Here is a 72089-nt window from a genome sequence, read left to right as displayed (position 1 = left end):
TTCCATACTCACTTCTTAATACTCTCACATTGATTTCACTCAAATGGCACGAGTGGTTTGTGAGAGCTGAACACCACAACATGCCCTATTTATAGGCATCCAAACCTCTTTCCAGTTTGACACCTCCAGTTTGTTCGCATGTTTAAGTGCTTTCTTCTCGTGCTGCCAATGTCAACCCTTGCCACATTAGCCCTAAAGTGGCTTCACCTCCTTTAGCCAACACATATACTTCAATTTGCATGTCTTCTCATGCATCCACCTCACATTGTTTGAAGCCCAAGACATTCCTTAGTTAGCCACATGTTCGAATGAGTTAGCAACTCAACCTTGCTCTCCAAGTTTCACCTTGTCATCGCATCCTTCCAATTACATGGCTGCATGCTTATTTGATCACATGGCTTGGCCATCACATCACCTTCCTTGCGGTAATCTAACCTCAATGCCATCGCAAGCCTTTACTTGACCGTACACCCTCCTCCTCGCATGGCTCTTCCTTTGGCGCATGCACTCATCTATACCAAGGCCATCGCATAATCATGCATTCAACTTCTCCACCTAGGCCGTCGCATACCACACATCTAATGGAAAACTTCACGTCTAGGCCACTCTTGCTATATGCACTCATGAGGTCTCTCCTAACCTCAAAATAACCTAGCCATCGCATAGGCCTTGCCTTGCCCTCCTAATGCGATTAACTAACCTCAAAACAACCTTGGCTCTTTGACAAGCTTTTCAATGCATAGTTTCCTTGAACGCCTAACCTTACTTGGCCTCACTTGGAATCATAGCCTTTGGCATGTCCTACCTTGCGTCCAACTAACCTCTTAAGACCAACGCATAGTCCAATGACCGCACACTTCTTCCAACACTTAGCCTCATGGCTGGCACATACTTCTTCAACCAACACATACCAATGGTCACCTTATGTATGGCAATGCTTGTACAAGCTCCTTGTCTAAGGCCTCTTGCTACACGCATCAACTTAGTCTCATCACACAACTTCCAACCTCATCACATAGCTTCCAGCCTCATCGCATAGTCCTTAGCATCACAAAAATCATCCATCGCATGCCTCAATGCACATCTAGTACCTTACGTGCAACCGAGCGCTTCCTCGCTGACACATGGCCTTTACTCGATGCACGATACCCTTTCTTCGATGCACGATCCTTTTCTCGATCACGCATAGTCTTTACTCGATGTATGATCCTTTCCTCGATCATGCATGGCCTTTACTCGATGCATAATTCTTTCCTCGATCATGCATGGCTCTTACTTGATGCTCACCTAGTGCTTACTCGATGCTTACCTAGTGTTTACTTGATGCTTGGCCACCCTTATCACGACTAAACTTAGCCATTAAATGGGCTTTATCTAACCTCTAAAGGCAAGACCAATGCCTATGGCTCCCATATCAACGTATAATTCTATACTTTTAGCCAAATTTTATGCTTCCCACACTTAGCCAAACTTTCTTCTTACTAGGCTAACTTATAAACACCCGAGAGCTAAGTCTTTAATACTTAAGCATATTCCTATTTTATTTCCTTATCCTTTACCCATTTCCCTACAATTCCATATTAACTCAAATATTAAACCCCTCATTTTACTAATCTCAACAATAAACATATTTAAGTAGGAAAAGTAATGTTCAGGTTTCACATAAATAGTGTCGTGCCTTGTGTCCAATTGCTCTAATAAAGCCCTAATTGCTTCGTTGTAGTCCATTTTGCACCTGAAACGTCTTGAAAGTCTCTTAAGCTTGAATCCTGCATATAAACATATTTAAATATTAAATTCCTAAGAACTAGCTCGATTTAGGCCAAGAAAAATAACCCTTTTAGGGTAAACTATCTCGAACATGGAAAGCTCTCTACTGATCCGCTGAGTAAAACTAAGAAGGAGAGCTACTCACTTCATTTACTACAAAGGGACATTTTCATGTGCATACCCATTGGTTGGAGAATGTCACCTTTCATGTAGTTGCAACTTTGGCTCAACTTAAACATGGTGAACCGAATTCAACACCTATTCAATCTTCTTTGAAGTATCTTTAAGAGTCTAAGCCATTGAACCTATATGTTTATGGTTAATGAGAACTTCAACAAATAACAAAAATAATCTAAGGTCCTAAAGGTTATGCTCTATGTCTAGGGTAAAAAACAAAGGCCTATGTTTAAGCTTTTTCTTATATTGATCTAATGAAGACCAAATTTTGCAATCATTTTAGTATTAAACTCAACTTTTGTATATTAACTTAGACGGCAAATCTACATTAATAATAGAAATAAACCCAATAAAAGCAAATCATGCTATGAGAGTGAACAAAGTTACGTTTTTGTTCATGAAAGGCATATCCTCCTCCCTTGAGGTATTTCCATAGAAATCATAAACCTATCTTAATTAATTTCTTAATTAGACTAATTACTTAGTTGTTTAGGATTGATAGTATCCATAACAAATAAACAATTGCATTAGGTTCGGTGGGTTCAACTAAGACGATTACTAACATGGATAGTGTAAGTTACTAATTGATTTCATTCTTGAATTACCCAATTATGCAATGATGTAAAAGAGTTATTCTAAACAACCTAAAATTCACAATAAGCACAATTTGGACTTTTTCCCTAATAAGATTCATACACGTAGATGTATTCATCCCTAGCATAGCAAAAAACACATGAAGATACAAACATACATTATAAGATAAAAGTTTAAATTCATCCAAGAATCATAAAAAAATCATAAGAAATATATATAAAATGCAAAAATCCTCACAATCAATCCATGGGTCTCACCTAGATCTAAGCTAGCAACTCACCTTACCCATAAAATCCGTCCAAGATGAGCTTTACAATCATCAAATGCACCCAAGAACTAAGAAAAACAGATGAAAGGAGAAGAGATGTGGGAGGCTGAAAGCTTCAGAGAGTTCGACCTAAAATTGAAAAAAGAAGATCTATAGATTGCAAATTGAAAAAAACTATATAGGTTCTTGCTCTCAAAACTAGAGAAATACTTACCTCAACATTTCACAAACATGATGTAGAGAGAGAGCACCCAATCTTCAATTACAACCCAAAAGAATATAAAATTCTAAGTTAAAAGTGCTAGAAATATGAAGAGAAAGGAGAATTTCGAGAGAACTCTTTGGCCTCCATGATTTCTACCATCATAAAACCCTAAAAAATGAAGAAATATGTATAAACATTGCTAGGCGCCAAGCGTCGAGCCCTAAATTGGCCTTGGTGCCCCACTTTGATGCAGCGCCTTTGTGTGTCGCATGTCTCCCTCGTGCATGCCTAATGCCCTGCTGCACGCGGCTTCCGCCTACTGCCCAAACTTGCAGCACTGCGGTGCCATAGGGGAGCGTTGCAGCATTGCACCAATTTGGTGCCTACTAGATGCCGCGTGCGGCACCGCTGCGCCAACCCCTAGGGGTATTTTTTTTCTTTTCACATTCTTTGAAGCTTTGGGTGCTCGATATCGCTCCTAATAGCTCTAGATTAACCCTGAATGACCTGCAAAGCTCCGAAATGCATGGTTTGTTTGAGAATTTACAAAAATAGACAATTAAGAACATTAAACATAACAAGCAAGTGAGATTAAAGGCATAAAATTAGCTCTTTCCGAGAGCTAACAGTTGTTAGAAGGACATTCTTACATCCTTGCAAGTATCAATTGCTTTTCAAGGTAGGTTGAGGTTGTCTCTCTAAAAGAGGCAAGGAAAGAAAATGTGGTGGACTTTATTCAAACTCATATTATCTACCATATGGTATTCTTTACCTAATTACGATAGATAATAGAAAATAACTTTCCAACAACTTAATGGAAAAACTATATGAATAGTTCAAGTTCAAGCAATACAAGTTGTCCATGTATAACGTAGCTGCAAATGGGTTGATAGAAGCATTTAACAAAACGTTGCGCAACTTATTAAAGAAAATTGTCTCCAAGTCAAAGATAGATTGACAGGAAAAGATTGATGAAGTACTATGGGCTTATTGAACTACTCATCACAGTCCTATAGGAGTTACACCATATTCTATTATTCATGGCGTGGAAGTTTCATTGGAGAGAGAAATTCCATCATTAAGGATGACAATTCAAGAGGAGTTGACTATATAAGACAATGTCAAATTATATTTTCAATAGAACCCATACACTTAGTTGGAGGTTGCATGGGTAAGGCTTGATCCCGAGGTTCCGCATTATCGAACAACAAGTGGGTCCTGTGTTCTTGATTTTATCCTTTGGGTTTCTTTTTTTTTTCCCTATTTTCTTCTTAAGTATCCTGAAAGAATAAGCAAAGGTATAGATATTTTTTCCTTGGTGTTGCTCTTAGTTCTTCAAACTCCTTTGTTATTTATTTATTTATATCTTTTTTCTTTTCTTATGATCTATCTTTGTCTGTCTTTATATGGATCTGTTGTAGATCTACTGCCATTATTATTTTTTCTTCGATTTGTTTTCCCATTATTTGTTCATCTCATTATTATTATGGTTTCTTTATTGACTTTCTTTGTTTACGAAAAAAGAAATAAAATATGTGTAAAAAAAGATGAGATTAAGAATAGATTAAGAAGAAAAATACATACCTCGATGGAGATTTTTTCTTTGTGCTCTTAGAAAATCAGTAACAGCAAGTAGAAGAAGTGTGCTAGAAAAAATGAGAAGTTATTTCAAATAGTAAAACTGTTGGAAAATTTTACAAGATATTGTAAAATTTTAAAACTGTCAATGATAGATACTGATAGACTCAATATCATTGATAGACACGGATAGAAGTCTATCAGTGTCTATGAGCATCTATCATGGATAGTTCTAAAATTTTGTTATAATCTATAAATATTTTAACTTATTCTTCTATATTTAAAAACAACCCTAAAAAAATTCCGAGTTCAAAAAGCAGATTGAGAGAGGTGAAGAGAAGTTGGGAAATTTTAGTAGTTTTAAAAGGCTAAAAATGTGTGTGTATATATATATTAGTTTTATTAAATTAGAAAAAAAAAAAAGAGAAAGAAAGTCCCATCCACTTCTTTTTTTTTTTTTTTTTTAATAAACTTTTAAAGATTTTTTTATGAGGTGTCAGTGGCAGTTTACTCCCATCATTTTTTTTAAGTTTTGATCTAGTTTTATTAGTTTTAAGTTAATTTAAACTTTAATTTGTTTTTCATTTAATATATTCAGATTTTTTTTTTCATTTCCATATTTTTAACCGTATATTTTATTTGTATTGATATTTATCCATTTTATTTTGAATGTCACATTTAATTATTTTATTTTTCAAGCATTTTATTGTCCTATTATTTCGATATGTTCATGATATGTTATAAATTTTACTATGCTAATATTATTTGTATTTTGTAATAAATTTTCTGACGATGAAATATTTCTAGGAGTTTGATGTTTTAGATTCTTAAGGCGAGGGGTCGATTCTTTGGGAGTCCGAGATCGATTTTCAATATCTTATATTATTTTTTTAATATACTTGTAAACATTATTGTTTATTCGTTTATTAATTTAAATGTATTATTAAATTGTACGTTTTGCCAATGCAAAATTTACATATTAAATTGATGTTACCTTTTTAAGTAATATTTCTATAATATTTTCAACACTTCGATGTTTATGTTTAAAGCTTAAGACTTTTGAGTTTTGTTAAATAAGTTTAATTTTTTTTCTTAAAAATTTGTTTTCAAGGACATTTTCATAACATTTTCTACGATGGAATCTAGTAATATTTGGTACTCTTTGAGAATCTGAATTTTAAACCAAAAATAAAATAAATTTAATATAAATATTTTTTCTTTAAAAAAAACTTGATTAAAGGCTATCCTATGACGGATTTGAAAAATTGAAATGTCTCACTTTCTTGAGGTGGAGATTTTTTTTTTAAAAAAAAATTCTAATATGACCTAATTGATAGAATTTTCTCAACTTATTTTATGGGATTACGACTCCAAATATTTGAAAAATGAGAGATAAAATAAGACATCGTTTTAAAACATTTTTCCAATGAATTCCTTTAAAAAAATTGGCCACTATTATTTAATAGGTGTTGTGGGGTGCTAACACCTTCCTCATACATAAACAACTCCCGAGCACAACTCTAATTTTCACAGGTCATTTTCATTATTTTCATTAAAATATCGTTTTACTTTATTTTGATGTCCAATCACACCGTAAAAAAGATTGGTGGCGATTCCTTTTCTTTTTAAAGTTTAATCATTTTCGAGGACATCGACTACTCTGCGTTGTCTCAAGCACGTGACAACAACATCTTTGAAGGAGTGCACGACACATTAACATCGATGTTACAACTACGATGGTTGGAGTTGATGTGCTGACTTCACAATAAAGGGAATACCAATAGATCGCATCCTAAGCTGATACATGTGCATCTATGAAGGAGCGAACCAACTGATAGTATGTAGAGACATGCAATGGAAGCAATAAGAATAAATAAGCACTCTAATTACATTTAATTTGAGTTCTAAAAGCATGTAAAATCAAATTTTCATAAGAGGGTTTCATGAAAAACATACCTTTGAAGAATTCCTCTAATTCAAGTCACTCTTCTATGAATTGTCAACTCCAAATCTACAGTAAACTACTAAGAAATCTTCTCTACTATTCTCAACCTTGAATTTGAGTGGTGGAACTCAAGATTGAGTTGAAATGCAAAGGGAAGATGTGAGGGTTTGAGAGAGGGAAAACTTCTGCAGCAAATTCTTAATTTTCAGCATCACCCCCTCTCAATTTGAAAAATCAAAGAGTTTTATTTCAATCCTTCATGCAAGCACCGAAGGATTCCGTTAATGCCATATCAAATTGAAGAATCAAGTGGGCTAGGTGTTTGTATTTGGTTAAACCACATCAAATTTTCCTAAATTGGAAAATTTCACTACCAAATCAATTTTTTCAATTTATTTATTGATTTAATTCAAAATTAAATTAATTTTGAAATTCAATTTTTAAAACTGAAATGAAAAATGAAAATTTAATTTGACTTAAATTAATTATACAAATTTAATTAATTAAATAATAATTTAATATCAAATATTAAATTAATCAAACACCTAATTCTAAACATGAATCCTATTCATGTAATTAATATTTAAATATAATAAACTCTCTAATTTCGTTTAATTTCGATAAATTAAACGTTTTAATTATATCTAATATAATTATACAAACCCTAGTTTGAAATTGAACATTTCAAATTCAAACCCAACAATTCAAATTAAAATTCAATTTGAACACTTCAAATTGAAATCATTTCAAATTCACTCAATTTACTAATTCAAGATGTTTATGTTTTACGAGCTAGTAGAGGGACTCTATGGACCTACAGATCATGAGCTCCAACAATTTAAGATTAATTGGCTAAAACTCTTTAGACCAAATTAATCAATATTCGTTAACTACCGAGTCACACCACTATAGCTCGATAGTTACACTCTCCTCACTGTAGATATATTTGTGTCCACTTGATTTAACCATGATTAGTAAGTCGACCCTTCATAGGTTGTTCGTAATAATGGCTGGGTCAATGTGCTATTTTACCCCCAAAATTACATCTTGCTCCTTAAGTTCTATTGATCCTCTAATGAATAATTGGTTTGTGATCCAATCACTAAGTCGGATCCCTCTCGAGCCAATGAGAGGGTGAGGCCCCTTGTTCAAGATCTGGATTCAACACTTAAGAGAATAACCTTCCTTCTATCCTTTAAATCGAGTAAGCATGAATTCCATCTTGCAGAACTATGTCTCCAGCTATCTATCCGGTCTTATCCCAAAATGGGAGGCTTATTGAACAGTGAAGTTGAACTACTCTCACCTATGCAAATCAAAGAATAATCCTGAATAAACAGGAATTCATACTTAGCTCAGGATTAAGATCGAGTTACCTAAGTCATCTAAGCGAAATAATTAGTCTTAAACAGTAAAAAAAGTTATAAAGTAAGAGTGACTTATTTCTTGGTCCGATCTTACGCAAACTCATTGCATAGGACACCCCCACTTCTCATGTCAGTACATGAACAATCAATATCACTTCATTTGTAGCAACTTATAATAAGTTGTAACAACTACAGAGTGGGCCACATCTAATAGTGTTATCAGAATAAGGCACCCAACCTTATTCATATACTATAGACCGTTTTACCTATTTACTCGAACTTGATCCATCTTTGTATCTCCACATAAAGTTCAAGTATTCATATAATAGCCATGAATCTTAGTTTATTGAATTTAGTCTTTACAAGTACAATTTACAAAATTTAATAACAACTTTATTGAAGAACATCTTTATTGATAATAGAAAATGTTTAAATTTACAAACTGCGAGTCTAGGACATACAATCCAATAAACTCTCACTTGGACTAAAACTCTAGTGGATAAATATATACAAATATATACAATGTTGAGTCTAGAGAGAAAAATAGAATAAATACAATAAACTAGGGCATCAGATACCTATTATTTCTCCCACTTGCCCTAGTTCTAAGTATCTCGTAGTCCTAGTCCCACTAGGTGACTCTCGAACACTTTAGCCGAGAGGGTCTTTGTAAAAGGATTAACCAAGTTGTCTTGTGAGGCTATCTGCATGACAATCACGTCTCCTCTGTATGCAATCTCCTTAATGAGATGGTACTTTCGCTCGATGTGCTTTCCACGTTTATGGCTTCTAGGTTCCTTTGAGTTTGCAACTGCTTCATTGTTATCTCAATATAGGGTGACTGGTAGGTGCATATTTAGAACTACTTCCAAATCAATCAGGAACTTTCTGAGCCATATTGCTTCTTTTGCTGCTTCACTTGCAGCTACATACTCAGCTTCCATTGTGGAGTCAGCAATACAACTTTGCTTGATACTTCTCCACACTACTGCTCCTCCATTTAGAGTGAATACTGACCCCGAAGTTTATTTTCTCGAATCAATATCGGTCTAGAATTCAGAATCAATGTATCCAGTAAGGATCAGATCCTTCATTCTCCGAAGATACTTGAAATGTTTTTAATGGCAGTCCAATGATCATATCCTGGATTGGACTGAAATTTGTTGACAATTTCAACTGCATAGCATATGTCGAGACGAGTACACAACATGACATACATTAAGCTCCCTACTGCTGATGCATTTGGAATTCGTTTCATAACCTCAACCTCTTGAGGTGTTTTAAGACATTGTTTCTTTGACAGATGAATTCCATGTCTGAAAGGTAACATACCTTTCTTGGAATTTTGAATTTTATATCTAGACAACATCTTGTCTATATAAGATTCCTGAGATAATACTAAAGTTCTTTTTTTGTGTTCTGAACTATTTGGATCCCAAGAACATACTACGCTTCTCCCAATCTCTTGACGTCAGCCATAAATTCTACCTCATTTCCTATGAGTAGAATATCATTAGCATACATAACCATAAAAGCGACAGTTTTGTTAACGATTTTCTTGTAAACACAAGGTTCACCAACATTTTGTTCAAAGCCATAAGATTTGATTGTAGTATTGAATCTCATATTCCAGGATCGAGATGCTTGTTTTAATCCATAAATGTATCGATTAAGCTTGCAAACTTTTTTCTCTTGACCCCATTCTATGAACCCTTCTGATTGAAATATATAGATACTTTCCTCAAGATAGCCATTTAGAAAGGTTGCCTTGACATCCATTTGCCAGATTTCATAATCATAAAAGGCAGCTATGGACAAGAGTATTCTGATAGACTTTATCATGATAACCAAAGAGAAGGTTTCTTCATAGTCTACCTCCTCTCTTTGGGTAAACCCTTTTGCCACAAGCCTAGCCTTGTAGGTCTGTACCTTACCAGCTTAGTCTCATTTTCTCTTGTACATCCACTTGCAACCGATGGGTTTTACCTCTTCTGGTTGATCTATAAAATCCAAGACTGAATTGAAGTACATTGACTCCATTTTAAGGTCCATGGCTTTAATCCACTGGTCTTATCCATATCTTCCATTACTTGTTTGAAAGTTAATGGATCCTCTAAGCCATCATCTGGTATGATGATTGAAGTTTCAGTTAAACATATATACCAGTCAAGCTGTGCACAGCCCTCCCACTACGTCGAGGCATTCTCATCTCTTGAGAATGATATGAAGTACTAATTTCATCAACAACTCTTGTTGATGGACTTGCTCGATCAACAACTCTTGTTGATGCATTTGTCGTTTCTCTGTTGATTTCATATCACTAGCCTATTATGAGGTTGATGTTTTTATTGTGGTCTTCCTCTAGGAAAGTTGCATTTTTCGATAAAAATATCTTATCTTCCTGAGGATCATAAAAGAAACCACCTTTTGTCTCTTTAGAGTAACCTACAAATAGACATACCTTTGTACCAACACATGTGTTGGGCATCCCCATATCCTGAGATGATGTAAACTACCTTTACTTCCTCTCCATAGCTCGTAAGGTGTTTCAAAAACACTTTTCGAGGGAACCATGTTCAAAATATATACTGCAGTTTGAACTGCATAACCCCAAAAAGAACTTGGTAACTAAGCATAACTCATCATAGAACGAACCATGTCCAACAAAGTTCTATTTCTCCTTTCTGCAATACCATTTTGTTAAAGTGTGCCAGGTGTTGTGAGTTGCGATTGAATTCCATGTTCTATCAAATAGTCCTAGAATTTTAAGTCCATATACTCACCATCTCGATCTAATTAAAGTATTTTAAGCCTTTTACCTAATTGATTCTCAACCTCAGCCTTATATTCCTTGAATTTTACTGCATAGATTTTTTTTGTGTTTCAGACTTTGATGCGAGTGTTAAGAGTAAACACTGATCCCGGAGTGGATTTCTGAGAGTTCTTATCAGTCTAAAAATCAAAGTCCATGTATCCAGTAAGGATAAAATCCTTAGATCCATACACGAGCATGTAGTCCCTCGTTCTCTAAAGATACTTGAGGATGTTCTTGACGGCAGTCCAGTGACCTTGTTCTGGATTAAACTGATATCTACTGACTATCCCCACAGCGTAGCAGATGTCAGGTCTAGTATATAACATTGCATACGTCAAACTTCCAACAACAGATGCATAAGAGACCCGTCTCATTTCTTCAATCTCTTGAGGTGTATTAGGACACTGTTCTTTAGACAATGTAACTCCATGACGAAAAGACAGTAGGCCCCTTTTGGAGTTTTTCATTGAGTACTTGATCAACATCTTGTCAATGTACGATACCTGAGACAACGCTAGTACTTTGTTCTTTAGATCCCGAAAGATCTGAATACCAAGAACAAACTGAGCCTCTCCTAAATCTTTCATTTGGAATTTGGTCGCTAGCCAATTCTTAACTGAAGTCAGTAAACCTACATCATTCCCAATGAGTAGGATATCGTCTACATATAACACTAGGAAAACTACTGGACTGTTGATGATTTTCTTGTAGACACAAGGCTCATTAATATTTTGGTCAAAGCCATAAAATTTGATCGCAATATCAAACTGTATGTTCCAAGATGAGATGCTTGTTTCAGCCCATAAATGGATCGATTCAGTTTGTAAACCTTTTGCTCTTGACCTTGGGCTATGAATCCCTCGGGTTGCACCATATAAATGGTCTCCTCAAGATTACCAATCAGAAAGGCAGTCTTGACATCCATTTTTCATATCTTATAGTTATAATATGAGGCAATGGACAGGAGAATGCGGATAGACTTAAGTATGACAACAGGCGAGAAAGTCTCCTCATAGTCAACTCCCTCCACCTGGGTATAACCCTTTGCCACAAGTCTAGACTTGAAGGTTTTCACCTTCCCATCAACACCATGATTTCTCTTGTAGATCCATTTACAAAACCCATCAGGTTGATCTACAAGATCCCATACTGAGTTGAAGTACATAGAATTCATCTCGAATCCATGGCTTTGACCCATTCATCCCATTCAACATCCTCCATTGCCTTCTCATAAGACAACGGATCCTCAAGCTTGCCATTGGTTACCATAGCCAGGATTTCAGTGAAACCCATATAGCGAACAGGTGGCTTCGCAACCCTCCTACTACGTCTCAACTCTTGAGGTGGATTTGACCTACTAGATGAACTTCCATCAACAACTCTTGTTGATGTAGCAGGCCCTTCAACAACTCTTGTTGAAGTTTCAGTAGTTTCGTTAGAAAGTTCATGCAACACGATTTTACTTCGTGGACTGTGCTCCCTTATATGATCCTCCTCGAGGAAGGTAGCGTTTGTCGATACAAACACCTTGTTTTCCTTAGGATCATAAAAGTAACTCCCTCGTGTTCCTTTGGGGTAGCCTACAAATAGGCATAACCTCGAACGTGGTTCCAGTTTCTTAGGATTAGCCTCAAGCACATGTGCTGGGCAACCCCAGATGCGAAAGTGACGCAAACTAGCTATACGCTCGTTCCAAAACTCCAAAGGTGTTCTTGCAACACTCTTGGAAGGAACACGGTTAAGATATAAGCTGCAGTCTCCACTGCAAAACCCCAAAATGAGTCCGTAAGGAAGCGTAAGTCATCATCGACCGAACTATGGCCAATAGAATTTTGTTTCTCCTCTCCGATACATCATTCTGTTGAGGTGTGCCAGACGCTGAGAGTTGGGAAACAATTCCATGTTCTAGCATATAGTTCTGGAACTTAGATTCCAAAAACTATCCACCTCGATCTGATCAAAGTGTTTTAATTCATTTATCCAATGCGTTTTCAATAATAAAAAACAAACCACGAAAGAAAGTTCAAAGATTTGTTGGAACAAGTTATTTTCTTTTTTTCAACTGCCATACTGGAAAAAACTTCATATCAAGCATTGTTTAGATGTGATGCACATTGAAAAAAAATGTTTGCATGAATATCTTAGGTAAACTTCTTGACATTCTAGAGGAAAGTAAGGATGGATTGAATGTTAGACGTGATTTAGTTCATTTAAAATTCTACTAGAGCTTGCACCTATTAGTGGTGACAAAAAAAAAAAATTCATTCCTCTCGCGTGTTATACTCTTACAAAGGAAGAGAAACGTTGTGTTTTAAAGACATTGTCAGGAATGAAGGTTCCTAAAGGTTTCTCTTCGGATGTTAAAAACCTTGTGTCGATGACAGATTTAAAACTTAATAGTTTAAAATCTCACGATTGTCATGTGCTCTTACAACAATTATTTCCTATTGCGATAAGATTAGTGCTATCAACAAATGTTCGGTATGCCGTGACTTGATTGTGTATATTTTTCAATTCGGTATGCAACAAGGTCCTAGATGTGCAGCAATTAAAAAAGTTGGATGAAGATATTGTGCTTATATTATGCTTATTGGAGAAGTATTTTCCTCCTTCATTTTTCACAATTATAGTGTATCTCACAGTACACATAGTTAGGGAAGTCAAACTTTGTGGGTCTATATATCTACAATGTATGTATCCCTTTGACAGAAAGTCATTAAAAAATCCATGAGATATAGATATCGTCCAGAAGGTTGTATTGTTTAAAGTTATATAGTAGAAGAAGCCATTGAATTTTGTTCTGATTTCCTGTCTGGTGTAGGTCTTATTGGGGTTGGCACTTATAATTCACAAGACTGTTTAGACAATTCAAATATTGGTAGACCATTGTCTAAAGGAGTTTCTTTCAAACCTGAACAAGAACTTTTATATCAAGCTCATCGGTATGTTTTGGAAAATACAATTGATGAGCAACCATATTTAGATTAAGTTCTTTTAATGATTTTGGTTTTATTTTTTCATTTATTTTATGATATAAATCTAACTATACAATGTTTCAGTATTCACTTCAAAGAAAACATATGATGGCTTTGTAATTGCAACATCGAAATAAGTCCAAAAATCAGAATTGGATTCAAGAGGAACATAATCGGACTTTTATATCTTGGCTACGAGGAGTGGTAAAATGTTCAACCTATTATTTTACATACACTTTTTAATGCTTGAGTTGGAATGGAAATTCTCATGATAGGTTGCAACTGAGCTTAAAATGGGAAATACTAAAGTTTCAAATAACTTGAGATGGATTGCTCATGGTCTTCATCCTTTTGTGATTACGTATGGCAGTTACGTAATTAATGGATGTCGCTGTCACACAAAATATTTTGATAGGGATCGAAGTGTACAAAATAGTGGAGTTAGTTTAGTTGCAAAAATGATGCAAGTGTCTAGTTCAAAAAATAAAAATTCCATCATTGGAGATATGTCTTTTTATGGAGTGATACAAGATATATGGGAATTAAATTATCATACGTCTAATGTTGTTGTGTTTAGATGTGATTGTGTTGAGAACAATAGTGGTATCAAAATCGATGAACTCTTTATCTTAGTTGATTTAAATAGAATAGGTCACAAGTCTGATTCTTTTATACTAGCAACCCAAGCAAGACAAGTATTTTATGTTAAGGATCCAAGTGATGTTAGTGTTGGGGTTGATGCCCTAAAGTCTCGTGTCCTGTAGTTTGTAAACAGTTTGAACGAACGCTTATGTTGTATAATATATGATATTTACTTCACATATTGTTTTTGCTCAGTTGCATATTTTATTTTCTTTACCACAAACCAATAAACATAAAATCCCCGGTTATCTGCATGTGACTTAAGCATGTATGTGGTGACATACAAGTGGATCATGTCTTGAGTGATAACCAAAATGGTCTGTAGTATATGGATATAGGAGGGAAACCTTATCCTGGTAATGCTACGGATGCGGCTCGCTTTGTGGAATGATCACAAGTGTTGTGACTTGTCACAGATGCTCTGATCTTGATCATTTGTGTAGGGGACATGTAAGCGGAGGCGTCCTATTGATAACGGGCAGAAATGCATGTTATCATAGTGTTAAGTTCTTAAACAATGTTGGATTGCGTTGATGAAATATGTTAATTTCTGTCCATTAAGCATCGATTTCATAATATTGTGGTCGCATGTGTTCATCGCATTAGAATAGTTGATTTTTTGTATTTTTGTGCAGAATATGTGTTGGCACAATGCAAGAATTGCGATAATAGGAAGTCATTGGTCGAGCGTAACTTCATCGCAAGGCTTTGCGATGATTGTGCTCCCAAACATTCGCCCGAGAAGGACTGCTGCAATTTGGTCAGCGCAACATGGTGGGCGCATCTGGGTGAAAGGCTAATTAAGAACGATGGGACAGAAAGCTGATGACAGTCGAATCCGAATTAATTTGACAGCCGATAACGGTCACAAAGTACATTCAGTTTTTCAGTGGCAATCATTCAGCACATCAGTCAGGAATTAAAGTCGTCCCATCTGTACAACCATGAGAGAGAAGCCGCCTTTCACCATGGATGCTCTATAAATACCAAGGGCATTCTTTAAAAAAGGGGTTCATCGTTTTAACAATCTTTTGTTCCACAAGTTCACGCCTCTGTTCATAGTTTTCTTTTTCATTCTAAGGCAAAGCAAGAGAAGAGTGGTGGCGCCAGAGGTCGCTCAGGGCAACTCAAGAGAAAACCTTGAGGTGAAGAAGCAGAGAGCGGGCCGACTCTCGCGAGAGCGAGATTATCTTTTGAGTACGAGTAGAAAATAGTGTAAACGTCTGGGCAGCAAGAGATTGCTACTAGGCCCTTTATTCTATACTTGCATTGTTATTTTGTACTTCATCTTTATATTTATACAATGGAAGTTCTATTTCTACATCTGTTCACTCTCTTAGCATGCATGAGTAGCTAAACTAGTCGAATGGGTTGAGAAGAACTAAGCTAACATGACCTAGGAAGTTCATTGCTTGCGATTGTCTTGTTTTATGCTGTGCAAAATACCCCTCTAGAGTTACTCGAGAGAGAGTCTAAAGAAAGAACCTAATGACTTGAGAGAGCTAGGTTAGAATTTGGACTCGAAAGAGCAATATTAGAATTACATAAACAAGAGATAGGGACTTAGAGATAAGCTCTGTTTGTCAACTTGCATCGCATGCATCCTAGAGATGGGAATGATATTATGTGGTCGCCTTATTTGTATGTGTGCTTTCCTGTCATTGCATAAATAAGAATAGAGGCTTATGTGTGTACGTTCTAGCATTAGAAGCCGTAACATTCGCATCGAGAGATGGTTTACTATTATATGCATGTTGCATGATCGCAAAGCATGAACGCATTCTATGGAGTGTTAGCCGAACCCTTCTCAACCTGTTCACCGCATATTCATCGCATCTTCCATTTACCAACTCTTTTCAAACTTTGCCGTATTTGTTTTTTTTTATCAATGCAATCAATAACAAACCCTCAATTTATTTACTTGGTTACCGCAAGGTTTTCATAAAAATTACCAACGCAATCTATTTTCACAAGTCCCTGTGTTCGACCCTGGACTTACCAGGAAACTCAGAGGAATTTACACTTGGATTCTGCTAGGGAAACATGAGTGCACAACGCAATTTCATCAACGCATATCATCCATATTTCCACTTCATAAAACCAAGCATCAAGTATTTGGTGCCGTTGCCGGGGACTTCGACAAAATAGTTTGTTAATGGTAATTTTTTTGATTTCTTTGCAGACTCTCAATCTCTGGCGAATTTAAACTTGGAGATTGAGAGGAATTTAGACGAAGACTAAAAAACTACCAATAGCAACCATAGTCAGATAAGGAAGAGATGGCAGAGCAGCTTGGAAATGGAACACCAAATGATAACAATGTCATGGCGAATCCAATTCTGTTGGCAAACGATCGCAATAGACACATTAGGGACTATGCATCACCAAACCTCTATGATTTCTCCCCAGAAATCATGAGGTCTCCCCTCGATGGAAGCAGATTCGAAATGAAACCAGTGATGCTACAGATGATCCAGACTGTAGGTTAATTCGGAGGAAGGTGTGGCAAGGACCCGCATGCTCACCTCCGAAGCTTTATTGAAATCTGCAATACTTTTGTGTTCCCTAACATCCTGTCTCTTATACACATCAGATGTGTATAAGAGACAGGGATGTGACATGAGGCCTGCCCTTGATGGAAGCCGATTCGAAATGAAACCGGTGATGCTGCAGATGATCCAGACTGCAGGACAATTCGGAGGAAGGCGTGGCGAGGACCCGCACGCTCACCTCCGAAGCTTTATTGAAATCTGCAATACTTTTGTGTTCCCTAACATCTCTACCAAAGAAGTTCAATTAACGTTGTTTCCATTTTCTCTCTATGAGCAGGCTAGGAAATGGGCATATTCTCTCGAACCAGGAGAGATCACTTCTTGGGAATAGGTAGTGGAGAAAGTTATGAAGAAGTATTTTCCACCTACCGAGAACGCTAGACGAAGGAAACTTATCACAAATTTTGAATAAGACATGGACGAATGGCTTAATGATTCTTGAGCGACGTTTAAGAGGTTGGTCTGGGACTGTCCACATAATGGGTTGCCAGACTGCCTTCAAATGGAGATTTTCTATCATGTTTGAATCCCGCTTCGTAGATCGCTGCCAAGGTGGCAGCCACTGGTGGTCTGCTTGATAAAACATATGACGAAGCGAAGAATATCTTGGATCGCATCTCTAAGAACCATGAAGATTGGAGAGAGAACGACCAGAGATTGAGACTCAAAGACACTGACACAAATAATGGTATTATTGCTTCACTACAAAACCAGATGACCACAATGATGAATTTAATCCAAGGAATTGCGATCAGCAGCCCAACACCGCAAACTGGGCAAATCAACCTAATCAGTCAAAACACTGCAAGGTGTGCGACTTGCGGTGATGGACATGCGATGGAAGATTGCCTGCAAAATCCATAATTTGTCTACTTTGTAAAGAATAACCCTTTTTCGAATACCTACAACCCCGGGTGGAGAAACCACCCCAATTTTGCTTGGAAGAATCAACAACAAAATTTCCAACCTATGGCGTAGAAAGAAGGGCCACCAGGATTCTTCCCACGCAACAACAGTCAAACGAGCAATCAAGCAAGTAGCTCACAACCACCACAATCCTCTTTTTTGGAGAGCCTATTGAAGCAATACATAGAGAAAAACAAAATCGTGCTTCAAAGTCAGGCTACGTCCATCCACAATCTCGAATTACAGATGGGCCAGATTGCAAGTGAGCTGAAGAGTAGACCGCAAGGGGCCTTGCCGAGTTCAACTGAACTTCCATGCAACATGGGGGGATCAGGTAAGGAGCAATGTCAGGTTGTGACATTGCACAGTGGGAAGACTGTGGAAGGAGAAAAGAAGGAGCTTAGTAGAGCAACTTCCATTGCAGTTGAACCTGAATTTGCGGTGACGCAAAAAAGAGAAAAAGAAAAACGAAAACAGTAGTAGAAAAGAGGTTACGTCGACCTTGAAGCCAAACTGAAACGGGAATTTATGAAAGTTCATGTTACCCCCTTTTCCGTAGAGACTAAAGAAGAAAAAGAACGAAGAGGTACAGTACCAATGTTTCTTATCTATGTTAAAGCAATTACATGTTAACATTTCTTTAGTGAATCGATTGAGGAGATGTCTGCCTATGCAAAGTTCTTGAAGGCAATATGGTAACTAAGAAGAAAGGAGCTGGAAAATTTGCCATGGTGGTGTTTTAACCAAAGTTCCAGATTCCCTAATTCCACGAAGATGAGCGATCCTGCGGAGTTTTACTATTCCTTGCTCCATAGAGAGGACTATTACATCGGGCAAGCCTTGTGTAACTTAGGAGCCAGCATAAATTATGTCTCTGTCAATCTTTAGACAACTAAATGTGGGGCAACTTGTTGCCCACAACAGTGACTTTCCAACTGACCGAACAGATCTCTAGTTTCATCTAGAAGAAAAGGTGAAGGATGTGCTGATAACCATTGAAAGTTTATCTCACCAGCCGACTTCATCATATTGGACTATGAAGCCGACAAAGATGTTGCCCATGATTTTAGGCGAGACCTTTTTCTATCAATGGGTCGTGCTCAAATTATGTGCATAAAGGGAAATCACTTTGAGTATCAACAGACAGAAGCTTAAGTTTAATATAATTCGTGCCATGAAGTTTTCGGATGAAGAAGATCTGCATGATTCAGATGATGACCAAAATTCGATTGAAGAAGAAAAGTTTGATGAAGAGAATGAAGAAGAGGATACCAACGCAATCCATTGCTGCCTGTATTTGGATCACAACAAAAATAAGCAAGGAAGAAGAAATGATCGCAAAGTAAGAAGTAGAGCCAACAGAAAAAGAAGAAAGAAAAACAATGCAACCTTCCCTAGTCGAGCCACCAACACTTGAATTGAAGAGCCTACCAACCCATTTAAAAGTACGCATTTTTGGGGCAGAATGAGAAGGTGCCAGTTATCATTTCCTCTACGCTCAACAAAGACCAGAAGAATGCGTTGATGAGCATTCTAAGGAAGCATGTGCGAGCAATTGGCTAGACGCTCGCCGACATTAGAAGAATTAGCCCTGCGTACTGCATGCACCGCATTTGTCTTGAAGATTACCACAAAGCAACAATTGAACATCAACCAGACTCAACCCTGCGATGAAGGAAGTCGTCATGAAGAAGATCATTAAATGGCTAGATGCGGGCATTATCTATCTTATAGCAGATAGCACGTGGGTCAGCCCCGTGCAGTGTGTACCGAAGAAGGGTGGTATGACGGTAATCTCGAATGAGAACAACGAATTAATAGGACCATCGTTGGATGCCGCATATGCATAGACTACCGCAAGCTAAATGCGGCCACGAAGAAAGATCATTTCCCTCTGCCATTCATCGATCAAATGCTGGACCGACTAGTAGGGAATGACTTCTACTACTTCTTGGATGGTTATGCCAGATACAACCAAATCATGATAGCTCTAGAAGATCAAGACAAGACCACATTCACCTGCCTATATGGGACATTTGCTTTTTGCCGCATACCGTTTGGCCTCTGCAATGCGCCAAACACGTTCCAGAGGTGCATAATGGCCATTTTTCAGATTATCTCGAGGACTCTATGGAAATATTTATGGATGACTTCTCCATTTATGGGAACATTTATGAAGTCTGTCTAGCCAATCTAGAGAAGATACTGAAAAGATGCGAAGAGACGAATCTGTTGCTTAATTGGGAAAAATGTCATTTCATGGTGAAGGAGGGCATAGTGTTGGGACATAAGGTCTCCTAGGATGGGTTGGAGGTGGACAAAACAAAGATTAAAGCAATTGAAAAACTTCCACCTCCAACTAGCGTGAAGGCTGTACAAAGCTTCTTGGGGCACACTGGATTCTACAGACGATTTTTCAAAGAATTTTCTAAGTAGCACGATCACTGAGTGTGTTGTTAGAGGCTGACAGGGAATTTGAGTTTGACAACAACTACCTCAACGCATTCAGAGTTTTGAAATATGCACTGATTACCGCACCCGTATTAATTGCGTCGAATTGGACATTTTCTTTTGAAATCATATGCGACACAAGCGGGTATGCGATGGGAGCAGCTTTAGCGCAAAAGAGAAAAACAATCTTGCATCACATCTCATATGTGAGTAAGACATTAAACCCTGCTCAGACAAATTATACCACCATAGAGAAAGAATTCCTAGCAGTAATTTTTGCGTTTTTCGGGCATATCTATTAGGAACAAAGGTACTCATCCACATTGATCACTCGGTGATCAAATATTTAATGACAAAGAAGGACGCAAAACCGAGGTTGATCAGATGGGTTCTCCTCCTTCAAGAATTTGATATAGAAATAATTGACCAGAAAGGGATAGAGAATCAAGTTGCGGATCACTTGTCTAGACTGGAAAATCCTGAGGTTGACCGCAATGAGTCTGAGGTGAGTGTCGTATTCCCGGATGAGCAGTTACTCCACATAGAAGAATTGCCCTGGTATGCAGACATAGTCAATTATTTGGTTTGCGAACAATTTCCTGAAGAATACACCTATCACCAACAGAAGAAGCTCAAGCATGAATGCATGCATTATTATTGGGATGAGCCAAATCTGTATAAAAGAGGTGCAAACCAGATTTTTTGGTTATGCGTAACAAATGCTGCTCAACAACGCATATTATCGCAATGTCACGACTCACCATATGGTGTGCATTTTGGAGGGCAGCGCACCACAGCCAAAGTTTTGTAGGGTGGATTCTTTTGGCCTTCATTATTCAAGGATACGGCTGACTACGCAATGAAATGTAATCGGTGCCAACGCACAGGTAACATTTCATGGAAAAATGTAATGCCAATGAACACTATCTTGGAGCTTGAATTATTCGACGTATGGGGGATTGATTTCATGGGATCATTCCCTCCTTCGAATGGTAAACATTATATTTTATTAGCTGTCGATTATGTATCCAAGTGGGTAGAGGCAATAGCATGCGCCGCAAGTCTTGCGGTGGTAGTCTCCCAGTTCCTGAAGAAACATATTTTCACTCGTTTTGGCACTCTCCGTGCCATCATAAGTGATGAAGGATCCCACTTTGTCAACCATAATATCAAGGGGCTACGCGCAAATACAACATCCTCCATAAAGTGGCCACCGTATACCATCCGCAAAGGAATGGTCAGGCTGAAGTGTCCAATCGAGAAATTAAGCTGATACTTGAGAAGGTAGTAAGGCCTTCATGGAAAGATTGGGCAACAAAGCTTGACGATGCGTTGTGGGCATACCAGACTGCATTTAAAACACCAATAGGTATGTCCCCATATGCGTTAGTATTTGGCAAGGCGTTTCATTTGCCTTTGGAACTGGAATATAAGGCACTGTGGGTGGTAAAGAAGCTGAATTTTGATTTGAAGAAAGCAGGAGAAGCACAAAAAATGCAACTGGTTTATCTAGAAGAATAGAGGAACAACACATATGAAAATGCGAAGATTTATAAAGAGCGCACCAAGCACTGGCACGACTAATGCATATGCGATAAGAACCTCTAAGTCGGGCAAAAGGTCTTGCTCTTCAACTCACATCGGCTCTTCCTGGGAAAACTAAAGTCACGTTGGTCCAGACCATTCATAATTAGACAAGTATTTCCGCATGGCACAGTTGAATTATCAAATGATGACGGAACCAACATATTAAAAGTCAATGGGCAGCGAGTAAAGGCATATCATGGAGAAGGTTGGCATCACCAAGTCAACTCCGTGGAACTAAAGAACTTTGAATAAAGAAGGAAGTAGGTGGTCCTTGCATTATCAAACGATCACAATCCATCAGGGACGCAAGTTTTGGGAAGCATCAATTCTTCAATTCTTCTCTACTATTTGGAATTCTCACCATATCTTTTCCTTTATCTATCTTATTCTACTATATCTATTTCTACAAAAAAAAAATGGAGATTGTGATAACGAGTTTTGTTTTGTTTAAATAATTTGACCCTCTCTTTGTTTTTTTTGCAACGATCAAGGCGCTGGATTGCGGAGATGTTACACGAAGCAGCCACTTATCTTATTCCATCACCGCAATCCAAAGAAGATAGATCGCCGCAAAGATGGACGCGTCAATACACAATGCGGGCGACAACGCAAAATTTGGGGGTGTATTCTTCCTTATCTTTATTTCAAATTTTGCTCTATCACATTGCATTTTAGTTTTCAAAGTTTTATCACCGCATCCTTTTTTATCACCACAATCATTTGACATAGATAAATTTAGAAGGTTACTGCATAATGTCTCTTTGCTAAGTATGATTTCAGTGAAGAAAAATATGCTTCTATTTCTTTCATATATACTAAAGTCAACTTAATCTTAAAATAGTCACCTCATAAAATATTTCTAGAAGTTAGGGGTTTGCTAGCTTTCTTTCAAACTCTCTTTACGAAGCTTTCTAAGAACATCACATGACTTATCTCAATCTTTTGACAATGAGGACATTGCCGCATTTTAAATTTGGGGGTGAGATATTTATTTTCAACCTTGCTATTTTGAAAAAAAAAAATTGTGAGAATAACAACTCTATTGTCAACGCAATGGGAAACCTATGTTGATAAGAGTTAAGTTATGAAAGGCATTTACCTGTAGTTGGATGTCCGCATGACACACGTGGGGGCAAGCCAAAACGAAAGTAAGTCACCAGGATCAACAATAAATAAGTGACTACAACTCCAACCTGTGGGGGCAAGCCAAAAAGAAGGCAAGGCACTTGGATCAGCGCAAGGTCAGAAAAAAATATCAATGAAGAAAATTTTTATGTAAGGATAAAATCATTTGACACCTCGGTGGAAATTTTTTTTTTTTGAAATAAATCATGCGATGTTTCGGAATTTAGTAAAGCCCTTTTGAAGGGTAAGCTTGCAGTCCCTAGGTCTTAGAAATATTTTAAGAAGAGACTTGAATAAGACTTAAGAAAATCCTAGTATATAGGATTTGAATGAAGTATCCTTGAGAAATCTAGGAAAAGAACATTGCGGTTGACTTACTAAAGGAATCTTTAGCTTATGTTTGAGGACAAGCATTGTTTAAATTTAGGGGTGTGATAACGGGCAGAAATGCACGTTATCATAGTGCTAAGTTCTTAAACAATGTTGAATTCCGTGGATGAAATATATTAATTTGCGTCCATTAAGCATCGATTTCATAATATTGCGGTTACATGCGTTCATCGCATTAGAACAATTGATTTTTGTATTTTTATGCAGAATATGTGTTAATACAATGCAAGAATTGCGATCGTAGGAAGTCATTGGTCGAGCGCAACTTCACCGCAAGGCTTTGTGATTATTGTGCTCGCAAACATTCACCCAAAAAGGACTGCCGCAATTTGGTCAGCGCAACATGGTGGGCGCATCTGGGTGAAAGGCTAATTAATTACGATGGGATAAAAAGCTAATGACTGTCGAATCCGAATTAAGTTGACAGCCGATAACGGTCATAAAGTACATTCAGCTTTTCGGTGACAATTATTCGGCGCATCAGTCAGGAATTAAAGTCGTCCCATCTGTACAACCATGAAAGAGAAGCCGCCTTTCACCATGGATGCTCTATAAATACCAAAGGCATTCTTCAAAAAAGGGGTTCACCGTTTTAACAATCTTTTGTTCCACAAGTTCACGCCTCTATCCATAGTTTTCCTTTTCATTGCGGAGCAAGAGAAGAGTGGTGGTGCCGGAGATCGCTCAAGGCAGCTCGAGAGAGAACCTTGAGGCAAAGAAGCAGAGAGCGGGCCAACTCTCGCAAGAGCGAGATTATCTTTTGAGCACAAGTAGAAAACAATGTAAATGTCTGGGCAGCAAGAGATTTCTACCAGACCCTTTATTCTATACTTGCATTGTTATTTTGTACTTCATCTTTATATTTATACAATGAGAGTTCTATTTCTACATTTGTTCACTCTCTTAGCACGCATAAGTAGCTAAACTAGTCGAATGGGTTGAGAAGAACTAAGCTAACATGATCTAGGAAGTTCATTGCTTGCGATTGTCTTGTTTTATGCTGTGCAAAATACCCCTTTAGAGTTATTCGAGAGAGAGTCTAAAGAAAGAACCTAATGACTCGAGAGAGCTAGTTAGAATCTGGACTCGAAAGAGCAAGATTAGAATTGCATAAACAAGAGATAGAGACTTAGAGATAAGTTGTTGTCAGCTTGCATCGCATGCATCCTAGAGATGGGAATGATATTATGTGGTCGCCTTATTTGTGTGTGTGCTATCCTGTTATCGCATAAATAAGAATAGAGGCTTATGTGTACGTCTTATAGACTTATCGCATATATCGAATGCGTTCTAGCATTAGAAGCTGTAGCATTTGCATCGAGAGATGGTTTACTATTACATGCATGTTGCATGATCGCAAAGCATGAACACATTCTAGGGAGTGTTAGCTGAACCCTTCTCAACTCGTTTACTGCATACTCATCGCATCTTCCGTTTATCAACTCTTTTCAAACTTCGCCGCATTTGTTTATTTTTTTTTATCAACGAAATCAACAACAAACCCTCAATTTATTTACTTGGTTATCGGAAGGTTTTCATAAAAATTACCAATGCAATCTGTTTTCACAAGTCCCTATGTTCGACCCTAGACTTACCAGAAAACTCAGAGGAATTTACACTTAGATTCCGCTGGGGAAACCTTAGTGCACAATGCAATTTCATCAACACATATCATTCATATTTCCACTTCATAAAACCAAACATCTCCTATACAAAGAGTTTGTATAAGACCTGACCACGAAGTGTTAACGTCTCGTTATATAATACCATTCAGGATAGAGACTTCACTTCACTAGGATGACCATAGGTAACATTACCTCAATCCTTAGTGAGTTGGGAACTCCTTCCATTGAGGGTGGTCCTTTGATTTGTATGGATGCGAGTGGCCAGTTCGTCGATTCAAACCTACCATTTTGGGAATTCGTCTGATTTGGGAGCTGGGAACTCAGCTACACAAGATGGAATTCACTCATTCCCTAAAGTAGGGGTAAGTAGATGGATAGCTCCCTTAAGGGCTGATTCCAGGGCTTAGACGATGTGGCGCCATACACCTTCTCTTGGCCCGAGAGGTGTTCACACATAGTTGGACTATGTTGTATTGTTCATTAGAGGAATCAGTAGTACTTAAGGAGTGAGATGTAAGTATAGGGTAAAAAGGGTAAATTAGCCCAGTTTTAATTACGAGCATCTGTGAAGGGTCGTCGTACTCATGATTGGTTATATCCAATGGACACAGAAATATATCTGTGATAAGAAGAGTTCAGTTGTTGGGTCTTTAATGGAATGCTTGATAGTTAACAGATGGTAGATCTCGTGGCTAAAGAGTTTAGTCAGCTATTCGCAAACCGTTGGAGCTTCGAGCCACAGGTCCATTTGGTCCCCTGGGTAGCTTGGATAAAGTTGAGAATTAGTGTTTGGGTCAATTTGAAATGTTCAAATTGAGAAGAGGGAGTTCGATTATATATGATATAATGGAACTGGTTGATTATATATGATATAATTGACTAAATATATGAGATACATTATTTTGGAGGAATTTAGATCTAAATATGATTTATATCATGTAGAGAAGAAATGACTGTATTAGATATATGATATCAAACTGTAGGGTAAGAATATAATATGATTATATTCATTAATTATTAAATTGGTTAATTATATGATAATTAACCGAAAACTTCTCTCGGTTGTGTGTTAGTGGGAGCAGCCGTATTTGGTTATGGTAACCGAAGAATAAAATAAAAAAATTTTCATTTTGTAAAAGTTCGAAAAAACTGGCATCGGTGTGAAAATGTGACGATCGCATAGTTTGAGAGCTTATACGATAGTCGCTCATCGCCTAAATGATTGCACGCTAGTCCCTAAACGATCGCTTAGCTTTCCTAAACGATCACATAGTATGCCGCGTTTTCTAAACGATCATTTTCCATTTACTAAACGACCACTTAGTAAAACCTATACGATTGTGTAAATTCTTCTAAACGAGAAGCACTTAGCTACAATATAGCTCTTTTTCTCTCCCACTTGTTTATCGTCTACGTGATTTGCTCTTTCTCCAACCTCTACCAAATTCACCAAAGACCACACTTTGGAATCTCACTCCGAGAATACCAAGGGCTCCATTTTGGTGGTGTCGTCCCCACTGTGTTCACTTGTTCGTGATTGTTCGTGTTGCTTCCGTTTGTGTAGACGATCGTGCTGCTGCAGCCGACTATTTTGTTAAGCAATAGAGTTTGCGTATAGGTCTTCCACTACGTCCGAGTTCAAAGCTTGAAGAGGGTTTTCAACTGGTATGAGAACTCTTTTTTTTGTATTTTTATTGTTCAAAGCATGCTGTTAAATAGTTTAAATTGCATAACTGTCTGTTAGAATGTATATGTTGTATTTCGGTCACAATGAAATAGGAAAGATATGAACGAGCTCATGGATGCTCTTCGTCAAGAGTTCCTTCAGTTAGATGGTCAATTGTGCTTACCCCACCACAAAGGGACTTTAAAGATAGATATAATGACGACGAACTTGGAGATACAATATTACACTATCAAGGAATACCCAATGATATGTCGAATGTTGAGGTACATAATGACTTGGATGAGAACAAGTCAACATATGTACGATCGAATTGTGAAGGCACATGGATACCTACATAACATTTTATGGGTAGGTTCTATATTGTGTAATATGATAATTTTTTTTAATTCATAATTTTTATCAATCGCATTTGATTTTTTGTTTGTTTAATATGTATAGAATGTTGATTTTTTCTTAAATTTGATTGCCAGTTTTTTTTTATACACCACATGGAGCATATTACAGTGGGTGACGAAGATTTAGAGCTTGGTGACAAGGAAATAGTAGTTGTTAGGTCAAGTGAAACCACCAATCAAAAGACGATAAAATGAGGAGCTACTATTATGTTTGATGTAACACGTATTAGGAGTGTGGAAGAAAAGAAGTTTGTGGAATACAATGAAGATGGCATATCCATTGGTGAAAATGAAGCTAAGTCTTTCATTGGTCTTCTACGCATTATCATGTACCTATTAGATATACATCTTGGAAACGTGTGCCTACTGAGTTGAAAGATAAGATATATAGTACAGTTGAGGTATATATATTCAACTTTTTGTCTTGATAATATTGTAGATGTACATATAATGTTTTCACTAACATTTCAATGTTTAGGCTGCCTTTGTAATTGATACAAGATCTAGGAAGAACGTTATGAAAATGCAGGTATAACTTTTTGTCAGTTTAAGAATTGGTTATACAAAATACATTATGTCATTTAAAGATGAACCTCAACTTCTAATAAATCCACCAGAAAATATTCATTTATTGATCAAAGTCATTGGGAAGAGTTTGTAAGATCGAGATTGTGTGTAAAGTTTCATGTATGAATAATATTTTCATTTTAATTTTATAAATATTTGTTATGTCATTCCTACTAATAATCATTACATTTGTATAGGAAAAAAGACGCTTGCGACAAGAACGTCGATCTAAGAGTAAGTACAATCATCGAATTTCCAGGAAAGGTTATGCTAAACTTGTTGAGGAGATAGTAAAAATTTAGTATATGTTCTCATGATTCCTAAATATATCACAATATCTAATTTTTTTTCTTCATTTGAATGTAGAAGAAAGTATCTTCAAATGAAAGTGATTTTGATCGAGCTAACATGTGGAAGAAGGCTCGAGTTAATAAAAAAAGATAATACGACAATGGAGATGTTTAACAAGTCGTCAACTGAATAGTAAGACAACTATTCAATTTACATGAAGTATATGACATATAGCTTAATTATATTAAATTTCATTTCTTTTTAGGATGAGATCTCAAAGAATAATACTGATCCATTGTACCACAAATATCACTCTCCAAATGATGTTTTAACACAAGCTTTGGGTACTCAAGAAAGGCACGGGCGTGTGCGTAGGGTTGGTGGTTTTGTTACTCCAATGGCTTACTTTCATACAATGAAACAAAAATCAAAACATAGGAAGGATGAAAACAAGGAAATTGTAAGTGGGAATGAAGCACTTCGTCAACGTGTTAAAGAATTAGAAGCTCATCTTCAAATGTCATCTTCTACATTTTCTGGACATGGAAGTTGCTCTAGAAAATTTTTAGCAGATGAGATCGAATCTCAAGATAAACAAAAAGACAAGACGAAGACTGCATATGAAAAGAAATAGAAAGAGAAGATTAATGTCAAGGAGATTAAGTCCCCAAAGAAACGAAGAGACAAGATAAAGGTGAATGTAAATTAGAACGTAGAAGTTTTGAAAATCTTTAAGGTAAGTGACACTAATAAAATCAATTAAGTTCATCGAATGCCTAATTTTTCTGCTTTATATACTTTTATTGCTATGTTAACGCAGAAGATTTGAAAATCTTCAATGGAAATGACTAAGAAAAAAGAAGTTAGTGACTCAACATCAGTTCTTTCGGTATCTTTGAAATCCATTCTTAGATATGTTGAGAAGGTGATGACCAAAGAGTCTAGTATTTTCAGTTGGACTTTTTGGCATCAATCGAAAGAGTTGTGTCGTGCGAGAGGACATAATTAATTTTTGTAATATGGATGAAATCAAGACAATGATTTTGGTGGCTTACATGGTCTAAGTAATGTTATTACTTTTGTAGACTTTAGTTCTGACATTATTTTTCCAATTTTGGTCGTCTATATTTATGTTATAAATCTTTTGTAGGTACTTGCACTCATCCTTTATTGATTCAAAGGAAAGTTCGTAATATACTTTTGTAGATCCATCTCTCATTTTCTCTGGACATAACTCTTAGGAAGTTAAAACTCAAAACCTGTGTAGTAGACTGATGGTCTCAGAAGCAAATCAAATAGTTCTTGCTCCTTTTAATCCTAGATGAATTAAAACACATTTTGTTTTTATCAATTTCTATTAGCAATAAAAATACTAATTATATTTTATTAACTAGTGGTCACTAGACACTACTTGTTGTAAATACATATGATGATACTGTGTACTACCTAGACTCAATAAGGACAACATCACGGGTAGATATAAGATATATAACTGACATGTAAGTTAACCTTTTCCATTTGTAGTGTTTGTTTTAAAGTGTACTTTATTTTAGAATTTGTGGTTATTTCTTGACAAATAGGGCAATTGCGATGTTTCAATCTTAAAAAAATAATAAAAAAAGCCAGAGGCAAACCTTATGGAGAACAGTAAAGGCAAGTATAAATTAACAATGACTACTTATTTATTATATTAAGTAAACATCTAGTGCGTAAGGATTATTTCATTCTTATTTACTGTTTTTTTTTCTCTGTAGTGTCCTCTACAAGTTGGGAGCACCGAATGTGAATACTACGTCATCAGGTATATGAAAGATATTGTGACCAAAAGAAGTGTTGTCATCTCATATTTGGTATGTTATTGTTATTTCGACATTATAATCCATTATAATATTTGACTTTTATGTTTAAAGATTGATACAAGGAACTCGTACTCACAAATCGAGTTAGACGAGGTGCATATAGAATTGGCTGAATTTTTGGGTTGCTACATGTGATCGTGGTTAGTCATTTTGGATATGTTTGTTTCGGCTGATCAATTTCTAGATTTATTCCATATCCATATAGGTGTAATATCTTTTGGTATTGTTCAAATATGCACCGGAGGAGGGGAATGGGGGATAATCTTGGATTGGTACATGTGATAGATTTTATGTGGATAAATGGATGGTTTTGATAGAAGTTTTGGAAATGTATTTTTTGAAACTATTCATATTGGGTTAACTGTTAGAATTATGTTCCTTATATTGTTTTGGAAGTGTCCATATGGGTTGACTGTTAGAATTATGATCCTTAGGTTGTACTATTGACAATGTTAAAGAAGTTAAGTTTTTATAAAGAGATATTAGTGGTTTTTGGTTGATATATAAGTTTTTCAATGTATGTAATTATTTATTTGATTCATGAATGTATGTCATATATATACCAAATATGGTTGTTGGATCGAAATGCAAGAGCAATTATAGGTAAAAACATCAAAATTGTAGATTTTTCTAAAAAAATCACAAGCAAATTTCTTGACATTTTTTTCCTTGTCAAGATTATAGATACTCATGACATGTTTAACAGGTTAAGAACTCTTATATTCTTGACATTTCTAACATGTCAAGTAAGATATATCTTGATGTTTTTTCATTGTCAAGTTAACAAAATTTCTTGACATTTTTTCCTTGTTAAGAATGCCCATATTCTTGACATTTCTAACATGTCAAGTGTCTGTGTTTCGTGATGTTTTTTACATTTCAAGTTAACAAAATTTCTTAACGTTTTTGCCTTGTCAAGAATGCTCATATTCTTGACATTTCAAACATGTTAAGTGTATATGTTTCTTGACCTTTTTAAATATCAAATGTCACTTTTCTTGATGTTTTAAAAATTTCAAGAAAATCGACGTTCTTGACATTGGCTTCCTTGACATTTTTAAAAACGTCAAGAAACACTGTATTTGTAGTAGTGTATATTTGTGTCCACTTGATTTCACCCTAATTAGTAATTCGACCCTTTAAAGGTTGTTCGTAATAACGGTTGGGTCAAATGTTGTTTTATCCCCAAAATTACATCTTGCTCCTTAAATTCCATTGATCCTCTAATGAACAATTGGTTTATAATCCAATCCCTAAACTGGATCTCTCTCAGGCCAATGAGAGGGTGGGACCCCTTGTTCAAGACCTGGATTCAGCACTTAAGAGAACAACCTTTCTCCCATCCTTAAATCAGGTAGGCGTGAATTCCATCTTGCATCCTATGTCCCTAGCTATCTACCCGATCTTACCCCTGAAATGAGAAGCTTATTGAGCCGACGTTGTTGAGCTAAACCTCACCTATGCAAATCTAAGGATAATTCTGAATAAACAGGAGTTCATAGTTAGCTCAAAATTAAGATCGAGTTACCTAAATCATCTATGCGAAATAGTCAGTCTTAAACAGTAAACAACGTTATAAAGTAAGAGTGACTTATTTCTTGGTCCGATTTTATGCAAACTCATTGCATAGGACACTCCCACTCCTCATGTCAATACACGAACAAATCAAGATCACTCCATTTGTAGCACCATACAGCATATTGTAACAACTATACAGTGAACGACATCCGACAGTGTTACCAAAATAAGGTACCCAACCTTATTCGTATACTATAGACCATTTTGGCTATTTACTTGAACTTGATCCATCTTTATGTCTCCACATAAAGTTCAAGTATTCATATAATAGCTATGGATCTTAATTTATTGGATTTAGTCTTTATAAGTGCAATTTACAAATTCAATAACAACTTTATTGAATAAATGTTGAATAACATCTTTATTGATAAAAGAAAATGTTTAACTTTAAAAACTGCGAGTTTTAGGACATACAACCAAACAAACTACCACTTGAACTAAAACTCCAGTGGATAAATATATATAATGTTGAGTGCAATGAGAGAATAAATACAAAAACTAGGGCATCAGATACCCATTATTTCTCCCACTTGCCCTAGAACTATGTATCTCGTAGTCCTGGTCCCACTAGGTGACCCTCGAATACTTTAGCCGAGAGGGCCTTTGTAAAAGAACTAACCAAGTTGTCTTGTGAGGTTATTTGCGTGACGATCACGTCTCCTCTGTGTACAATCTCCTTGATCAGATGGTACTTTTGCTCGATGTGCTTTCCACGTTTATGGCTTCTAGGTTCCTTTGAGTTTGCAACCGCTCCACTATTATCACAATATAGGGTGACCGGAAGGTGCATATTTGGAACCACTTCCAAATCAGTGAAGAACTTTCTCGGCCATACTGCTTCTTTTAGCTGCCTCGCTTGAAGCTACATACTTAACTTCTATTGTGGAGTCAGCAATACAACTTTTTTTTATTCTTTTCCATACTACTGCTCCTCCATTTAGAGTGAATATTGACCCCAAAGTTGATTTTCTTGAATCAATATTAATCTGGAAGTCAGAACCAGTATATCCAGTAAGGATCAGATCCTTACCACCATACATGAGCATATAATTCCTCGTTATCCAAAGATAGTTAAGGATGTTTTTAACGGAAGTCCAATGATCATATATTAGATTGGACTGAAATCTGCTGACAATTCCAACTGCATAGCATATGTCGAGATGAGTACACAACATGGCATACATTAAACTTTCTACTGCTAATGCATATGGAATTCGTTTCATAACTTCAACCTCTTTAGGTGTCTTAGGACTTTGTTCCTTAGACAGATGAATTTCATGTTTGAAAGGTAACATTCCTTTCTTGAAATCTTACATTTTATATCTAGACAACATCTTGTCTATATAAGATGCCTGAGATAATCCTAAAGTTCTGTTCTTACAGTTCCTAACTATTTAGATCCTAAAAATATACTACGCTTCTCTCAAATCTTTAATTTAAAATTACGTAGCAAGCCATCTCTTGACGTCAACCAGAAATTCTACCTCATTTCCTATGAGTAGAATATCATCAACATATAGAACCAAAAAAGCGACAGTTTTGTTAACGATTTTCTTGTAAACACAAGGTTCACCAACATTTTGTTCAAATCTCATATTCCAAGATCGAGATGTTTGTTTCAACCCATAAATGGATCTATTAAGCTTACAAACTTTTTGCTCTTGACCCCGTTTTACAAACCCTTCTAGTTGAGACATATAGATACTCTCATCAAGATAGTCGCTTAGAAAAGTTGTCTTGACATCCATTCGCCAGATTTCATAATCATAAAAGGTAACTATGGACAAGAGTATTCTAATAGACTTTATCATGGCAATAGGAGAGAAGGTTTCTTCATAATCCATCCCTTTTCTTTGGGTAAACTCTTTTGCCACAAGCCTAGCCTTGTAGGTCTCTACCTTACCAGCTTGGTCTTGTTTTCTCTTGTAGATCCACTTGCAACCAATGGATTTTACCCCTTCTGGTTGATCTACAAAATTCCAGACTGAATTGAAGTACATTGACTCAATTTCAAGATTTATGCCTTTAATCCACTGGTCTTTATCGACATCATTCATTGCTTGTTTGAAAGTTAATGGATCCTCTAAGCCATCATCTGGTATGATGACCTGAGTTTTAGTTAAACCCATGTACTGGTCAAGCTGTAGCACAACCCTCCCACTACGTCGAGGCACTCTCAACTCTTGAGAAGGATGTGAAATACCAGTTTTATTAACAATTCTTGTTGATGGACCTGTTCGATCAATAACTCTTGTTGATGCATTTGTCGTTTCTCTGGTCATTTCATTTATTACTAGCCTACTGTGAGGTTGATGATTTTTGATATGGTCTTCCTTTAGGAAAGTTGCATTTGTCGATACAAATACCTTATCTTCCTAAGGATCATAAAAGAAACCACCTTTTGTCTCTTTAGGGTAACCTATAAATAAGCATACCTTTGAACGACGTTCCAGTTTCTTTGGATTTTGCACCAATATATGTGGTAGGCATCCTCAGATCCTGAAGTGATGTAACTTTTACGTCCTCTCCATAACTCGTAAGGTATTTCTGAAACACTTTTCGAGGGAACCATGTTCAATATATACACTGTATGGTCAACTACGTGTCCTAAAGAACTTGGCAACTGGGCATAACTCATCATAGAATGAACCATGTCTAACAAGGTCATGTTTCTCCTTTCTGCTACACCATTTTGCTAAGGTGTGTCAGGTGTTGTGAGTTGCGATTGAATTTCATGTTCTATCAAATAGTCCTAGAATTTTAAGCCTATATACTCACCACATCGATCTGATCAAAGTGTTTTAAACCTTTTACCTAATTGGTTCTCAACCTCAACCTTATATTTTTTGAACTTTTCAAGTGTTTCGGACTTGTGATGCATTAGGTAAATATGGCCATACCTTGAATAATCATCAACGAAGCTGATGAAATATTCATACTCTCCTCTAGCTTTAACATTCCTTGGACCACAAAGGTCTGAATGCACCAGCTCTAAGGGTTCTTTGGCTGTAAGGCCTTTTCCAGAAAAATATCTTTTAGTCATTTTATCCTCAAGATATGATTCACATGGTGGTAATGAACTATTTTCTAACTGATTTAAATGATCGTTCTTAACCAATCTCTCAATTCTATTGAGATTGATGTTACCAAGTCTCAAGTGCCAAAGATAGGCATTTGGAGAAATGTTCCTGTTCTTATTTTGAGTCTCAGCTGTTTTAAACATATGTAGTCTCAGTCTTAGTTGTAATGAAATTTTGTCTAACATGTTCTTGACAAAATTGAAATTTTTTTAAAATCAATGGATGTAGTTTATATAAGATTGATTATTTTTTTTTAATGAAACCTTAAGGGGGCATTTGAGGCATTGAATTGGTTATTATAGTTAGTGATTATTATAGTTTGTGGGTTATAATAGGTTATAATAATCCGTGTTTCGGGTGGTAGACTGATTAACTGAATGTGTATGAGTGATGCGGTGAGAGAAATTAAGGATGAAAGATGGTCTAACTGCAAGCATACACTATCGATTGCATTAATATACATTGGAGCATTCTAAAGGTGAAATCCCTTGAGACTAGTTGACTTTCAATTTTATTAGGTCAATGAAACAACGAGGCCGAAGGTAACATATTAGTTGTGAATAGGCAGATTGTTGATTAAAAACTATGAATAAGAATAATTGAACAAGGATATGATAATGTTTTAACCTATTAGGTGATGTGCCTTAGGCAATGCGGTCACATCATACCTGGATAGTGACTCAGTCATGGACAGAACACCCATCCTATTTGGTCTTGGGTAAAGTTCCTTTAAAATTTCTATGCAGTTAATGGCTATATTTCTATGGTCACCTGGATCTTAGATTTATTCACATGTAACTCTTTATCCTATGGTGTCCCAATTTCTAAGGCTACGTGACAGTCCTCTAAGCTCTTAATCCCATATCCCTTTGTGATAGAAGTTCATATTCTAATCTTCTCAGTGCTAAGACTCCACTAGATTTCTAAATTAAGTGGCCAATTTAACTCAACTATTTCTATCTTTAAAATCCACAAGGGAAATCCATAAATAAAGCAGCATGACGTGTAAGCATTGCTCAAGCCATAAAACTCTAGGGTATCCGTATTATCAAACCTCTTAGAGAATTTAGCTTATGATTAATGATAAATGACTTGATTTCAGTAAATAAAAAATCATGACTATAAGATAAAATGTCTAACGAGATAAGAAGGAAAAAATAATAAGCAAAAAATGCAATAATGAACTAAAATAATGCTAGAATGAAGCCTTGTGACAATCTCTTACTCTCTTAATTTTTCCCTAGGATGGTTTTCCTTTTTCAAGGATGAATCCTATCCTTCCACATGTTTTTCACGAGATAAGGATGATCTAGAGCCTTCAACCCTCAATGGAACTTTCGTTCTTGAAACTTGTTTACTTGGAGGACGAGATTTCAAACTAAGGATGGTTTAATTTCTCGGATGGAGCATAAGTCATTGAAAAAGTAGGATTTACACACTTTTATTGGCCTAAGTTGGTTGGAGAAGAGTCGAAATAGGTGCAACAGATGACTACCTGATGATTTCAATGTTGAAGAACAGGTATGAGCCATAAAAATGTCAATTGTAGATGGTTGGGTAAAAATTCCAGATATTAAGGTTTTTTTATGCAGTTAGATTGATTCTGGTGATGTGGGCGCATTGACGTAGTTTCTCCAATTTAGTCAAAATTTCCTACAAAAGCGCACAAAATCAATCAAAATCAATGAAAATTCACTCTTAAGCCCAAAGACATCTCTATACAATCAGTTTACTCACTTAAGACCACTTTTAGAATAAAACATTTGAAAATGCTCATGTTTCCTAAGTAAAATCGTATAAGTATCCCTATAACATACATTTTATGACATGTATCATAAACTATTTTAGTCTCGATTATAATAGTCTATGTTTGAGGTATAGACTATTTTAGTATGGGTAGGAAATAGTAAACACATTAATATAGAGGGAAAGAGAGGAAGAGTATGAAATAGTAAATATTGTGACAAATAGTAAACATGATAACAAAGATGAATTTGAAATAGTAATATTGTGGTTAATTGTAGGCTATACTAGTTGAAAACATCAATTATTATAAATGAAGCCTTAAACATGGAGTGGGCCCCACTTGAAGTTGGGCTTAAACACCCATAAAATTTTAATTTTATGTTTAGTAAATACAAAAATTTAAAGAATTTAGGGCCCCCTATTTATAATTAGGCAGGTGGCTATAATAGCCAATCCAACGTTTGGGGCTCAAATTATCTCACTTAAATGCTCAATTATTTTGGTCCATTTCCTTACTCTCCCCCGTTTTCCTTACTCTCCCTCATTTTCCTTACTCTCCCTCGTTCTTCTTACTCCGATTAGCGCTCGATTATTTTGCTCCATTTTCTTCCATCTCTTCTCCTTAGATTTTTTCCATTGTTCCCGATCGACATCTTTCCTGATGGGTTTTGGAGTTTTCTCTTCTCCGTTCCTGCCGATCGATTGCTATTGTGGTTCTCTTTTGTCAGGTTTGAAGAAATCCTTCGTAGATCTAGACTACGATATGTTTGGTAGTCTAGATCTATGTTTTTCTCTAGATTCGTAACCTGTCCTTTTTCATCTTGCCGTTTCGAACGCCACTCCCATGCCTCCTTTATCTTGTCGCTTCTTTCGGTTCTCTTTTCTCTCTTTGCTTCAAATGAGGGTTTCCCCTTGCCATTTCTTTCGATTCTCCAATCTTTTATGTTGTCCCTCTTGTCTATCTGAGTCCGAATCGTACAGCCATGCTGGAGCTCGGATCTTGCTTGGTAGGAGATGGAGATCCTCGTTTGGAGCATGGTAAGGGATGAAGGATGGTGTTCGGATCTTGGTAGGCTTACTAGATCCAATGGTAAGTCTTCTTTCTCTTCACTAACCGATGATGAGCCACTGTATATTTTTTTTCCTTTTTTTTTTCCTTGACAAATGTAAGCTTATTTTGCCTTATTCTTGATTTTAATGTTTTGTTCTTGGTCTTTGATTATCGATCTCTGATGGTCAATGTATCTGTTATATTCAATTACTGTTTTTGTCTGATTATCGGTCTCTATGCTTGATTTCAGTGTTCTATTCTGTTTTGTCTTTGATTATTGTCTTAAATTATTGGTCTTTGATTATTTTGCCTTTATTTCGATGACTCTTTTTGCATTTCTACTGTTCTTGGTATTTGATTATTGGTCTTTGATTATCATTCTTTGATAATTTTTCCCTATTTCGATGACTCTTTTTGCATTGCTACTGTTCTTGGTTTTTTATTATCGGTCTTTGATTATTTTGCTACTATTTCGATGAATTTTTTTTTTGCATTGCTTCTATTCTTGGTCTTTGATTATTGATCTTTGATTATCAGTCTTTAATTATTTTGCTACTATTTCAATGACTCTTTTTGCATTACTTCTGTTCTTGGTCTTTGATTATTTTGTCCCTATTTCAATGACTCTTTTTGTATTGCTACTATTCTTGGTCTTTGATTATTTTGCTACTATTTCAATTACTCTTTTTGCATTGCTTTTGTTCTTGGTCTTTGATTATTTTGCTACTATTTCAATGACTCTTTTTGTATTGCTTCTGTTCTTGGTTTTTTATTATCAATCTTTGATTATTTTGCCCCTATTTCAATGGCTCATTTTGCATTACTACTGTTCTTGGTCTTTGATTATCGGTCTTTGATTATTTTACTACTATTTCAATGACTTTTTTTACATTGCTTCTATTCTTGGTCTTTGATTATGGGTCTTTGATCATCAGTCTTTGATTATTTTGCTACTATTTCAATGACTCTTTTTGCATTGACTCTAATGATCAATGTATCTAATTTACCATGATATATCATATTATTCGAAATTCAGAACGATTTAAGAAAGAATTTCGTTGCTCTGAGGTTGGTCTTACTGTCTAAGCATAATACTAGGATAGTTGATTGTTTGTTGGCTTCCTTGTTTTTTTTTCCAATCTCATTGCAACTATGTCATAACTCTTGTTTGGTTCCCAAGTTATTCTTGTTTGGTTTACTCTAGTTTGATTGCAAGTAGTGGTTCTTAAAGTAGTGGTTTGTAAGTACCCTGTTGATGTGATTGACAGTAGTGAAATTGAATGACAATAGTGAAATTGATGTGTTTGGTTCCTAATCTCAATGGTACACTATTCACTTTATTTCACTAGGTGGAGTTTCCAAGGTGTGCTTATTACCATAGATATACCTAAACTTGACCTACCCATGAATGAGACCTATACTTTGACCTATCCATGAATGAGACCTACTTATTTCCAAGGTGTACTCTATTTCTTGAGACCTCTTTTCCTTACAACTATGAGGACAACCCCATCTTTACCACATAATTGCTGGTAAGTCTCTTCCCATACCCTCTCTTTTGTGTTACTTATCACATCTCCTGTTAAGTCATTTTCATTTTTTTCTTTATATTATTACTAAAGCATTTGTTTATTGATTGTCATAGTGTTCAATTTATTAGAGATCAAGCAAAGCTTCACATTTCCTCCTTCTATTGTACGTAAGGTGGTACTCTTCTTTGTCTCAAATTTCTTTTCTTTTGTGTCCTTCTTGTTTATTTCTATGGTTGGTAGATTTAAAATCTTTTCTTTCATGTGTTGTAAGTTAGGTGGAAACCAATTCGTACTTCTTCTTTTCTCAAATTTAATCTTATATATTTGAAGTGTTTGTTGATATGAAACTTCATTTTTCATTTAAATTTTTTATCCTGCATATTTATAAATTTAAAATCATTTAGTTATATATTAATTATGCTTTTGCAGTTGATTTTCTTTCAGTTATATATTAATCTTTTCTTTCGGTTATTTGTTGATTTTCTTCCTAAACACTTGTTAGGCTTCTTCACGTTTTTCTTTTTATTGATTTATTTTTCATTTAAAACTCAAGATTTGATCATGAGCCTAAAATGAAATCTACTAAAATCAAAATCTATCCTTAAAACTTATCAAAGCAACAAAAAGCCAAATGATGTATTTGGCTATTAATACAAACTAAACTACTAACATACAACTTTGGTAAAACATTTAAGTTTTAGGTCCCCTTGGTACTTCTATTATTCTATTTTTTTTTGTTATAATTTATATACTTAAACAAATGTCAAACAGATGAATTACAAGGAGAGTAGGAGAGAAAAAATAGAGAAAAAAAGTGAAATGTTAAGTCATAGATTGAAGTATGGGAGAAAGGAAAGGAAGATAGAGGCGATAAGGTGTAGATAAGTGATTAGAATATTTTAAACATTTTTAAGGTAAGAATACACAAATTTTGAAAGTTTAGAAGTACTTTTGCAACAAGGTATTAATGATTTTTGTTCATATATTAAGAGTAATAATTTTTCATCTAAAACTAATATAAAAATAAATTTTGAACATAAAACATGAATGTTATCAAATGAGCCCATAGTCCCATTCACTTTCCTTTTTGCCAATAAGAGTATATATAATATTCCTACTATCAACTTTGTGATTTGAGATTCCATTCTCCTCTCATACTTTAATTACAATATCTTTCTTAAAAAAAAAAATAAATTTTGAACTCTTTCCTGGATATTTTTGAAGCTATTTTTGACACAAACATTATAATAATTTAGACTAAAAAGTAAAAAGAAAGAAAAGAAAAGTGTAAGAAAAAATAATACAATAGAATGATGTGTGGCTGCTTTAGCGACAGCCAAGCCATCGTCTCCCTGCATTCACCAAAAACCGTACGAAAATCAGAGAGAAGAAGCAGAGAGAATAACTGTGTAAGCCGAGAAGCTGAGACGGAGCAATTGGTGGTGGAGCTTAATCAGAGAAAATTTCCCTTACTATGTGAATCGCAGGGACCGGAATGAATCCTTTTGCAAAGTGAAAGTCTCTGTTGTCATGGAGATCTTTTCTTCAACTTGAATTCATGGAGGTGATTGGATCAGTGAAACTGTTTTCATCGTCACCGGCGAACACGGTTTCAGGCTTGAGTTACTCTCCCTCATCTTATTCTTCTTCCTTTTCTCCCAAGAAGAAGAAGAAGAAGAAGAAGCTGCTTGTAGTGTCGAAGAGCAAAAGGCAGCCTCAAACTTCATCGGTGATTATGCTTCAAACTACTTCGTTTTTAATGCTCAATTTTGTTTTAGAAGTAGCTTGCTAGGTCTTCTGCCATGCCGGGTCAGAGAGATGTCCTCTTTCTGTAGTCTGTACATGCTTTATTTACTTGGTTATGATGTGCAGTCTAAGTTTCTCATATCATTACTTATTGTTAATCACAATGTTCCGCCATTTTTGTGGATAGCCTCTGCTAGTAATGCGTGAAAATTCGATTATGTTATGGGATAGATGAATAATTTTGTGCAAAACCTAACTGGCTTTCTGGCTGCAGGGTGCTTCTGATCCTCCTCCGAGAATTACGTCAAATCTGAAGCAGAATTTGCAGTTTCTGAAATTATGGAAGGTATGTTATTTGGTTCTGCTGCAACCTTTTCAGCAAATTCGGATATCTATGATGCCTCTCATATTACAAAGACTCGTAGGAGTTTCAAAAGAGGAAATCTGGCGCACCTAAGCCTGCTACTAGTTACCGGAAGAAGAAGGTAGAGAAGGAGGACCTCCCAGGAGATACGGAGCTTTATCGTGATCCCACATTGGCTCTTTACTAGTACATCTCTGATTGACAAACTAGTTTTTATAACATTTTGTCTTTCAACCATGACATAACCCAAAAGTTGCTGGGAGAAATACTGCTCTTAATGCCTTATATTTTCCTGACAGTACAAACCAGGGCATAGACAACGCAGTCCCTGTCTTGCTGGTTGATGGTTATAATGTGTGTGGCTACTGGGTGAAACTGAAGAAACATTTTATGAATGGGAGACTTGACGTAGCTCGCCAAAAGCTAATTGATGAGCTTATTACGTTCAGTATGCTGAGAGGTTTGCAGTTTGCCCCTTCTTTAACGTCTAAAAAACGAGGCCTGAACCTTTGGGTTATAGACTTGTAGGTTAATAGTTTAGATTTTCCTTGATGCTCAGCAATTTTTATGGGAACTTGATTTTTAGTTGCCATTGTCCCTGATTACATACTTACAACATTTACAGAGGTCAAAGTCGTAGTTGTATTTGATGCGATGCTGTCTGGACTCCCAACACACAAGGAAAACTTTGCTGGGTACTTCTTATGATCTAAAATGTAGCCTCGTTAATCTATATAATCTTCAGTTTGCTGCTAATCTTTTGCCGCTGCTAGTAGACATGCATTTGGGATTAGGGGTTCCCATGGTTGCTATTTGCATACTTAATGACCGTGGAAATGAATAAATTTGAAGATGCAGAACAAGTGGGAGATGATGAATTAGTGGCATAAGAAAAAAGGGATTTGTATGGATGATATGTTTCGTGTAGATGGTTGATGAAACATAACCCAGCTTTTCTGCAGCATTAGAAACAGCCTTTGACCAATTTCAGCTAGAACTTTGAAGAAAGGGTGAAATAGCCCCTTATCTTCTTGCTTAGGTCATTTTTCCTTAAAAGTTTCAATGCACACGATGACACAAGATGGTTCATATTTATTTAGTAAGTTAAGGGTAAATATATTTAGATGGTTTCAGACAAATTAGAATTCAATGCCTTAAAAAGATGACTTAAAAAAGGATGATTTGTGGCTTGAAGTTTTCATTACTCTTTTCAGTTCTGAGCTGGAAGTTTAAACAAGAAACACTTTCAGTTTAAGACTTCAGACCTCTTGGTGACCAAGAGGATGAGGATATAGCATACGCACACCAAGAGCTATGAAAATTTTCTTTCTTTTTCTCATCTGGTTCCTTGTATGGTGGGGGATGGTAAGGAAATGTTTTTCTAGTGTTGAGTTTTTGGCAAAATATTAGTCGTTTGTCCCACATTGGAAAAATTAAAAAGAAAGTGATGAGCTCCTACCACTATAAAAGGAGCCCATGCCTCTAGATTCAAGTCATCCCAGTTAGAAACACTTTAAGCTCGAGTGTACTAACTTTAGTTAAATTCCCTTTATGTATTCTCTAGTTTGAGAGTGGTAAAAGGGTGTGAGTAGTATATAAGCTTTGAGAGAGTGTTTTTGTAATTGGGTTCGGGAGATAAAGTTATTTTGTGTGATTGTAACAATTTTTCACATAGTAGATTTTTTCTGGTCCATGGTTTTTCCCCGAGTTAGGAGTTTTTCATGTAAATTCTTGGGTTCTCAATTTTTATTGCTTTCTTTTAATTTCTATCATTTTTCGGCTCTTTCCTACAGTAGAAGTGGGAGGTTTTTCTCAACAAGTGGTATCAAAGCTTTAGGTTCGTAGTTTCTTGAATTTCCGAGTATGCTTTGTGGTTGCAACATTGTCTGAACTTCCACATCAGAAAAGAATTCTTGAAACAGGGTGTGGTATTTGTGAATAATGCGAGTTGTTTACTATTTTCTGTTTTGCTAGGAAGTGAAGCAGATATGTCAAACTTTATGAGTCCAGTAAAATTTGATGTGGAGAAATTTGATGGAATACTTCAACTTGTGGCAAATGCAAGTCAAAGATGTGTTAATACAATCAGGGTTACACAAGTGCAAGTTAAGCGGTGGTGGTGTTCTAGTGCAATTCCAGAGTGATTCCAGCAGAGGTTCAAGGAATAGAGTCTTTCGAGCAGAAGATAGGCTATTGAGAATACGGATATTCTGAGCACATGAAAAACAGAGTAGGTTTGTCAAAAAGCTCTGAGTCAGATGCTAACGTTGTCTCCATTTTCACGGAAGATGGCATTCTCTTCCATTGAAGTAAGACAATATTCATCTTCGTGGTATGTTCGCTTTACCATGATAGAGGTTGTGATGTTAACAGTTCCACAAGTTTGCACATGGGCATTGACTTGGCGGTTATGCAAGGTGTGTGGTAGAAGTTATGTCGATGCTAAGGACTTCCAGGTGAGCCAAGTTGGTGGAAGTTGCACCATAAATATCAACAAGGTTTACGGCATGTGACGAAAAAGGAAAGTTTTGAGAGGTGGTATTCCAAGTGGTCTACTTTTCATGGTGGAGTAGATTATAGTTCTCTAACTTGAGAATTATAATTGTCAGTGAAGACAATAGATGTTGCAGAAGCTATGGATTCTTCAAATATTGTGCTAAGGTGGAATTTGTTGTGTTTTTGGCAATATATATTTTTTTTAGAAGGAAACACCACTTTTCATTGATGAAATAAAAAGAGACTAATACTCGAATTACAAGAAACTACTAAAAATAAGAACTAGGGATCAACAGATGCACTTGGCTATCTCAACTAGGTTGACACACCCATAGCATCCTCATCATACCCCAAAACGAACATTTCGAATCCAATAGAAACCATATGTCTAAAAATACTATTACTGAAGTGAGTTTTTGGCAATATATTAGAAGTACAGTTTGTCCCATATTGGAAAAATTGAAGAAGTGATGAGCTTCTACCATTATAAAAGGAGCCTATGCCTCTAGTTTGAAGTCATCTCAGTTAGAAACACTTAAAGCTTGAGTGTGCTAACTTTAGTTAAATTCTTTTTATGTATTCTCTAGTTTGAGAGTGGGAAAAATGTGTGAGTAATATAAAATTTTTGAGAGTTCTTGAAATTGAGATTGAGAGAGAATTATTCTATGTGATTGTAGCAATTTTTCACAAGGTGGATTTATTTTTGTCTGTGGTTTTTCTCCGAATTGGGAGTTTTCCATGTAAATTCTTGTGTTTTTAGTTTTTATTGTGTTCTTCTAATTTATCTATTATTTTTCTGCTATTTTCTATGGTAGAAGTGGGAGGTGTTTTCCACATTGGTTAAATAAGGGAATGATCATGGGTTTATAAGAGAGGACAACTATCTCTAATGGTATGCTGCCTTTTGTGGTGGAATCAAAAGCAAAATCATGAGAGTTTATGCCCAAAGTGGACAGTATCATATCATTGTGGAGATATCTGGTGGTCTGTGGTCTCTAACAAGTGGTATCAGAGCGTTAGATTTGTAGTTTCTTGAATTTCTAAGTATGCTTTGTGGTTGTCGCAGAGCCCGACGTTCCACATTAGAAAAGAATTCTTGAAACGGGCTACGGTATTGTGAATAGTGTTGGTTGTTCACTATTTGTTGTTTTGCTAGGAAGAGAACCAGATATGTCAAGTTTTACGAGTTCAGTAAAGTTTGATGTGGAGAAATTTGATGGAAGGATCAACTTCGGCTTGTAGCAAGTGTAAGTCAACGATGTGCTGATACAAGCTGGGTTACACAAGGCCTTGAAGGGAAGACCAAATAGTGGTACTTCTAAAGAGTGGAACGGTGATGGTGGTCCAAAAGAGTCCAACAGCGACTCCAGTAAAGGTTCTAAGAAGTCTAGTAAGAGCGATGAAGACTAGGAGGAAATAGATTTGAGAGCTGGAAGTGCAACTAGGTTAAATTTGACTAAAAATGTTCTAGCAAATGTGCATGAAATTTTGATAGCCAAAGGGTTTTAGGAGAAGCATGAAGCAATGTTTAGGCACAAAGTATCTCAAATCGGTTGTACCTGAAGGAGCAGTTTCACACATTATGAATAGTGGAAGTCTTGGATCATTTAGGTATTCTCTATGACATTGTTTCTAAGCTGCAAGTGATAAGAGTGAATATAGAAAATGAAGATAAGACGCTTACACTCAACTGGTCATTTCTCATTCTTACGAACACATGAAGCCAATCTTGATGTACGGGAAGAAAACTTTAGATTTTGCTGAGGTGGTTGGTAAACTTTTGTCCGAGGAAAGAAGACTAAAGCGTGAGAGGCATATTTCACAAGAGGATTTAGTACTGGTAGCTAGCAAGTGAAGAAGAAGAAAGAGTTCGTGGAAAAAAGGTTTGGTGGGAATGTGGACAATCTGAACACATGAAAAAGGATTGTCTTAACAGAGCAAGTTTGTCAAAAAGCTTCAAGTCGGATGCAAACGTTGTCTCCATCATCACGACAGATGACAATTTCTTCCATTGAAGCAAGACAATATTCATCCTCGTGGTATGTTCGCTTTACCATGATAGAGGATGTGATATTAGCGGTTCCACAAATTAGTGCATGGGCATTGACTTGGCGATCATGCAAGGTGTGTGGTGGAAGTTATGTTAATGGCTGAAGGACTTCCAGGTGAGCCAAGTAGGTGGAAGTTGCACCATAAATATCAACAACGTTTTTCGGCATGTGACGAAAAAGGAAAATCTTGGGAGGTGGTATTCAAGGTGGTCTATTTTTCATGGTGGAGTAGGTTATAGTTCTCTAACTTGAGAATTATGATTGTCGGTGAAGACAATAGATGTAATAGAAGATGTAGATTCTTTAAATATCTTGCCAAGGTTGAATTTTTTAGGATTTTGACGAGTTATTAGAACTGAAGAATCCCACATTGGTTAAATTGAAGAATGGGGATGGGCTCCAAGCCTATAAAAGGTGTTGATGCCCATGGTTTTTAGTCGTCCCAGTTAGACACACTTTAAGCTTAGTGTGCTAACTCTAATTAAATTTCTTTTGTATTCTTTAGTTTGAGAGTGGGAAAAAGGTGTGAGTAGTAAAAATATTTGAGAGAGTGCTATTGTAATTGGGGTCGGGAGAGAGAATTATTCTGCGTGATTGTAACAATTTTTCTCATAGTGAATTTTTTCTGGTCCGTGGTTTTTTTCTGAGTTGGGAGTTTTCCATGTAAATTATTGTGGTCTCAGTTTTTATTGTTTTCTTTTAATTTCTCTATTATTTTTCTGTTTTTTCCTACGGTAGAAGTGGAAGGTTTTTCCTAACAAGTGGTATCAGAGCCATGCCCCTGACTTAACCATGCTGGTAGAATCCTCAAGTGCCAAACGAAGATGTATGGAGCCTCGAAAGTAGTCATAGTGTGATCCGTGGTTGAACTCTACTAGATAGGCAGGGTGTTTCCGTGAAGAGGAGTAAGCCTAGATAAAAGTTAGACAGATGGAGGACTATTTGAGGGGGAGGCTATGTGGTACTTTGTTCAAGGGAAGGATTGTCGGGAATGCGATCAACATCCCACATTGGTTAAATAAGAGGATGATTATGAGTTTATAAGGGAAGACAACTATCTCCAATGGTATGGGGCCTTTTGGGGAGAAACAAAAAATAATGCCATGAGGATTTATGCCCGAAGTGGATAATCTTATACCATTGTGGAGATAATTGAAAGAATATCAACAGCTCACTAGGATCACCTCCAAAACAATCAACCAACAATAGACCATAAAATTTTGGGAGACTAAAAACAAATAACGCACACGAAGTATACATGGAAAACCCTTTTGATGTGAAAGAAAAATGAAAATATCACCTTATTTTACCGATTCTGTTCAGCAATGACTACGGACAAACCAGAGCTCACACATTTTTCCCACTTTCAAACTAAAAAATACAAAAGGAATTTAATTAGAGTTAGCACACTATGCTTAAAGTATTTCTAGCTGGGACAAATGAAAACCAAGGGCATGGACTCCTTTTATAGGCTTGGAACCTATCCCCATTCTTCAATTTAACTGACGTGGGATTCTTCAATTCCAATAACTTACCCAACTCTCAACAAATTCCATCTTGGCAAGATATTTAAAGAATCCACATCTTCTGCTATATCCATTGTCTTTACCAACGATCATAATTCTCAAGTTAGGGAATTATAACCTACCCTATCATAAAAAGTAGGCCACTTGGAATACCACCTCCCAAGATTTTTTTTTCGTCGCATTTTGATAAACCTTGCTAATATTTATGGTGCAACTTTCACTTATTTGGCTCACTTGGAAGTCCTTCAACCATCGACATAACTTCTACCACACACCTTACATAAACGCCGAGTCAATGTCTGTGCGCAAATTTGTGGAACTGCTAACATCACATCCTCTATCATAGTAAAGTGCACATACCACAAGGATGAATATTGCTTTGCTTCAATGGAAGAAATTGTCTTCTGTGACGATGGAGACAATATTAGCATCTGACTTAGAGCTTTTTGACAAATCTGCTCTACTAGGACTTTTCATGTGTCCAAATTGTCCACATTCCTAACAAACCTTTTTTTTATAGGAACTCTTTCTTTTTCCACTTGCTAGCTACTAGTACCGAATCCTCTTGTGAAATATGTCCCTTACCCTTCAGTCTTCTTTCTTCTGACAAAAGTTCACCAGTAGTCTCAACAAAATCTAAAGTTTCCTTCTTGTACATCAAGATTGGTTTCATATGTTCATAAGAACGAGGAAGTGACCAGATGAGTCTGAGTGTCTTATCTTCATCAAATCTTCACTCCTTTCACCTCTAGCTCAGAAGCGATGCCATTAAAAATACCTAAATGATCTGAGATTTTTGTACCTTCGACCACTCGCAACGTGTGGAATTGCTCCTTCAGGTACAATTGATTTGAGATACTCTATGCCCAATATATTGCTTCAAGCTTCCCCTAAAGCCTTTTGGCTATCAATTCCATGTACATTTGCTAGAACATTTTTAGCCAAATTTAACCTGATTGCACTTGTAGTTCTCAAATCAATTTCCTCTAAATCTTCATCACTCATGCTAGACTTCTTAGAACCTTTACTGGAATCGCGACTGAACTTTTTTGGACCACCATTACCGCTTAACTCTTTAGAAGTACCACTATATGGTCTTCCATTCAAGGCCTTGTGTAACCTAGCTTGTATGAGTACATCATTGACTTGCACTTGCCACAAGCCGGACTTGATCCTTCTATCAAATTTCTCTACATCAAACTTTACTGAATTCATAAAGCTTGACATATCTGCTTCTCTTCCTAGCAAAACAACAAATAATGAACAACCAACACGGTTCACAATACTGCAACTTGTTTCAAGAATTCTTTTTTGACATGTAATGTTAGACACTGCTGCAACCACAGAGCATACCTAGAAATTCAAGGAACTATGAATTTAACGCTCTGATACCATTTGTTGGGAAAAACCTTCCACTCCTATGGAAGGAAAGAGTAGAAAAATAGCAGAGAAATTAAAAGAAAGCAATAAAAACTTTGAACATAAGAATTTACATCGAAAACTCTTAACTCGTAGAAAAACCACGGACCAAAAAAAATCCACAATCTAGAAAATTGTCACAATCACATAGAGGTTCAAAAAACTCGATAACCTGACCAATCTGGACTACCAAATCCAAACGGTAAAGGTTGGATCAGGTTATAATTTTTGAAAAATTGAAAATCGGGTTGGTTTTTGGGCTCACCATTTTCCTGTCTAGGTTGACCCAACTCGATCCAAACATTAATAATAATAATAATAATAATAATAATAATAATAATAATAATAATTTTTTATAATTTATTAAAAACATACACACACATGTACATACATGTATATTACCAACTTTAGGGCTTCACTAAGCACCGCTAGCTCTTAAACGCCCATCTACCTCTCGTTTGATTCTCTGTGTCCTCTTCCCAATCTCAGTTCATTTCCCTCTCAATCTCTCATCAAGTCTCATTTTCCTCTCAAACTCTCTCAGACTCTTGGTGATGCATCGATTTCCTTCTCAATCTCTATCGATCTCCATCTCAATCTCTCACGGTCTCACAGTAGCTGCAAATTTACATGCAACCGTTGAGAAGTAAGCACTGAACATCCTTTATTGTCGGGCTTCACTAAGCACCGCCTAGTCCTCAAACACCCATCTCCCTCTCGTTTGATTCTCTACGTCTCCCTCCCAATCTCAGTTCGTTTCCCTCTCAATCTCTCATCAAGTCTCGTCTCCCTCTCAAACTCTCTCAGACTCTTGGTGATGCGTTGATTGCCTTCTCAATCTTTGTCGATCTCCTTTTTAATCTTTCACAGTCTCATAGTAGTTGCAAGTATACATGCAACCATTGAGAAGTAAGCACTGAACATCCTTTATTACCTTTAAGCTTTTCAATCACCATCCTCCTTTCTGCCTCTTAATATGTCAGATTCTTTCTCGTTGACTCTACTATTTGATCCTTGCTTAGTATGATTTTGATTAACCGGTACTAATGGGGATGGATTTAAGTTTCGATGTTTCTATCGATTCTTTGGGTTTAGCTTCTCTGCATGGAAAGTATTTTTGTGTACGAATTTATATATTTACCCTGAGGAAATTTAATAATCTTGGACTTCTTCTTTTTCTTTCTTTTTTCCAACTCATATACATCATGTTTTAATTAGTGATTTATTACTTCAATTTCCAAGTTTTGGAGAAATTAAAGATGTAATTTTAAGCTCTAATTGTTTTCCGTTCTTCTCTCCATCAGTAGTTCATCATGATCTTTAAGAAGAAGGGAAAAAAAAATCACAACCCAGTGACCCAACCCGAGAATATTTGGGTTGGGTTGGGTTGAGTTAGCCCCTTGTACAGAACCGACAAGGTTAGAAGTTTGACCAACTCGAATCTTTGGGTTGGCCCAAAAAGACCCCTAACCCTAACCAACCCAACCTGTGTACACCCCTACAATCACACAAAATTAGAATAATTCTCTCCTGACCCCAATTACAATAGCACTCTCTCAAAGCTTTTGACTACTCTCACCTTTTTCCCACTCTCGAACTAGAGAATACAAAAGTCATTTAATTAAAAATTAGCACATTAAGCTTAAAGTGTTTCTAAGTGGGATGACTGAAAACTAAAGGCATGGACTCCTTTTATAGACTTGGAACTCATCCCTATTTTTCAATTTAACCGATGTGGGATTCTTCAATTCTAATAACTTGCCAAAATCCCAACCGATCAATGGGTGGGGGATAGTCCTCTTTGCTCTACCTTTTCTCATCTTTATCATTTGTCTTCCTTCAAAAATCAGTCAGTCTCTGATCTCTTGATATGGTCTGGGAACTCTGTGTCTTTTTCTTTTAGGTTTCGTAGTCATTTGTCCAATAGGGAAACGATGGAGGTGGCCTTTCATCTTTCTTTATTGGATGAGTGCACTTTTGGAGTTGGGAGGAGAGAGATTTGTGTTTGGAGTCCTAATCCTAGTGAAGGATTCTCATGTAAATCCTTCTTCAGGTTGTTGGATCCCTCCCCTGGTAGGGGATCAGCTTTTAATGTGGTTTGGAGGATTAATATACCTAAGAAAATCAGGTTCTTCACTTGGCAAGTTTTGCTCGGTCCGGTAAACACTTTAGTCAGGCTTGCTAGGAAGATGACTTCGCTAATGGGGCCTTTCTACTATATTCTTATCAGAAGGTGGTAGAAGACCTAGATCATCTTCTTTGGAATTGTCAGTATGCAAGGGCGGTGTGGAGGTGCTTTCATGGAAATTCCTCCTCCATCCGTTTTTTAGAGAGAAAAGCCATTTTTTGTGGTTTGCAAGGGTGTGTACAATGTTGAGATATTTAGGGGGAGAGGAATAATCTAAGAAGCACAAATACGGATACAAGACACAGATATGACACAACACTGACATGGCGATACGTCATTTTTTTAAAATTTTGGACACGGACACGCCAATAACACATTTATTAAAACATATATTTTTAACATATATATCATTTTTAAACCAGAAGGAAACTTAAAGTTAATGAGTTTATTTATTTCTATGCTTAAAAAATTAATTCGATATGTTGCTCTCAAATTTTATTATTTTTGTCATATCTGTTGACTTAGTATATGTAAGAAGAGTTTGATGCATGTCTTCCAAATGTTGGTCCTATTTTGGCTTTGTACAACTAGTGTCTAACATATCTATTGCAGTTGCACTAACGAGTTTTGATATGTGTCCAACAAGGGTCAGAATGTCGGAGTGTCCGACACACGCTAGCTAAATTAAAGTGTCCCTGTTTTTTAGGGAACAATAGAGTGTTCAAAGGTAGGGATAGGGACTCTTGTGAGGTGTGGTACCTAGTGAGGTTTCATGTGTCGCTTTGGGTTTCGGTATCAAAGTTTTTTTTTGTAATTATTCCTTGGTAACATTTTACTTAGTTGGAATCCCTTCCTTTCGAAGGTGTGTTTTGGTGGGCTTGTTTTTTTTGTATGTCCTTGTATTTATATTCTTTTATTTTTTTTCCCAATGAAAATTGTTAGATTCTATCATTTTTTTTTTCCTGGGATGTAATAATATTCATGGTCTCATATCAATGGGGCCTGAAGTCTTTCTGAGGAACTTCTTGATGGGCATTTCCAGTTTCCTGTCGGGGCAAGTCCCACTGAGGGCTCATCTAATGGTGTCCAGAACCATGGAAACTTTCAACGCATAAAAAAAATGTATTTTCAAACTTTTATTTTTACATCATATTATGAAAAAGTTTCAGTGTTTTTCTTGCTGATTGTTTTGAGTTTGATATTTCAAATTTGCTTAATTTAAAAGAATATAGAATTTTCCTTTTTTATATTTAATAAAAAAAATAATACTCTGAGGGTGTCCTTTGATGTGTGCTGAATATGTTTACCCTTGGAAAATAAGCATTTATCATAAGAATTGAATTATGCTATACCTCATGTTATGTAAGGTCTCTTTTATGTCCAGCTCACTCTTTCAGACCTTTATTGTTTGACGTGGCTTGTTACTCTGCAGTCTGCATACTTAGCAGTCAAATCAGTTCAATAGAAAATTAATAAATTTTCACTTAAGGCTTTTAAAATGGTAGAATTGTTCTTGCAGAATCGATGTGGTTTATTCAGGTGAGTCGTGTGCAGATACATGGATTGAAACAGAGGTAAGATTAGGCTTCATGAATAAGATCTTGTAACACTGGTAAAAATCAATAGAATAAAATGTACTTCTCTATGCACGTGTCTCTGCTAGACTTATAAGTAAAGCACATGTCCAAATAAAAAATGAATCAGCTAGAAGCATTTTGCTGGGAAGCAAGGGTTGCAGAGATATCATTCTTGTCAAGAAAACTTATGGATGCGGATTTCAATTTGTAATATATATAGATGTTTGCCGGTCCTTCACTTTTGGCAATGTCAGATTATTGATTCCATGGTATCACTTTTTCATTTGGAACGCAATGTGAATGAAAAACAACTTGTATCAATTTATTATTAAGTCACGTCTATGATTTGCTGTTAGCTTGTTGCTTTACTACTGTTTTGGTTCTTGAACTTTATCTGTACTACATGCTTGATTTCGTTGATCTTAAATTTTGAAACTCCTGTGATTTTCCTTATAAATCTACATCTCTTTGGAGTTGCAGGTTGTAGCCCTGAAGGAGGATGGATGCCCCAAAGTTTGGGTAGTGACTTCTGATGTCTGTCAGCAGCATGCAGCCCATGGAGCAGTATGATCTCCTCATTGTTTGGGCCTCACTGTATTATGCATTAACTTTTGCAGATATGGTCAGAGTATATTATTTTTATCTTTAATCTTCTAATGAAATTGATTCATGACATGGAAGAATTTGTGGTCTGATCCTTTAAGGATTTCTCCTCTGCGGTTACTTAGATTGTTATCTTTGGGTATTTGTTAATTTTTATATTTATTTTGTTTTTATTCGCACGAGATTGTTTTCTTAAGTGAATTTCTGATTTAGAAGTTTTAGTTGTTGCTCTAATGTAAACCATCAAGGATTGTCCTTATCCGAAAGTGAGAGATAGAATGAATAAATAAAGGCTAGGAAAAAAAAATATCTTTTTGGTCCCTAGATTTTGGGTATAGTTTCTATTTGGTCCCTAAGTCTTCAAATGTTATACATTTGGTCCTTATTGTATTTTGTTTCAATTTAGTCCCTAAGTTTCAAAGTGTTATAATTTTACTATTGAGATTTGAGTTTTGTATCAATTTGGTCCTTGGGTTTCAAGATTTTACATTTTTAACCTCAATTTTTCATTAAATATTTCTTTCACTCATTGTGGTCAATTTCTATTAATTAATTAAAAATAATTATGAAATGAAATTTTGAATTTGATTTTAAAAATGAAAAAAAAAATAGTGAAACTTAATTAATTATAATTCTTTTAATGATTTTCAATTTATTAACATAAATTAATACTAAAGACAGAAAATAAGTATTTAGTGAATAATCGAAGTTAAAAGTGTAAATCTTGAAACATAGGGACCAAATTGAAACAAAATTCAAATTTCAAGGACAAAATTGTAATATTTTGAAACTTAGAGACTAAATTGAAATCAAACTCAAAACTTAAGAACTAAATGTGTAATATTTTGAAATTTAGAGATTAAATAAAAACTAAATCCAAAACTTGGGGACAAAAATGTACATTTTCCTAAAGGCTATTATTGATTTGTCTCGTGGTCTAAAGTGGCATGCTCTAAATTTGGATGACCTTGAGGGCATTGATCCAACCATGCTAGTCACCTAGTTGAGATATTAATTAAACATTCTCATAATTTTTTGGGCACCCATCATAAGTTTGTCTGACACTCATGGTTATTAGTATTACATTGCTGCTCCAGTATTGGAACGGAGTATATTGCTTCACTATGCTTTCTTTTCAGCTATATGGTTTTGATTTACTCCTGTATTTCAAGTTTAGTTTGTTTTTTGTTTTTTTTAATCATCTTTATTATTTTTAATTTTTTTCCTTTAAAGTGTTTAGTTGGGATGGTTAAATCATGTAAGTTTGCATATATAACTTTTGGTTGTTTCGACCAATATTTTATGGCTGAAAAGGCTGTATTCTGTTACTTAATTTTCAGGGAGCCTTTATTTGGAGTTGCAAGGCATTAGTTTCTGAGGTGAGAAAAGTCTAATTTTATTTGGTGCATAATGATAACATGGTAAAAAAACATATGTTCTTATTCCCATGTAAACGTTGATTCTAGGACACCACCGTCTTTAGTTAAGTATATTATAGACATTATGCTTCAATATATATATTTTTTTGTTCTTGTTTTCTCTATTCAGATGAAATGAATTTATAATTCACTTTGTTATTTTTTATGCCATTTTATCCTTTCTTTTCTATTACGGATTAGTGACCTGAATTCACATACACATGTGAATTCTCAATCTATCTCTATGGAAAGAGAAGAGTTCTATTTCTTAAGTTGCAATTCTCTCAATGAGGGGCACAAAAGAAGAAAGAACAAGGGATAACCCAAGATGAAGCCCTCGATAATAAAAGAGGCTTGGAACTCCTAATTTTTTTTTTTTTTTTTAAAATTTTGACCAATGGTAAATAGATTGTCCAACATTGTTGTTAACATGAGGCGCACTGCAAGTGATGGTTCACGCCTAAAAGGTGTGCCCAAAGGTTTGGACTCAACCTGTTCTCCTTGCAATATTGTAACGAGGCTGACCTTACCTAGTTGACATTTAGGTCATACATAATTTTTTGTATATTTGTTTAATGGTGGACAATGTTTTAAATACCTATATTTGGATTGTTGTATGAACATCTACTATAGAGCTTCACGTGGAATAGACTACATTTCATTCTGGAACAGCCTACCTTTATTATTCTTTACTTGTTATGTTCGATGGTAAATGAATTCTTTACCAATTATCTCTTCTCAAGAATCTGGCTCACGAGTTATTTGTGCAATTATGTGGCAAACTTACTTTTAATTCATTCTATCTGGTTAAAAGTTGATAAAAATAAAAATAGAAGAAGAGAAACACAAGACTGATTTACGTGGAAAACCCTAGATCAGGGAGAAAAAAAACCACGATTGAATCTTATTATTAAGTTACACTGAAATACAGAAAGACTGCTCAAATAAATAGACAGATAGGAAGCCCTAGGCCCATAAGTAAATTACAAATAAACCCCTAGGGCAAACAAACCCTTTTTCGACACTCCCCCTCAAGTTGGGGCGTAAATATCGATCAGACTCAACTTGCTGACATAGTAATCAAAACTCTGTCTTAACAGCCCCTTTGTAAGGACATCTGCAATCTGCTGATTTGAAGGGATGTAGGGAATACATATGCTCCCATTGTCCAATCTTTCTTTAATGAAATGTCTGTCAATCTCGACGTGTTTGGTCCTATCATGCTGGACTGGATTGTTGGCAATACTTATTGCTGCTTTATTGTCGCAAAACAACTTCATTGGAAGCTCACCGTCTTGTCGAAGATCTGTTAATACTTTCTTCAACCAGATCTCTTCACATATCCCCAAACACATGACCCTGTATTCGGCTTTTGCACTACTCCTGGCAACCACTCCCTGTTTCTTACTTCTCCAAGTGACCAGATTGCCTCAGACAAACGTACAATATCCAGACATAGACTTTCTATCAACAGCAGATCCAGCCCAGTCCGAATCTGTATATGCTTCTATACCACGTTTACTAGACTTCCTGAACAGAAGACCTTTATCAGGAGTGCCCTTTAAATACCGTGAGATGCGTTCAACTGCTGTCATATGTTCTTCATAGGGAGCTTGCATGAACTGACTAACAACACTCATGGCATATGATATATCAGGTATCGTGTGAGATAAATATATCAACTTCCCGACTAATCGCTGATATCTTTCTTTGCTAACGGAGCTCCATTATTAACATTACTCAGTTTGACATTATACTCTGCAGGGATGTCTACATGTTTACACCCAATCATTCCTATTTCTTTGAGGAGATCTAGAGTATACTTTCGTTGTGATACAGATATACCTTCTTTCGATTGGGCCACCTCCATCCCAAGAAAGTATCGCAATTTTCCCAGATCTTTAATTTCAAATTCTTCAGCCATCTTCGTTTTAAGTCTTATGATTTCATCAATATCATCATCCGTCAGAACAATGTTATCTACATACACAATAAGTACTGAAGTCTTTCCTGAATTCGACCTTTTTGTGAACAACGTGTGGCCTGAGTGCCCCTGATCATACCCCTGAGCTTTAACAAATGTGGTGAATCTGTCAAACCAGGCTCTTGGTGATTGTTTCAACCCATAAAGAGACTTCTTCAATCTACAAACCCGATGGTTAAACTGGTGTTCGAAGCCGGGTGGAGGGTTCATATAGACTTCTTCGAGTTCTCCATTAAGAAACGCATTCTTCACATCCAACTAGTGCAAAGGCCAATCTTTATTAATAGCAACAGATAATAGCACCCGGATCGTATTGAGTTTGGCCACAGGAGAAAATGTCTCAGAGTAATCAATACCAAAGGTCTGGGTAAAGCCTTTGGCAACCAGTCTCGCCTTATATCTGTCAATCGAGCCATCGGATTTGTACTTGACAGTAAATACCCATTTACATCCAACCGTCTTGTGCCCCTCAGGAAAAGTAACCTGTTCCTATGTTCCATTTTTCTCTAGGGCTCTTATGTCTTCCATAACTGCAGCCCTCCACTCGGGAGTTTTCATGGCAACTTGTATAGTACTTTGAACCATTACCGTATCTAGACTAGTAGTAAGAGCCTTGAACTCAGAAGATAGGTTACTATATGTCATGTAACTATGTATAGAAAACTTTGTACATGACCTAGTCCCTTTTCTCAAGGCAATTGGAAGATCAAGAGACGCATCACGGTTCTCCTCTTCTCCACGTTCCTTACTGCAGTCAGTCGTCTGATCTATGGATCTTTTGGCAGAAGGATTTCCCACACAATCACCTTCCCTTCCACTATTCTCGTTTTCTAAAGTTATTTCTTCTGTGTTGTCTTTTCCATTAGTTTCTCCATCCTCCTCAGTTCCCTCTATTTTCTCATTATCTGCATCAATCTCTACATCTCTATCCATTCTACAATTATCAGTCTCAACACAATCATCAATATCACAAACAGGGATATTCATACCTGGAACTGAGATCGAGTCAGACTCATAACTGGAGCCGGAGAGGCGACAGGCGGCACTGTTTCCTTCCTGAGATTCTTCCTGTAGTAGGTTATCTAAGGACTGAATTAGTGGGAAGAGACTAGGAAGAACAGGGTTAGGATGTTCAGGTTCAGCCGACATCTCTAGGGGGATAGAGTACGAGGACCAGTTAGTCTCTTCACCAGGACATTCCCCCTGAAGAGGACTAACGGGAAAAAACGGTTGATCCTCAAGGAAGGTGACATCCATAGACACAAAGTATTTCCGAGACGAGGGATGATAACACTTATACCCACGTTGATGGAGAGGATACCCAACAAAGATACATTTTTGGGCACGAGGAGTGAATTTTGTACGATTAGGACCATGGATATGGACAAAGACAACACACCCAAACACCCGCAGAGGTACGTCAGGAATTAACCGGGTGTTGGGATACAATTCTTTGAAACATTCAAGAGGAGTATGGTAGGACAAGACACGGGAAGGCATGCGGTTGACAAGGTGGGCTGCAGTGAGGATAGCATCACCCCACAAATAGAAAGGAAGAGAGGTAGATATCATAAGGAAACGGGCGACCTCTACCAGATGTCTATTTTTCCTCTCGGCAACTTCGTTTTGCTGGGGAGTATAGGCACACGAGCTTTGATGGATGATTCCTTTAGATACTAGGAAGTCCCGGAATAAGTTATTAATGAATTCACGCCTGTTGTCACTCCGTAAAATGGCAATTTTTGTGTTGAACTGGGTTTCGACGGTCGCATAAAATTGTTGGAAAACGGAGGACACCTCAGACTTATTGGTCAAAAGGAAGACCCAGGTCACTCTGGTGTGATTGTCAATAAAGGTGACAAATCACCGTTTGCCTGTAGAGGTAGTGGTAGGTGAGGGACCCCAGACATCACTATGGATAAGACTGAATAGTTTGGACGGCTTGTAAGGTTGAGAGTGAAACGAAACACGACTTTGTTTAGCCCGGATACACACATCACACTATAAGGATGACATATTAATATTATGAAATAAATGCGGAAAAAGGTACTTCATATATTGAAAACTGGGATGTCCCAGACGGTAATGCCATAACATAAAATCAGTTTCAACAACAGAGAAATTCAAAGAAACAAGACTAGTCCTATAACCATCCTTAAAGGAAGTTTCATCAGTCAGGAAATAGAGCCCCCTATCGTGCCGGGCAGTACCAATCGTCGTCCCCGAGCCCAGATCCTGAAACAAAACAATGTCGAGTGAGAAAACAGTCTGACAGTTCAAGTCCCTTGTAATTTTACTAACAGATAGTAAGTTATACAAAATTTTAGGAACATGCAGCACATCACGCAATATTAAACCATCAAACGGAGATAGATGTCCTTTCCCTACGACAGGGGCAAAGGAGCCATCGGCGATTCTAATTTTTTCATTGCCGGCACTCGGGTGATATGAGATAAAATGATCAGAAGACCCGGTCAGATGGTCTGTTGCTCTAGAATCCACAATCCAAGGCTGTTTACCAATTAATGCTAATAAAGCCAAAAGACTGAGTCGTACCTGAGTGTGCAATTGCACTGATCCCAACAACACTTAAGTTACTTTGACTGTCAACTTGAGGCGGAGTCAAAGTCTTGTCATTTGCCGAGTCGTTGGCCAGAGCACGTCCAGAACCAGTCTTGTCCTGTGACTGGCGTCGTTTGTAATTTTGAGGTTTCCCATGAAGCTTCCAACACTGGTCTTTCGTGTGCCATGGTTTTTTGCAGTGCTCACAGATAGGTGGAGGTTTCTTGTCACTATCTGATCCAGATGACTTGGTGGCAAAAGCTGCAGCCTCAGGAGACATAACAACTGAAATATTCATGGCCTTAGATCTGTCTTCTTCGAGGCGTATTTCAGAGCACACCTCCCTTAGTGATGGTGTAGGGCGTTGACCCAAAATCCTGTTGCAAACACCGTCATATTTTGGATTTAACCCCGCCAGAAAATCGTACACTCGATCAACTTCCTTAAGTTTGGAATACTGCGTTCCATCATATATACATCTCCAGACAATCTCACGGCATAAGTCCATTTCTTGCCATAACAAGGACAATTTGTTGAAGTATGACGTGACGTCCATAGCTCCTTGCTTACATTCATGAATTTGTTTGCGTAAGGTATATAGGTGGGATGCATTCTGCTTCTGCGAATACAACTGCTGTACTGCATCCCAGATCTCTTTGGCAGTCGCTGTATAAAGTAATGGTTTGCCAATTTGAGATTCCATGCTACTCACCAGAATTGATCGTAGCGATGAATCTTCTGCTCTCCAAAGACGCTCGTGGGGACTACCGGGTTCAGGTTTGGCTATCTCCCCAATTAGATAGCCAAATTTCTGTCTTCCTTCCAGAGCCATTCGTATAGATTAAGACCATAAAAAATAATTTTTGTCATTCAACTTTTCTCCAATTATAATCCCTGCAGAGTGTCTTATTAATCCAGATAATAAATTTGTAACAGGTAAAGAATGGAAAGAGTTTACCGGATTCTTAGAGCCTAGCTGTAAATTTGACGATTCCGGTTGAACCATTTTTGAGTTTGTACCAAGAATCGACCCAAATTCAGCGAGCTGTTGCTGGAGGAAAACAAACCTGCTTTTAATCTCATCAGAACATGCCCCGGTCAGACCGGCCGGAGAGTTCGCCGGAAAAACAACCGGACTGGCGTCACTGCAGTCAGAGAGGATCAGTCGTCCTACCCCTGGAGGTTGCTAGTCAGAAAACGCCGTCGATTGGTCACGCAACCCGGTGTGGTCGACTGCCCTAGGGTCCGAAGTCGCGGCTGGAAGTTCATCCGGAGTCGTGGCGGTTGGGAGCTCTTGTCTGGGTTGTGCGAAAACTTCTGGGAGATCGACCGGCCTGCTGTGCGCGAAGGTTCCCGGCCAATCGGTAGGTCTGATCGTCGTCAACAGATCTGAATAGTCGCCGAACACCGTCTGGGCTACGACTGGACCTGGCCGAACACCGAACAAGGCTGGATCTGTTCGCCGATCACTATCTACACTTGAGATGTCGGCTGGTCTGCGGTTGAAGGGTGGCTGGGCATCGCTCACATTTGGGCGAGACCCGATCTGTCCACCGGCACTCATTTGTTGGAGGAGGCGAGGTAAGACAGTCTCTAGGTATTGTTGGATAGCTTTCTTAATTGTGTCAGCCATCTCAAAATTTGTCGTCGAAGGAGACTCATCAATGGTGGCTAGGGTTTCGTCTCCGTGCTCTGATACCATGATAAAAATAAAAATAGAAGAAGAGAAACACAAGACTGATTTACGTGGAAAACCTTAAGCCAAGGAGAAAAAAAACCACGATTGAATCTTATTATTAAGTTATAGCTCAAATAAATAGATAGATAGTAAGCCCTAGGCCCATAAGTAAATTACAAATAAACCCCTAGGAAATTACAAATAAACCCCTAGGTCAAACAAACCCTTTTTCGACAAAAGTAAAAAAGTAGTCATTTATGGAGAGCGTTTTTGTTGTGGGAAGATAGATTTTGATTATGCACTTGTTGCTAATGAGACAATGGAGGATTATAGTGCCAATAAGAAAGGAGTGATTTTCAAAATTTGGTAAAATCCTTCATCCTTTGGAGATTGGAAAGGAGATTGTGACTCTTTCCCACCTTCAATACGCCGATGATTCTATTTTCTGTTCCTCTAGAAATGAAAGGTTATGAGGCTCAATTGTGATGAGAAAAAGATTTAGAGGTGGACAATATTGTTAGGTTGTGAAGTTGGTTCCTTTACCTTGGTCTTCCCTTGGGAGTAGTCCTAAATCCATTTCTTTTTGGAACCCAGTGTGGGAGAAAGATTAGAAAAGGTTGGCCTCATGGAAACAATACTTTTTCTCCAAAGTTGGTAGATTGATTTTGGTTCGCTCACGTGGTATCCTTATTTATTACTTTTTCCTTTTTAGAGCTCCAAGGGAGGTATGTAAGAGTATTAAGAAGCTTATGCATAATTTCCTTGGGCAAGGGTTAGATGATGGAAAAGAGTCACACTTGGTTAGATGGGAGGCCATTGAGAGGTTAGTTTCCTTGGGGGTTAGAAGTTAGCAATGTAAGGATTTGTAATGAAGCTCTGTTAGCCAAATGGCTATGCCGTTTCTCCCTTGAGCCCAACTCTTTATGGCATAGGATCATTGCTTATAGTTCGGTCCTCACCCTTTTGAATGGATGTTGCTTGGGGTTAAAGACACTTGCCTGAATTTATGGAAGGATATTTCTAAGGAGCTCTCTTCTTTCTCTCCTTTGACTCATTTTGTGGTGGGGGAGGGGAAGGATATTGTACTTTTGTCAAGATCAGTGGATGGAAGATAGACCCCTTGCCTAGTTTTTCTGGATGGAAGATAGTCCCCTTGCTTAGTTTTTCCACGTCTCTTTCATTTGTCGTCCTTTAAAAATTGTATGTTGTCCAACTTTTTAGTTTGGTAGGGGAGTTCCATTTTCTTTTTGTTCGGGTTTTGCCGTTTTTTGTTCAGTAAGGAAGCAACGGTGGAGGCCTCTCCTTTGTCCATGCTTGAGGTATTTGTTTTTAGACTTGGGCAACGGGATATTTGTGTGTGGGGTCCCAACCCATTGAAGGTATTCTCGTGCAAATCCTTCTTTTGTAGTTTGTTGGACCCTTCTCGCTCAGGTGAGTTGGTTTTTTCTGGTCTCTGGAGGATTAAGTTCCTAGGAAAATTAAGTTATATACTTGGAAAGTTTTACATGGAAGAGCAAACACTATGAATCGGGCTTGTGTGGAAGTTGCCCTTGTTGGTTGGCCCATTTTGTTGCAATCTCTATTGGCAGAGGAGGAAGACCTGGATCACATTCTTTGGAGATTTGAGTTCGTGAGAACTTTGTGGAATTGTTTCTTTCAAATGTTTGGTTTCTCGCTAGCTTCGCACAGGATACTTGTTATATGCTTGGGGGAGTTCCTCCTTCATTTGCTTTGGTTGGAGAAGGGTTGCTTTCTATGGGTTGCTAGGGGGTGTGCTTTATTACGGAATCTTTGGGAGTAGGTGAAATAGTGTTTAAAGGGTTGGAGGATGATCCCAATGATGTGTGGTCCCTCGTTAGATTTAATGTTTTCCTCTAGCTTTCGATTTCGAAGATCTTTTGTAATTACTTTGTAGGCACTATTTTGTGTAGCTCGAGTCTCTTCCTTTAGTTGGGCTCCCTTTTTGTAGGCTTGGTTTTTTTGTATCTTCCTATATTCTTTCATTTTTTTTAAAGAAGTTATATAAAGAGAGAATACATATAAAAACTAGGCTTTCAGTTTTTGCACAATGAGAAGATGTGGATGGCTTTACTTTTTTCTGAATGAACACGGTAATACTAGTGATATATGGCACCTTATAGTTTACATTTTATTTATGTGAGTGTAGATTAAAGCATCAAAAAAGGAGGTTGAAATGATGTTGCAAGAACACAGGTATGACTCCTCCAGATGCAAATTTTGCGTATTTATGCAGATAGATTATAATAGGTTAGTGTCAACCCATAAAATCTGCTCCAGTTTCTAATTTGGTGTCTAAAGTTCAAAAGTAGAGTACAATAGTTGGTGTTGACCCCTAAAATCTCCAATTTTATATTTGGTCTCTGAAGTTTTAAAATTTGATACTAGCCCCTCAAGTTTGAATCAATTTTATAGTTTTTATAAGATGAAAACCTAGTGGACATTCTATAAATCACTAGCATAGAAATGAGGAAAGAAAAGGTTTACGTGTGTCCAATCGTTAGAGAAGCAAGAAAGAAATTTGAAGATTTATGAGATGATTAAGATGGTAGATATCCGACTACTAGAAAATGAGTGGTCACCTTTTGACTACATAACTCATTAAAACTTTAGTGATTAAACTAGCACTTTTTGATTTTCATTGACCAATGAAACAAGGTACCAAAACTATATTTTAACCAATATGATACAAATTTATATTTCTATATCTACTGTGAGATGCTTTTGAGTGTTGCCTTTTCAATTCTCTGTATTTCTCTCGAGTTAGTGATCTTTCTTCTTACATCCGATAAATTATCTTATATTATTTCCATCCCCCAAGTGGCAAAAGCCCTACTTTCCCATCCTGCAAGATGAACCATTGTCTTACTGGATCATTTAAATTGCATAAGATTGCCTTGGACCTTATGCATAACAAACCTTTAAAATTTCCCCTACCCTCTAATTCGAGGGATCAACAATACTGTGTTATTGTATGATAGCGTAAAATTGACCTCACTTCAACTCATTTACAGACTTGGAATGTATTCTGCATTCTTTAGCAAATCGTTCAATAAGAAGAGTGGTAGCAACTACTGTAAATCTCCTGCTTTCTTTCTTTCTTTATTATATTTTTTTTCAGATCAACATCTTTCCAAGGGAAACTGTTAAAGCATAATCTTGATTCAGAAGTCGTCAATGCTCTCAATGACCTGAAAAGGAAGCTCAACGAAAGCGAACCAAAGTAGATGGGAAGTTTGTTTGTACAAATACCCTTTTTTTTCTAACTCCATTATTTCTTCATTAATTTAAACCGAATCTCATGTTCATAGGCATGTCAGTCTGTTCCAAGCTGATTAATAGAAGACAAAATCACATTGTTTCTCTTTTGTATACATATCCTCTAGACTTCTGACAGAAAATAACCTCAAGGTTTATTGATATGGCCTATGGGGATGAAGTTCTAGGCTCCCCTAGCCTTTCTGAATTCCAGATGTAGGGTCTCTATGTTCCAACAGTGAAGAGAAGCATAATATTTGTGCATGACATGGTTTGGTATATTTAAATTATAGGAGATTGCATGCGAGAAGGAAATAGAAGAAGAGAAGCCAGTTTTCTCATTTGTCAGCATTACCGTTTGTAGAATAGCTTTTTAGTTCAACATTGGCCCATTTTTATTAAATGAAATAGAGCTACCACCACCGCATTTGAAAGTCATGAGTTAATAGGGGAGTACTGGTCATTTTAGTGGTCGGGTTTATAATGTAAGGATCGATCTTGTGCAGAAAATTTCTCAGAGAATGGTGTGAGTTTTTGCTGTATTATATAGGTGTTTTGGTTATAATTGTTGAAGATCCCACACCAATCTATGTAATTTTGATTGTCTAATGATTTTAAAGATGATTTAGGAGATGACCGACTTTGACTCATAGAGAAGTTTGGGATTGGGAAGCTTGGGTTTGTGCAACCTATGAACTTTGATTTGTGTAACTTAGCCATGTTCTATGGATCTTATGATTTATGAAAATTCAATGTCTAATACAAAATGTAGGTTTCGAATGCTCGAGTTTATGTAACTAACAAATTCATAATCTGGAATAAAGAAATCCACAAGACTTAACTTAGAGTTCTCCAATGCAAAACATCATTACATCACATAGAAGATTACTCTTCTAACTCAAAAAATCCAAATCTCCGAGTCGAAATTGAGTGATTACGATAGATAAGGTTCAAGAAAAAGACAAAATAAAATGGAAAATCATAAGGTATGAAGAGAAAGAAAGAAAGAAAGAAACAAAAACAGAGAAAAGCGAATCACATGAACAAACTTGTAACTTGTTTGTTTATAATGAAAATGTGGGATTTTATGAAAGTCAATGAGTGGCAGAAAACAAAAAAAAAATGTACAGAATCAATCACGGGAAGCCTGCTTCACCTCCCCCACCATTACAACACAGCATATGAAAGAAAGAGAAAGCTACATATTACATAACAAACAATCATAACACAGAGCAAAATAATGGGGGAAAAAAAAAAGAAGGGAAAAGATTTTGGATTGGTTAGTGGTGGTTGAAGTGTGTTTGTGTTTGTAAGAAGAACCAAACATTTAATGTAAAAGTCAGAAGGTCAACCCATTGTCAGAGTCATGGTCGTGGTCAGACTCAGACAGTCAATATCCCTTCATCTTCTTTATTTTTAAACCTCTCTCCTCTATTGTTTCATTAATTTCCACCGCCGCCGGTGGACCCTCCCTTCCTCCGGCCGAGGTGGGGGCGGTGGTACAACACTTGGACAAAGTTTTATTTTCTAACTTTTTCAAGATACAAATTGGAAAATAAGTCGCAAAATCTTATCGTTGGATCCCGTCATCGATTAAATTACAAGCTTGAATATTATTCTATAATTATTTGGTTTTTGAATATTAAGTTGTTTTCTACTATTACACGTCCTTTACAATGATTTTTATTTTTCTTAGCTAAATGTTTGTTTCTAAACCAAATTCTAGAAATTGACATAAGTTATTTATTTGCTGATTTTTTTTTTTTTTTTTTTAAAAAAGTCCATTTGATTTTGTTTTTTAGAACACTCCTAAGAAGTAGATAACAAAATAAAGAAATCAATATGTGAACAGTGTATACAAGTTATTTTTAAAAACTAAAAATTCAATGATAAAAAACCAAATGTAATTAGCAAATAAGACTTTAGTTTTGAACTTTTTGGCTAGTATTTTATAAGCTTTAGAATTATATAAAATTAACTTTTAATTTCTTTTCTAAAAAGGTTTATGAACTTTAAAGATGCCTAATAAATTTGAGTTTTCAATTTTGTGTTTAACTATTTTTTTTGTTAATTCGAACATAACTCAATGGATGAGACATTAATTGTCATATTGATGGGTAGTTTGATCTCTTGCCTCACCATTATCCCATTACAAAAATAAAGTTCTGTTGTGGATACGAAATTAAAAATAATACCATATTAAACATTTTTTAAAAGTTAAAATGATTATTAGACACAAAGCTAAATAAATAATTTTATATGTTTAAGTGTTCTTCATTTTAGCATATGTGATTTAAAAAGATTTCATTTACTTCTTTTAAGTTTTAACACTATTCCCCATTGTTAATATTGTTAGTGATAATTGAGTTATTTGAAAATTGGAGGAATTGGGTTTGCTTAAGAGAGAAAAAAAAATCGAAAAGTTTGTCAATTTTCTAAAAATCTTGGAAGATCGATCATAAATTTTTATCATTTAAGTGACCTAATTTCTTATCAAATAATTTACAAACGGATTTAACAATTTTCAACAACGAGGATATAACTGAAAATCACTAAAAAGAGCCTTCAATTTAGAGGTTGGATTCTCCCTTCTTATATATTTGTAAAAAAGAATTGAAAAACATTGAAACATAAAAGGCTAAACTAAAATTTTCTTTTTAAAGAATATATATGGGAACACATTGAGAAAAAAACTCAACCATTAAAAAGAAAAATGTACACATTCCTACCTACACAAAAAAATTCACACAAAATCGACACAATTTAGACACTTAATTAAATAGTTCAAAATTTTATCAACTTAAATTCTTTGAAAAATTATATTAACTACCATTTTTAAAGTTTAGAAATCCATTAAACATAACTTTCGGAAAAAAAAAAACATTTTTCAATCTAAAATAGAAAAGGTTCAATTGACTACTTTCCTTCTTCCTTGACCTTAGCCATCATGGCCACGTTTGATCCGAGTCGTCTCGATCTAATTTGTCATTATCTTTTAACACTCGCCTTCACTCCACTCCACACCCAAATATCTTTCACTAGAAAACAACAAAATCAAAAATAAAAAAGTAATAAAAAAAAATAAAAGAGATAGAATTAAAGAGTCGGCAGACAAATAAGAAATAGAAACGACGGCCGGAAAGTGGCGGTTCGTCGGAATCGAAGTGCTGGATGGGAATGGGCCACCGCTGAAATATGTATGGAACTGTGGGATTGTGATGTTTCGTACTAACACAAACCAAAACAAAATTAATTTCTCTCTCTTTTTTTTTTCAATAAATAGAAAAAGAAAAAAACAAATATTTGTTTAAAAAATTTTCATAAATAAAAAAAATGTCAAACTATTTATAAGAATAACAAAAAAAACATTTATAGACATTAATAGACTTCTATCAGCATCTATCATTGATAGACTTGACTATACTATATCAATGATAGACTTCTATCAAGTTCTATCACTGATAGATATTGATAGACTTTTGTAGATATTGATAGAGTGATAGACTTAGTTTCTATCACTCATAGTATCATTGATAACCTTCTATTAGTTTTATTACTGATAGACTTCTATCAACCTCTCATCTGTCAGCTTCTATAAAAGAAGATTAAATTTTACTATTTTTTTTTAAATAGTTTCTCTTATTTTTCTATTTTTGAAAATGTTCCTATTTTTTGTCCATAAATTTTAGATCTAGTTTCTATTTAGTCATTAAATTTTGAGTTTGATTTTGATTTAGTCTTTAAGTTTCACAATGTTACAATTTTACCTTTGAGATTCGAATTTTGTTTCAATTTTATTCCTATGTTTGAAGATTTATACTTTTAACTTCAATTTTTTACTAATTACTTGTTTTTTTCCACTTTAGTGTTAATGTCTATTAAATAATTAGAAGTTTGATTAATTAAGTTTCAATATTTTTCATCACTATCAAAATTAAATTTTCATAATTATTTTAAACTAATTAATAAACATTAATATTAATAACCAAAAGTAAGTATTTAATGAAAAATAGAGATTAAAATTGTAAATCTTGAAACCCTAGGGATAAAATTAAAAGAAAACTAAAATCTTAAAGATAAGATTGTAACATTTTGAAACCTACGGACTTAATTAAATTAAAACCAAACTCAAAACTTAAAAACTAAGGTCCCGTTTGGTAACTATTTTGTTTTTGAAAACTAAACCTATGAACACTACTCCCACTTCTAAATTTCTTCCTTTGTTATCTGCTTTTCACTAATGGTTTAAAAAACAAGCCAAATTTTGAGAACCAAAAGAAGTAGCTTTTAAAAAGTTGTTTTTATTTTTTGAATTTGGCTAAAAATTCAAACATTGTACTTAAGAAATATGCAAATCATTATAAGAAATGTGGATAAAATTGACTTAATTTTCAAAAATAAAAACAAAAAAAACCAAATGGTTATCAAACAAGACTTAAATGTACAATATTTTGAAACCTAGAGACTAAATGGAAACTAGACAAAAAAACTAGAAATGTCCACTGAACAGAGCGGGGCTGAGGATGACTTCTTTATCCTCGTCTCCACCAACGTTTCATTCTCCATTCCTATAAAATTTTTACAGGGATTGGAGCAAGGATTTTCAATGAAAATTTTTTCACTTTAGTTATTTTTCTAAAAAAATCAATTAGCTTAAATCACTACTCTAGAAAAAAATTTAATTAAATAGTTAAATTTCTCACTAATTTTTTTATATGATTAATTCCATATGAACAATTTGAATTCAAAGAGAAATTACTCAAATTTTCTAGTAGAAGGAAACAATTACCCATCAAATTATTCATATATATAATCTAAATTTAAATGTTCGATTCAAATATATTCGTTTTTTTTACATTAGTTTATACATATTCATTAACTTGACCATCAAAACAATAAAATTTGAAATTTAAATATAATATTTATATAATAATAATAATAACAATAACATAACATTAAATTATTATAATAAATTAAAAAGATGCTAATGGGTGAGATTCTTCGTTCCCGTCCCTATTTGGCTTATGAAAAATTTTTTCCTCACTATCTCCTCCATTCGTCGCCTAAATGGAAAATTCTTGTTCTATTACGGGTGGATTTTTACGAAAAAATAGACATCTCTATCCAAAATTTAGAGACTAAAAATATTTTTTTTGGGATTAAAAAAAAAAGAAAGAAATTAAGAGAAGACCAAGTCAGCACCATCCATATGCCCTTAATAATTAATAATTAATGTTGAAGTCCTTCTCCATTCTTTATAGCTTTACCAAACGCCACCGTTTTCTCTAACAAATGCAACTCCAATTCAATTCCAATTCAATTCTTATTTTGACCAAATAATCAATATCCCTCTACTTTCTATTTATTATTTCCAATACCCCACTTCTTATTTTATGTAGGAGGATCACTTTATTACTTCCAATCACCAAATCATGGACTAAAATCATATATATATATATATATATATCTTTATTTATTTATTTATTTTTTTAAAAAAAATATGGAACTTGGCAAGAAGATTCGATTGTGTGTGTCTATATTATATATATATATATATATATATTATTTTTTTAAAAAAAATGATTTTTTTTAATTCGGTCTAGACTTACAAATATATTTTAAATAAGCTGTTTATAATTCCCACTTTTTATCTATTTATTTATTATTATTTTTCAAATATGGTGAGAAGTGAAATAGAGACACTTTTGGGTGTCAAAAAGTTTTGATCTTTTTGTGATATATTCCTAGTACTTTTGAATATTAACTTTTTGAGAAAAAAAATAGTCTTTTTAATTAAAAAAAATAATTAGCTAAAAAAGAATATGACATGAATGACGTTAGCATTTGGTTGCTTCAATATTTCAAACCTTCAACCTGAGATATTGAGTTGAGATGTCCTCTCTGCCTCCCTTCTTTGCTAGAGTTACTTGTTGAATAGGGCAATTAACCATCATTTTTCTCCCAATCTCTCTCTTTCTTCATTTTTTTTGTCGAAAAATACTTAGGTTCTCCTCGGATTACATACACTTATTTTTATACAACGTACCTAGTTATCCAATAGTAATTTATCACATGAAGTTAGATGCAATTTAGAATAATACATTTGAATATATTTCTCTGTTTTATTAGGTTAAAATTTTTGAATCTAAATTCATGTAATATGTTTTTCGATTGTCTAAACATATGTGAAATATCTCATGTATTCGATTTATGAATGCTCTTAATTCGTGAGGATTAGTAAATTTATATATATAAGATAAGTTTATTTAATAAACGTATATAATTATTATATATTTCAAACATAATCATTTGTAAGGCATATGTCACTCGAATTATTTTGTACATGTCAATGCTTTTAATTAGTTTGATCAATTATTGTGTACACATTCTATATGATCAGTTTCAATCTGGTGTAAATTATTTATTAGCCACCTACATTTGTCAAGTTATATCAACAAAGACAAGATGGAGATTTCATATATAATCTCATAGGGTATTTTTTTTCTAAAAAAATTCAAACTAGATAACGACCATTTTTTGTTAAGTGGATATTGAAAGATTTAATGTACTCTTCTACCCTTTAATATAAACTTTACTTGTTATTTAATATTCAACCACAAAAAAAGATGAAATTTTAGAGTGAATCTAATAAGGAACGTATTGAAAGTCAAGTACAATGTTGTAACAAGATAATTGATACACCATGCAACTTAGTAATAACTCATAAGAGTAGAAATAGAGAAACATAAAAATTGGTAACCTAGTTCAATACAATGTCATCTACCTAGAGGCTGCATGTCCATTGGAAAGAAACTGCACTAGATAAAGAGTTAAAGCGTTTATAGAAAGAACTATTAACTGATAGACTCCATCTTCACCATCTCATGTAAAAGTCTTCTCTTCCATTTCAACTTAGGTTCTTGATCCTAAGTTAGTTCCCCTCACTTCCACATGCACGCTTCTCACAAGTGTTGAATGAGATCCTCTTAATAAAAAACGTTAAACACCCATTCCTGAGTTGTTACTTACTCTCTAGGTGATTCAAACTCACAACTAACCAAACTAGCCTAATCAATTGTTGGTAACATAATCAACAACAAAGTATATTAAGTTCAATAACAATACATAAGAGTTGAGGCTTAGAAAATCTTTAAATTCAAAACCCTTACTACACACATTCTTCTATTACCCAGGGATTAGCCTAACCCTAAACAGAAACAAGAACCACAATGTATATGACTCATCGAAAAACAATCTTGAATAGACCTTTAAGGAAAGAAAAATATTATTTTTTTGTAAGGATAATAAAAAAGGCAAGTCAGCAAAACTTGCGTGAAAATCTCAACTAGCTTGCTTAACAAGAAACATAACATTATACAAGACATGTTGCTCAAGTTTTGCCTGCAACAAATAAAATAAGCCAACTAAGTTACAGTAACATATAAGAGATTGTCAAATACTATTTAGGAAGAAAATAATAGGTTAAAATATCATTTTGGTCCTTATACTTTAAAGTTTACTCAAATTTAGTCCCTATACTTTAAATATCCAATTTTAGTCCTTTTACTTTTAATAAAATTTAAATTTAGTTCCAAAAGTTAATTTTATTGAAATTGGTTAAATAATAATAATACTAATAATTTCATTAAAAATCGTATAGTAAAAATGTTAATAGATAAGGAAAAGTTTTTTCTCTAAAAAAAATTAACAATAAACTAGCAATAAAGGTCAAATTTAAGATTTATTGAAAATACATGAACTAAGATTAGATAATTGAAAGTATAATTACTAAAATTCAACAAACTTGAATATAGAGGAGATGAAAACGATATTTTAACCAAAAATAATATTATAGAATTATGAACTCATAATCACTCCTTAGCTTTGATATTAGGTTTAAACTTACCATTAAACTAAAAATTTAATTATTAATGGTTAGATTAGAGTAAATCACAATATATTGAATGTTGAAGGTATTGAACAAAACACTAAGCCATAAAGTATGTACTATATGAATCTAGAGAATAAAAAATCATTACCCACCACACACATATGGTAAAAAGAAAGAAAAAAAGCTAATGAAACAAAATACCACTCTCTATCTTCCTTGAATTTGAAGAAAACAAATATGATATTATTGAAATGATATATAGTAATGGTGTGGACACGTACCTATTTCTATGTGATGAATTGGCTAGCTAGGCTTTTATTTTTCTTCTTTCTTTTTACTTTATTGTAAAATTCTATTTAATTTCATGAAAATGACTGAATTTGATACTTGAGACTATAAAATCTTCTAATTTAAGCTTTATGAACAACACCCCCCCCCAAAAAAAAAAAAAGAAGAAATTTTAGATAACCACTAAAATTGTTGTTGAGAAAGACAATCTAGTATAATAAAGAGTGACAATAATGAAACCCGCCATATAGATTAGGATATTGATCTTTAAGATGAAGAAAACCAATCATTCAAGGGAAGAGATTTGATATTGCTATCTTTAAA

General features: G+C 35.6%; 1 protein-coding gene across 1 annotated transcript; it reads left to right on the top strand.

Annotated features, from left to right (window-relative positions):
* Positions 1 to 40073: 40073 nt before the first annotated feature.
* LOC120090531 (uncharacterized protein YacP) lies at positions 40074 to 63850 on the top strand. The gene is made up of 10 exons (XM_039048255.1): positions 40074 to 40487; positions 40779 to 40850; positions 40930 to 41054; positions 41168 to 41328; positions 41494 to 41563; positions 52008 to 52062; positions 52546 to 52629; positions 54009 to 54047; positions 62478 to 62524; positions 63450 to 63850. The coding sequence occupies exons 1-10, from the start codon at positions 40317 to 40319 to the stop codon at positions 63553 to 63555; spliced, it is 930 nt and encodes a 309-aa protein (XP_038904183.1). The 5' UTR covers positions 40074 to 40316; the 3' UTR covers positions 63556 to 63850.
* The last annotated feature ends 8239 nt before the right edge of the window (positions 63851 to 72089 follow it).

Source organism: Benincasa hispida, chromosome 11 (assembly GCF_009727055.1).
Source record: "Benincasa hispida cultivar B227 chromosome 11, ASM972705v1, whole genome shotgun sequence".
Lineage (NCBI taxonomy): Eukaryota > Viridiplantae > Streptophyta > Magnoliopsida > Cucurbitales > Cucurbitaceae > Benincasa > Benincasa hispida.
The sequence above is the reverse complement of the archived record's forward strand: the minus strand, read 5'-3'. Positions and strand labels throughout refer to the sequence as shown.

Coding starts and splice junctions, on each gene's coding strand:
- LOC120090531 (XM_039048255.1), top strand. CDS start 40,317: ATGGAGGTGATTGGATCAGTGAAACTGTTTTCATCGTCACCGGCGAAC. Junction 40,851..40,929: donor AGTTTCTGAAATTATGGAAG/GTATGTTATTTG, acceptor AAAGACTCGTAG/GAGTTTCAAAAGAGGAAATC. Junction 62,525..63,449: donor ATGATGTTGCAAGAACACAG/GTATGACTCCTC, acceptor ATTTTTTTTCAG/ATCAACATCTTTCCAAGGGA.